The 72,089-nt window shown below is 43.3% G+C and overlaps 3 long non-coding RNA genes across 8 annotated transcripts; 2 read left to right on the top strand and 1 right to left on the bottom strand.

The window, feature by feature from the left end:
- The first annotated feature begins 13,124 nt into the window (after positions 1 to 13,124).
- On the top strand, positions 13,125 to 70,436 carry LOC144991131 (uncharacterized). 4 transcript variants are annotated; one of them, XR_013655047.1, is made up of 4 exons: positions 13,125 to 13,565; positions 59,176 to 61,587; positions 61,665 to 64,025; positions 64,236 to 70,041. It is a non-coding gene; the product is annotated as an uncharacterized LOC144991131 (long non-coding RNA). The 4 variants fall into 4 exon arrangements; XR_013655049.1 differs by lacking the exons at positions 13,125 to 13,565; positions 64,236 to 70,041 and adding an exon at positions 70,060 to 70,436 and having other exon boundaries at positions 57,451 to 61,587; XR_013655046.1 differs by lacking the exon at positions 13,125 to 13,565 and having other exon boundaries at positions 57,451 to 61,587; positions 64,236 to 70,044.
- On the top strand, positions 46,375 to 48,612 carry LOC144991130 (uncharacterized). Its single transcript, XR_013655045.1, has 2 exons — positions 46,375 to 46,539; positions 47,122 to 48,612. It is a non-coding gene; the product is annotated as an uncharacterized LOC144991130 (long non-coding RNA).
- LOC110016952 (uncharacterized) lies at positions 54,185 to 57,446 on the bottom strand. 3 transcript variants are annotated; one of them, XR_013655051.1, is made up of 4 exons: positions 57,206 to 57,446; positions 56,335 to 56,450; positions 55,644 to 55,822; positions 54,185 to 55,551 (listed from the first exon to the last, which is right to left on the bottom strand). It is a non-coding gene; the product is annotated as an uncharacterized LOC110016952 (long non-coding RNA). The 3 variants fall into 3 exon arrangements; XR_013655050.1 differs by having other exon boundaries at positions 54,185 to 55,252; positions 57,206 to 57,441; XR_002292272.3 differs by having other exon boundaries at positions 54,185 to 55,822; positions 57,206 to 57,441.
- Positions 70,437 to 72,089: the final 1,653 nt, after the last annotated feature.

The raw sequence follows: 72,089 nt of genomic DNA, 5'->3' as shown, positions 1-72,089 counted from the left end.
GTGTTTATTGAAACCCGGGCCGCCGTGTGTCCTCCTGCTCGGCTCTGCAGTTCTCACCCAATAAATACGAGCTCATTAAGGAAGCTGTGTTTTCCGTGGCACACGCTTTGTACGGAGCCAGCAGCGCCTTTGAAACGCCATGCTCCCCGCATTGCACGGTTTACAACAGAGCATGACATACGATAGTCGCTGCTTTCTGTCTTTGTATATGTATATGTATATATACATATATATATATATATATATATATATATATATATATATATAGGTAGATCTTCAAGAAAATGTTGACTCAACAGTGAAAAGTAGCTCACATGCAAAAAAAGTGTTTTAGATGTTCAATAGCAGACAGAATACTGAGGGAAAAGTGGTTGATCATCAAGCTGTGGAGCCTGAAGGAACCTGGATCCATGTTAGGACAGTTTCATCATAAGCTTCGATATTTTTTGTGTTTTCCTAAAACCATATGTCTGATCACGATGAGTTCATCACTTTTGTGTAAATTCCGACAAAGTTGGCAGTGGTGAGATCCTTGTTGGCTCATTTTGGGGGAGGGCAGCACCTCCCTTGTTTCTTCTAGAAACTGTTATTGGAGACAAACAGCATCAGCTGCAGCTCTGAGATCTAACTGCCCCGGGCAGTTTGCCCGGCCATCACATGATCTGCTCTCTCTCTCTCTTTCCAGTTTATTTAAAGGTAACGGCCGTTCTTCAGACGCGTCAGACCGGCCGTCTGACCTTTGGCTTACTGTTTGTCAGAGCACATGACTTCTCGATTATGGGACAGAACACCAACCTGGCATCCCAGCACAGACTGTTGGGGGCTTTTCTTCAAATGGGGGCCAGAGATGGGCTAATTGGAGGCGTGCTATTTTCAGTTTTGGCAGCAGGAGCAGCTCTGGCCTTTCATCAGAAGCCTGATCTGGTGTTGGATAATGAAAGTGTTGGCGGATGGCGGGGGGAGCGATGGGGGGGCATTTTGGAAATGTGGATCCTGCAGACGTGATGGGGTCAGTCTGTCCACAGGTTTCCTGTGATTCCAGGTTGTTCCAGAGAAAAACATCCATGTTGAATCATTTGTAATCACATTTCTCACGTGTTTACTTACAGACGTTAAATCAGATCTCCATGGACTGTCCAGCTCATCCTCATTTTAAGAAGTCCTAAAAAATAAAGGCAGGACAAATAAACACAAGTAGTTTCGGATCTTTAGTGGATAAACACAAACGTTGAGAAGCTGTCTGAACAAATGCCTTGATAACATTTTCAGCAACCCAAAAAAGTATCAAACTGATATTCCATGACTCTTCCTGAGTAATTCCATTTAAAATGACTCCATCTTTCTGTCCCAAAACTACAGTCATACAGGAGTTATCCTGGTAGCCACTAGGTGACTTGTTATTTAATCTAGTCAGGTTAACCCTTGTGCCATCTTGTGGGGTCCAGATGTCCATTGAGGTGTTCTTCCTACAATGACGGTGACTCTGGAACAGCAGCCCACATCACAGGTTGTCTTAACCCTTGTGCTATCCTATGACCCTACCGTAGCATTGACGTGTTCTCCCTACCATGACAAAGGTGGATAAAGGTGGAAAGATTTCATGTAATCCATGGACACCAGTGAAGATCACAAATCATTGAAGAAAAAAGGTTCAGAGCACTGTCTAGTGGGGTTTAGATAAAGGCACATTAACGTTGGGAGTGGGGTCATCTGGAGCCCACAACGTAGCACAAGGGTTAAAGAGACAAGCTTTTTTGCTAACCAGCAGAGGCTGGAGCATAAGCACCTCCAACTTCAAGGCCATGGTTCTCAACCTTTCCTGGGCAGACGGAGAACTGCTGCCTCAAGTGGAGGAGTTTCAGTATCTTGGGGTCTTGTTCACTGGTGAGGGGAGGATGGGGTTTGAGACTGACAGGCTGATAGGTAAGGATATCAAACTGTTCTTGTGAAAAAGGAGCCAAAAAGCAAAGCTCATGATCCACTCGTCCATCTACGTTCATACAGCCATGTTCATGACCTTTGGTCCCATTGACAGGATTAGATCCCAGATGCAAGCAGCTGAACAAAGTTTCCTCCAGACTAATACAAGAACCTTCCTTCAGCATCGACAGTGCAGTTGAGGTGGATCAGGCATCTGTTTGTTGCAGCCATGAGGATGCGCCGGAGGAACCATGTCTATGATGGCCTGAGAGCAGTTTGGGGTTCCCACAGCAGAACCTCAGAACCTCCTGTGGAGAAGGAGGTCTGGACATGTCTGCTCAGACTGCATCCCCTACAATCCAGCTCCAGACAGAGACTCCACTGAGGAGCAGACTCCAGGCCTCAAGGGCCAGCACCCTGCTGGTTTCCTAGAAACGCTGTTTCATCTGCTGCTTACCTGGATCAGGTGTGTTTAGCCTTTAAGGAGAATCAATGGTAGGAAAACATGCAGGAGGCCTGGATTCTGAGATTGGGCCACTGGGTGTTATAAAGGCATCTGTCTCTTGAAAAAGTTTTATTTAACTTTTAATAAAAATTAATCGTTCTATAGCAGATAAAGGATATTATATTATTAACTAGCTGTGTAGCGAACATTAGATCTTTGAAATGTGTGTTTATGTAGAAGATGTTGAAGTTGATAATTCATCTGTTGGGACTGCACTAACAATAAAAACATTTTCAAAACTAGTTTCAGATCTCTTCTGTTCAAAAGAACTACAGAATTTTTCTCCAGTTGTTTATAACCCCAGATGGACATAAAAACATAAAAAGGTTAGTTAACTACATTAAAAACCCCAAGCTAGTAAAATTAATTTCTTTATAAAGGGAAGAGCCTTTTTTTGTATCTATCCATCACACCTTAAAAGTCGTACGAGGCTGAACAGCGTCTGGTTGAGCGTCCACTTTGACAGGCCGATGGGTTAGGGGAAAGAAATCGATCAAATTTAAGGGCTCCTACATAAAATATAGAGTAAAAATATAGTTTAAAGCAAGTGCAGATATTTTATAAGGGATTGAAGATAAACTTTACCCTCCAAAGCTAAAGGAAATTGGAAGATTACAAAAAATCAGACACCAACTTCAGCCGTGCAAATAGTGCATGACGTTAAAGTTGTCCAGGGCCTGAAAAAGGTTAGTTAGCATCATGTATCCCTTGTGCTATCCTAGGCACTTTAACATTGGGAGTTGGGTCATCTAGACCCACTAGACAGTGCTCTGAACCCTTTTTATTCAATGATTTGTGATCTTCACTGGTGTCCATGGATTACATGATATCTTTCCACCTTTATCCACCTTTGTAATGGTAGGGAGAACACGTCAATGTGAGGGTGGGGTCATCTAAGATAGCACAAGGGTTAAGCTAAAGAAGAGGAACACCTTTCGAACTGTGGGATTTGTTGTTCCACTTTTTGACAAAAGTCAGTCATGATGGCTGCAAACATGAACTTGATGCTTTCTAATCTCCACTTTCTGAGCTCCCCTGAACAGAGAGCGCTCTCTTCTGTTGCTCTGTGCAGCGCTCCACTTCCATGTCTTCAGTGTGGAGTTACCATAGTATCCTGCCTCTAAATGAATAAAAAAAAAAAAAAACTCAGAATTTAACCATCCAACAGAGGAGCAAATATTTCCAACCACTTGAAAACATTTTATATGGTCTCAGAGACAACAAAAATGAATTTTTATTCCACTTTATCTGTTTTGGTGTTTTTTCTTAACTCGGCTTCCTAAATTCATCCCTGTTTTTTCATGGGTCAAACATTTGTTTCTGACAAAATACTTTGAAATGTGGTGGAGTCGTCATGACGTCACTGTTCCTTCAGCCAATCCATCAGGCGGCTGCTGTCAGATCACTCACTCACTGCTCCGTGTCGCCCTTCCATCCTTGGACGGAGGTCTTCATATAATCATCTGTATGGATGCAGTAATAAGTAAAAAGGGTTATGAAGCAGGTGAACCAAGAGCCGCTTCCTCTCACCCAGCAGCGTGCCTCCATCACTGATCTACTCTGAAAGATACTAATCCAATAACTGCGTCCTCTGGAGCTGTGGAGGACTCCGGCAGGCCTCGTCAACAGAATTAGGATGAAAGGAAAACAACAAGTCAGGTGAAGGAGAGCTTACCTCCGCACAAGGAGAAATCAGACCAACCCTCATGGTGTATCCACAAAAGACCTTCACACAGGTTTTTCCGGTTGCGTCTACTGACTCCAGCGACGCAGGGGTCTCCTGCTCGGCTGGGCCACCTCACAGGACTCACGGACCACTACTGGTTTTTAGCAAATTCATGTCTTTCACTCAATAAACCAACAGGTTTCACTGAGGAAGAATCACTAAATATACATGCCTAACGCAGAAACAATTATTAAATTAAATTAATTTGATTTGAATTTGTCTTGTTTAATGCTCCTCATAGTTCAGTGCGTCCTAAATATTTGCCAGAAGTTCAAGAAAAGAACATTTACTGACCTCATTGTCATGACTGCCGCTGCCCCTCCCTCTCAGCGGCCGCTCATCAGGTCCGATTCTCCTCACCTGTACGCCTCAGTATTTAAGCCTGCCACGTAGTCTCAGTTATTGCCGGAACGTCTAGCCTTTTTGCCTGACTACCAGCCTCGTTGTTGTGATTTGAGCTGAAGTTCAAGTTATTAACCTTACGCCCTGTCTATGTTAACGCTCCAGGTCCTCAAGCCAAACAACTACTTACCTGTCACGCTTCCAGAGACCAAGCATTCTGCCTGCTCGTCAGCCGACGCTCTCACTCCGTGTCTTTCTCCACAAGACTGCTATTCCAAGTCGGATCCATCCCAAGAATCTCTCATTCCCGGCTCTGGCCTCTAGAGGACTTCTTCATTCAAGGTTTCCACGCTTCACCCCCCCTCTCGCTTCTCCCTAAGTGACTGTTTTTCGACTCTCCTCTCAGCCTGCTGGCGGCTCCCATCTCTTGCAACGCCCTCTGGTGCCTATTCCGAGTACTGCAAGCTCCAGCTCCCCAGTCTCCTCAGCCCAATAAATATTAAGTTACATTCCTGGGTCTGTCGTTTTTGGGTTGGTCCCCAAGATCCTTCCTGACAGAACGTTCCGGCCACAATGGACCCAAAGACAGCTCAGGAGTTCCAATCCCAGGTTGAGGGTGCCTTCAGGAACTATGATCTGCGGATGGCTGAGTTTTCTTCAGGTTTACGTGACATAACTGAGAAACTCGCTTCTATGAGTGTTTCCCAAGGATTACCGCCCTCTGTCACTCTGCAATCCATCAACGAACCCAAGATGAATCCACCAGAAAGATATGACGGAAATCCTGCTTCATGTCGGACTTTTCTCTGTCAATGCGAACTGATTTTTTCTCTTCAGGAATCTTCTTTTCCCTCAGAAAAATCTAAGGTTGCCTATGTAATTTCTCTGCTGACTGGCCGGGCGGCTCAGTGGGCAACAGCTGAATGGACTCGTGACTCTATCATCTGTTCCTCATACAGGAGATTCTCAGAAGAGCTCAGGGAGATTTTCGACCCAGTAAAACCCCATAGAGAAGCTGCTCGACAGTTAACCAAGATACGCCAAGGGAAAGAGACAGTTGATGATTATGTCATTCGTTTCAGGACCATTGCAAGTAACAGTGAGTGGAATGAGGAGGCCCTCTACGACATGTTCTATGAAGGTCTGTCTGACAACGTTAAAGATGAACTGGCAGCACGTGAACTTCCAAGTCGCATCAATGACTTGATGTCCCTAGCCGCTCGCATTGACAGACGCATCCAGGAGAGAGGGAGAGAGAGACCACAAAGATCACGCCCCGTTTCACATGAACAGCAATCCTGTTTTTTCCCCAAGCAGTCAGCCCCTTCAGGCTCAAGCACGGAGGAGCCCATGCAGTTGGGTCGCACCCGACTCTCCAAAGAAGAGAAAGATCGTCGTTTCCAGCAGAACCTGTGCTTTTACTGTGGCTCTCCTGGTCATCATGTCAATAACTGCCCAGTAAAAGACCAGGCTCAACACGAAAGGAGGAGACGTGTTTGAGCCTTTCTGTGTCCTCCTCCTCTCATCCCAACCCAAGAACCAGAGCATCTTTTCACGTCAAGAATCAGGTACTCACAGAAACTGTTTTTATTGATTCAGGGGCTGATGGCAATTTTATGGCAGAGGCGATTGTACAAAAGTGGGGTGTTAACGTTTCTTTGTCTCAGCAACCTTTGAGTGTCAAAGCCATTGATGGACATGTGATCACTAACAGTCTTCTTGTTACAGAACCTGTTAAGATGCAGATCGACAATCACACTGAAACTGTCAGATTCCACATCCTCAGGAATATTGACCTACCCGTTATACTAGGACTGCCTTGGTTGCAACGTCATAATCCTCAGGTTGATTGGCTTACAGGACGAATCCTGACCTGGAGTACTGACTGCCACAGAAACTGCCTTGGTGCCATGGAAACCCCATCAGTCCCTAGCCAGAAAATCATCTCTATTGAAAAATACCCTGACCTCTCTAAAATACCCACCCCTTATCACGACCTTAAGGAAGTGTTTAATAAGGTAAAAGCTACCAACCTACCTCCACATCGCCCTTACGACTGTCCCATTGACCTCTTGCCAGGTACTTCTCCCCCCCGAGGTCATTTATACTCTCTGTCGGTCCCTGAGAGAGCGGCCATGGAGACGTATATTAAGGTGTCTCTAGCTGCTGGACTCATTAGACCCTCCTCCTCCCCAGCTGGGGCAGGGTTTTTCTTTGTAAAGAAGAAGGATGGGGGTCTAAGACCTTGTATTGACTACCGAGGGCTAAATGAAATTACAGTACGCAATCGTTATCCTCTGCCACTCATGTCCTCTGCCTTTGAACTCCTTCAGGGGGCCAGGATCTTTACGAAGTTGGATCTTCGTAATGCCTACCATTTGGTGCGGATCAGGGAAGGAGATGAGTGGAAGACGGCATTCAACACACCTTCAGGTCATTATGAATACCAAGTCATGCCATTTGGCTTAACCAACGCTCCCGCAGTTTTTCAGAACCTGGTTAACGATGTGTTAGGGGACATGATCAACCGCTTTGTTTTTGTTTATCTGGACGATATCCTGATATTTTCTCGTTCAGAGGTTGAGCATATCCAACATGTGCGCAAGGTTCTCCTACGCCTACTCCAAAACCAGCTATATGTTAAGGCTGAGAAGTGCGAATTCCATGCCACCACCACTTCTTTTTTGGGTCTGGTCATCGCTGAGGGCAGAGTTAAGATGGATCCTAAGAAAGTCCAGGCAGTGTTGGAATGGCCCAAACCCGAAAACCGTAAGCAATTGCAACGTTTTCTAGGATTCGCCAATTTCTATCGGCGCTTCATCAAGAATTACAGTAAAATCGCTTCGCCTCTACATGCCTTAACATCATCCAAACAGGGCTTTTCTTGGAACCAGAGAGCAGAATCTGCCTTCAAAGATCTAAAGAACCGCTTCACATCGGCTCCTGTGCTGGTTGTTCCTGACCCCAGTAGACAGTTCATTGTGGAAGTAGACGCTTCCGACACTGGGATCGGAGCAGTTCTATCCCAACGCAGTCTGGATAACAAGGTGCACCCTTGTGCCTTCTATTCCCGCCGTCTGTCCAATGCTGAAATGAACTACCATGTCGGGGAGAAGGAGTTATTGGCTATTAAAGAAGCATTAAAAGAATGGCGGCACTGGTTGGAGGGGGCCGAAATTCCTTTCGTTGTGTTTACTGACCACAAGAACCTGGAGTATTTAAGAACTGCCAAAAGGATGAACTCACGCCAAGCTCGCTGGGCCCTTTTTTTTAACCGGTTTACCTTCTCTTTGTCCTATAGACCAGGGTCTCGAAACGTGAAGGCTGATGCACTGTCCCGAAGGGATGAATGCCCCCTGAAGAAGGCCTTTCCTGAGTTTATACTGCCTACCTCTGCTCGACTCGCTGTTCTCAGTATCGACATAGAAGAGGAGGTAAGGTCGGCTAACCAGGACTCTCAATCTCCTTCTGCCTGCCCCGTAGGACGTCTCTACGTACCTGTAGATCTCAGAGCCAGGGTTATTCAATGGTTTCACACCTCACGTATGTTTTGCCATCCTGGACAGAGAAGAACACTCTCCATCATTGGACAGCGCTTTTGGTGGCCCAACATGAGGAAGGACATCAATGAATATGTCTCTGCTTGTCCAGAATGTGCCCAGGTCAAAGTAACTACGTCCCCACCTGCTGGATTTCTGCAGCCTCTGTCCGTCCCTAGAAGGCCCTGGTCCCACATCTCCCTGGACTTCGTCACAGGACTTCCACCATCTGAGGGCAAGACAGTGATCCTTACGGTAGTAGACCGTTTTTCTAAAATGGTTCATTTTGTTGCTCTACCCAAGCTCCCCACGGCCAAGGAGACTGCTGAGGTCCTACTCAACAACGTCATTCGTCTCCATGGCCTTCCCAGAGATATTGTCTCAGACCGGGGACCCCAATTCACTGCTAAGTTCTGGGCGGAGTTCTGCCGGTTGCTTGGAGTCTCTGTGAGTCTGTCCTCTGGTTTTCACCCACAATCCAATGGCCAATCAGAACGGCTCAACCAACAGTTGGAGACCGGCCTCCGTCTTCTCTGTAGCCGCGAGCCTGCATCTTGGTCCCGCAATCTGGTCTGGGTTGAGTATGCACATAATACGCTTCCTTCGTCTGCCACAGGGTTGTCCCCCTTCCAGGTGGTGTTTGGCTACCAGCCCCCTCTCTTTGCTTCCCAGGAGGGGGAGGTTTCTGTGCCATCTGCCCATGCGTCCGTTCGCAGATGTCAGCAGGCCTGGCGCAGGGCCCGGCAGACTCTCCTACGGACCGTGGAGACCTACCGCACCACCGCAAACCGACGGAGGATTCCTGCTCCCTCCTATCAAGTGGGTCAAAGGGTTTGGCTTTCTACCACTAACCTGCCTCTTCGTGTGGAGAACAGAAAACTGGCTCCACGGTTTGTTGGTCCCTTTCCCATCTCCAAAGTGGTCAATCCGGTGGCAGTTCGCCTGCGTCTACCCAGGACTCTCCGTATACACCCTACCTTCCACACTTCCATGGTGAAACCTGTCAGGACCAGCCCTCTTGTCCCTCCTGCTGAGGCCCCGCCACCGGCTCGATTCATTGATGGGGGTCCTGCTTATACAGTGAGGCGCCTGCTTCGTTCTCGCCGCCGTGGACGTGGCCTACAGTACCTAGTAGATTGGGAGGGTTATGGTCCTGAGGAACGTTCCTGGGTTCCTGCTCGGTTCATCCTTGACCCTGATCTTGTTGCCCAGTTTCATAGTGAGCATCCTGACCAGCCTGCCCGACCGTCAGGTGCCGGTCGTTGAGGGAGGGGTACTGTCATGACTGCCGCTGCCCCTCCCTCTCAGCGGCCGCTCATCAGGTCCGATTCTCCTCACCTGTACGCCTCAGTATTTAAGCCTGCCACGTAGTCTCAGTTATTGCCGGAACGTCTAGCCTTTTTGCCTGACTACCAGCCTCGTTGTTGTGATTTGAGCTGAAGTTCAAGTTATTAACCTTACGCCCTGTCTATGTTAACGCTCCAGGTCCTCAAGCCAAACAACTACTTACCTGTCACGCTTCCAGAGACCAAGCATTCTGCCTGCTCGTCAGCCGACGCTCTCACTCCGTGTCTTTCTCCACAAGACTGCTATTCCAAGTCGGATCCATCCCAAGAATCTCTCATTCCCGGCTCTGGCCTCTAGAGGACTTCTTCATTCAAGGTTTCCACGCTTCACCCCCCCTCTCGCTTCTCCCTAAGTGACTGTTTTTCGACTCTCCTCTCAGCCTGCTGGCGGCTCCCATCTCTTGCAACGCCCTCTGGTGCCTATTCCGAGTACTGCAAGCTCCAGCTCCCCAGTCTCCTCAGCCCAATAAATATTAAGTTACATTCCTGGGTCTGTCGTTTTTGGGTTGGTCCCCAAGATCCTTCCTGACACTCATAATCCATTGTGGACTGGATTTTAGAATTGTGATTTGGACAGCACTACAAAATGGCAAACACACTATGTAATGAGTAGTGAAGGAATTCAGACATAGCTAGCCTACGTCTAATAAACTTTTATTTCAAATGTAAAACTGAAGTTTTTTATTTTGAAACCCGGACCTGTTTCCTGTTCCCCGGCCTTTTACAGTGAAATGGACGTGTCAACGCACTGGAAATAGAACTCCTGCGTAAAGCTTGTGTTGCGTTGTGGAGGGGCGGACGTGGACTGTACACAAAGGTGGCGATGTAAACATGCGGATCTACACAACGGTGACACACCGCAGACGGACCAGTGGAAATCCTCGTTTAAAGCCTCAGATAAGAAGATATTTGCCACCTTGAAAAGGGTTTCTGCCCTGATGAAACTCATCCAGGAGGACCTGCAAAAACCGGAAAACCGAACTCTGATCCACGGAGCCCGAAGACACTTTTAAGGAAGGTGTTCAGACGTCTCTCATTGTGTTGTAGTGAAAATGTTCAAAAAAATGGGAAACAGAGCAAGGCGAGTGTGTAACCCAGGGATCAGGAACCTGTTTGGCCGAGAGAACCATGAACACCACATACTTTTAAATGTCATTTCGTGTGAGCTGTTCAACATATTTTAAAATAAAAATACAAATGAATGTGTGCATTTTATGTAATTTCAACACTTTTGAAGTACAATAAGTTTATGGATTATTTTTAATAACATTGTTATTGTAGCGGACTGAGTTGAATTGGGTGGCTGTTGGGTCGCGTTCTAAGTTCATTGAATGCATCAAGCAGAGATGCTGGTTGGCCCTCAGTTCTGTCGCTCAGCCTGTCGTTGGGGAGTTTGGACCAATGGGGTTCAGCTATGGGCTGAATAAGGGAAATAGGAGGGCTGGTGCAGGGGAATAAAATGTTGGGGGGAGCGCTCTCGGTGGGAGAGATTCAGGAGTTGTTAAATAAGTTGTACAGTGTTGGTTACGGCCTGCAGTAACCAGAATAAAAAAACCTTAAAAGAGATGAAGTCTCCGTGCGTCAGTGTGGGAAAGGGACACTACATTATGCTGTTGCTAATAAATGACGAGTATTTCTTAGCATTAATGCGTCTTCTGGTACTGCATGGTTGTTTTGCTGATGGTCTAGACTGATTACGTGGAGCCAAACATTGTCAGTACAGCAATACTCACATGCTTCAGTGTGTGGTATGTGACGGGCAGCATGTTCTAAATTCTGACCATCAGAATGCCTGCGCCCACTACCCCTTCCCTCTTCCTTCACACACATGTGCAGCTCCTTCTCAAAGACAGGAGCAGCTGCAGGGACAGCAGTTCACATGTTTCAGGCTGGTACAAACTCTGTGATATAACAGATAATAGGAAACCAATAGTGGCGCAGATTCTTTTTTTCTCCAAGCACCGCTACTACTGCACGCCCCCCTGGCATCACATCGCGCCAGAAGGACTGGTCTAATGAAACTTTTTCTTTTTTAATTAAAGATTTCTCTGCAAGCCAGATATGGTTCCCGACCCCTGCTGTAACCCTTTATTTTAATATTTGTGCTGCACAGCCCTGATCAGCAGCTTATGCCAAAGTCCTAACCGCTCTGGGACATAGATACAGGATGTCTGCGAGCGAAAAATGGGCAAACCTGAACGTGGCCTGTAGGTGGCGGCATGAAATGTCAAAGTCGTAGACAGTGAACCCATAGAGAGAAAATGTTCATGTACATTTTTGTCTACAGGCCTGCTGCGGGCGAGAGGTCATAGTGAAAACTTAAAACCACAAAGGAGTGAAGGAAGTAGGTTGCAGGTGCGTCGCATGGAATTTCATTTTTATAACCTTCCCCGCTTAATCATGTGGACTGCAAAGATCCTGTTAGCGCTGTTCACGTGAAAAGTGTGCATTTTTTATGTGCAGCCAGACTGTTGGAAATGAGACAAAGTGTAGTTTGTTTGGACACCCTACAGGCGTCCTACAGGCACTTACGCATCACGTGCACCCCCATGCATGCAGCATATGTGAGCTAGTGTTCACACTTTACTAACAACTAGAGTGTGGCGTAGGGTCATCGTATGACAGCATCACCTGCACGTTGTAAGTGTGCAACTTCCATTATCCTTCGGGATACTTTTACCACACACAAAATGGTACGTTCCATTTTCATGATGTCCCTTGAGGTGGCCGAACCTCAAGAGAAGTGTCAGATACACCTGGGCTCTTTTTAAGGTGTAGCCGCTCCTCTCTGCGACACTCCACGACCCCAGACAACCCAAAAACCTGCAGCACCGGTATGTGTGCATGTGACTAAGACATTATTTGAGCATTTAAATGATTAGGTTCTCAAAGGAAGTAGAAAGCAGAAACCAACCTGTCAGGGAATAGTATTATAGACCAACTTGCAGAGCCGTGTTGTGTGTTGAAAAATTATTCACAATACATGTCAAATGTATAAAAAAAAAATTACATTTGTACAAAAATGCATCACGAGAAAAAAAACAGCTGACAAATATTTTCCCCAAAAATGTAAGTATTCCCTTTCAAATATAAAAAAGTTTGTTCTGAAGGGGTTTTTGTAATCTTCCCATCAAACCATTATTGATTTTTGTTTTTGTTTCAGAGCAGCTTGTCTCACGTTTGCTTTCCCTCCATGGAAAAGTCACAGGGAGACCAGGTTTAATGGACTCTCGTTAAGGAGCCAGACGTGTCAAAAATAGATGAAACCGTCACTAGTGTCATTCCACATCCATCCGTTTGCGTCTCCCAGCAACAGCCTGTCGCCACATTTATTTATGTCTTGATAGGCAAAGGGACAGCTGCTAATTATTTCTGATGACTCTGGGCTGTTTGTTTGCTCGTGAGCTTCAGATAACGAGCCGACGTTCGGCCGGATTCAGGATCACTAAAGGAGACGCACTCATCTCTGCCCTGAGAAAGCTATCACCCCTCAGTTTCCTTGATTCTGTCTGTGATGACACTCACCCAGCCTTCAGGGGACTGCTCCTGTCCAGGCCCAGACATGGGGTTCTGGTCGACACGGTTCTGACAGTAGAACGGCATCAGAATCAGTGTTAAAACAGTGAGGTGGAATCAGGAGGCAGAGTCTGAGTGAAACAGCAACACAGACGAGTACTTCCTTCTTCCATCTGAGCATAAGAGACTTGACATAACAGCAACACTTTATGCTGACATGCAGGGGCTCTCCTGAAAATGATGCTGCTAGTGTGAGGTCACTCTGGCTCCATGGCAACCATCCATCCAAATTACTGCTCCAGAACAGATGCATTTTAGTAATCAACAGTTTTTCCTCTGACTCTGTTCAGAGAGACAGCGTAGTGGATCTCTGCAGCTCCGTGACGGTCCAGAAAAAACACGAATCTAAAGGTTTGGGGTTCCAATCCTGCTTTTCAGTCAGACAACTCATGCAGTAAAGAAGATTTATTTCCATATTTCTTTTAGTTTGGCTTAAGGCTCCGTTCAGAAACATAAAACAAAGATCTCCATAGAAAACTTTGGCTATTAAACTACCCCTAAAGGAGCTCACAGATGGAAGCCGGGGAGGAGGGTGTGGTGACGAACGCAGAGCTCGCGGAAATGGAAGAAGAGGATTGGACCGCACCTGGAACTTCAGTAGGACTGAACAGGTGAGTTGATTGGACTGAACCGCCTGCGGGGAGGAGTAACCAGGTAAATGCACTGCTCGAGTTGCCTGCCTGAAATACTCCCAGGGTCGTTCATTTTATAGCTACACGTGTCCACTGGATGCTGATTAATTACTGAGAGAGATGGAAGCTTTTTAGTGACAGGGTCAAGTCACAGGGGCCCATGGGACCGCTGAAATATTTTCACCTTTTTTAAATAGGAAAACTTTACTTGGACTGAACAAAATACAGGTCAAAAATAAAGTATTTCAATAAAATGACAAGCCACTTCAAAATACTAACCGTAGGTGTTCGTAATTATACTTTACTATCTATTCAAGAAAAGAACACAACACGAACCAGCACAGCAGATATCTAACTAGTTAAAGGAGCACACGAGATCTAGGTTATAATAACATGTTGGGATATTTTCTTAGAGCAGTTACTAAAACAAAATGTGAGCCTATTTGACAAAGTATATCAGATATTTCTCGTGGAAGGTGATCCAGAGCAGGCTGCCACGTCTTGTAGAAAATGTCGGAGTTACCCTTTAATGGGGCACTGAGGCGTTCCAGTGGAAAAGCTCAAAAAGTCTCTCTGTACCATTGTGTAACGGATGGAGGTTGCACTTGTATCCATTGTAATAGTATACATCTAATGTTGCCAGATTGGGTGGTTTAAGTTCTAAATTTGCAGGTAAAAATGGCTTTGGGTAGGTAGGCATAATTTGGGCGTTTTTTGGCTTTTCTTTTTTTCTTCTCATGAATATGTAACATGGGCTAAGTTAGGATGTGTGACTGTTGGAGTTCTTTGTACTGGAGCTCCGTGAACGCACCAGGTAGAGACGTATAATGGACTGGGCTGTCATATAACCTTTTGTTGGGGGTCTGCCGCCCCGCCCCGCCTATTAGAAATTGTGTTCTTTAACACTAGAACGCCCAGGATTTTTGACTCCCCCTGCAGCGTCCAGAGCACAGCCAAATGGCTGGGTGGCTCGAAATGACTAATTCAACAGCCTTCAATTAGCCACCTTTCATTTGTAAATGCAGCACCAACTACCCAATGATCTGGATGAAGACATGTCCTAGCTAACCACATTCTTTACTCTGATCAGGGTGGGGGAGGTTTTTCTGCTTCAAAAGAGCCTCCAAGCTCTGACAAACTTTGACTCCCAGTGTGTCAACTGAAAAACCAAGATGCCTTATTTTTACTACCCTGAGCAGACATTGAAAATGATCCTGGAGCAAGTCAACCCATTTGACTCTGAGGGAGAAGAGATAGTCCTTTAGCCGGACTCAGGCTGATATTTCTTTTGATAAGATTTCATGAACATCTTGTTCTCATTTGCTGATTCTAGCAGTTGTCTATCCATTTATTTTCTGTGCCTGCTCATCCTGGTCAGGATCACAGGGGTCTGCTGGAGCACATCCCAGGTGGGGAGGGGTACACCCTGGATGGGTCACCAGTCCATTGCAGGGCCACATAGATAAATAACCAGGCACACTCACATACACACCTAGGAGAAATTAAGAGTAATTTAATTTAACCGCATGTTTCTTGGACTGGGGAGGGAAAGGAGGCCTATTTGACATGTTTTGGAATTTATAGTTTCAACTAGAATTCAACAAAAAATAAAAGAAAATTAAAATAAACAAGTGAAACAACATATATCTTTACATTGCTGAAGGTTTTCATTGCTCAGATCTCAGAAATCAGATCACAAATGAGGAGATTTCATTGCCATCAGAAAAGAGAGGACGACAGAGAGGAGACACACTGTGCCAACAGAAAAAGCAAAAGATGGCACGATGTGGCATGAAGAAAAGGTTGGGAGGCCTCTCCATCACAGCCCAATTGAATGTTACACTGCTGAGGAAGAGCCAACTGCTTTGGTCAGAAGTACGGTGTCGACTCGCTTACAGAGTTTCCTGTTTCCTCACTCTGAACATGCTTCAGACTATTCGGGACTGTGTTGTTCAGCATGAACGTCAGACAGAAGATGACAGCTGGTTCATGGCCCTCCCTGAACTAATGGGGTTCATTGCCATCCTCCTTGTGAGGGGGGGATAAAACTTCCATCCATGCAAAACGCAAGATGCAAGATGGTTGGCGAAAATGGGAAATCCACTGATCTAAAAAAACTATGGTCAAAAACCACTTCAAAACCACTTCATGCCACTTCATGCAGCATTTACACTTTGATGTCAAGGGCACGCGCATGGAACGAGTTGGGACTGACAGGTTTCCTGCAATCTCCAATGTTTGTGGGTTTGTTGTTGCCAACTGCATCAAACTTTCAACCAGGCAAAATTCACTGGGAGCTTCCAGAATCAGTAAAAAACCTTGCACAGGTACATGCGGGAGCTGAGAAGGCGAAAAAGGAATACAGTTTTTGGTGACAAGCTCCCATACCTGGCAAAGGGAAACGGGCAATATGCCAGGTGAACAGTCAGTACAAGAACAATAATGCCAGAGTGCGCTTTGTTGATTGCTACAAGTATACCATGTGGCAAATGCAGAAAGGAGATTTTGGGGCAGTACCAAGTATGCGCAGACAAGTTGTGGGTTGAAGATATGACTTTGACCAGATGATTTCTTTGCTTGAACATTTCAGTATTATGTCGGTAAAGAAGTGTCTCTTGTGCATGAACGATAAATCTCAGCCAAAAAAGAAAAACCAAACTGTGGTGACCTCTTACTAGAAGTGACAGAGGTGAGGGGAGATAGTGAAAACTTGCGCAGCCACTTGGCTTGTCCTTTTTGCGTGACAAAAGAACTGCCTAATGGCTGTGCTGTTCATGTGCAAACTATGTTGAAGGCTGCTCTTTGGGCATGTAAATTTTAAATAATCCAGCCACTTGGCTGTCCCTTGGACATTGTAGGTAGAAAAGCCAAATGGCTGCCCTGCGGACGTTCTAGTGTTAAAGCGGCCGCGTGTGGGAGGAGCTACCAGCTAATGTTATCGTCTGATCGCTACATGGAGCGATGTCTCTGTTTATCAATGCATGGTAGACACAGAATGTGGAGAGAATATGGTGGCCCACAAGGGTCACAACACATTAACTCACAACACAACACATTAACTAACAACACAACACAATAACTCACAACACAACACATTAACTCACAACACAACACATTGACTCACCACACAACACTATAACTAACAATATATTAACTCACAACACATTAACTCACAACGGAAGTAAAGCTGCAATGGAAGTGCTTTTACTCTGAAATTTCCACCGGCTAACAGAAAGTAACGTCACAGTGAGCTCTGGAAGGAGCACGATTTTTCTACAAGAGAAGCTAGCAGCAGTGAGGATCGATAAAATCTTCAGAAATAAGTAAAACAATCATTTATTATTAAAATAATGTATTAACTACTGAAATGTGCTATTAGAAATGTTTTTAACTGTGAGTTGTTCTTAAAGAGATTTTGCACATTAAAGGTTTGTAGTCTCATCACCGTGGACCCCGCATTGGCTTCCCCAGCCTGAGACTCTAGCTCTGGATACTTGTGCATAATATCTTTGATCAGATCAAAGAAAAAAACCTTATCAGATAACAAACGTTACATACGCCACACTTTCGGTCCAAATAAATGATTTTGATATGTGATGAACTTTCTACAATACCGGAAACAACCTGTAGAAGAAGAAATACAGTGAGTTTCATTGTAAAAAAAGAAAGCTGCATCAAAGATTGAGATGGTCTTCTGAATGTGGTTTTAGTATTATTATGATTATTTTTAAGGGCCTGTTTGCTCATAATTTTCCTAAATCGGTGCGACCAGTGCTTTATTCTTGGGCAAAGGGACTCGGGAGAAGGAAACGTGCTAACAACATTTATCTGTGGATGCGGTTAAGTAAGTGCTTCTCAAATAGTGGGGCGCGATGCGAGGTCAGGGGGGGCGCGTAAGACCCCGAGGAACAGACTTTGCTTTTTGCCGTGTACAGTGTAATTGTACATCCACAACAGCAGGTGGCGCAGTTGTGCGCTTACTGCCAAAGTCTGCGTGACAGTTTAAAACTTTTTAAATTTCTGTCAGCAAACCCCGCGAAAGATACAATGGAGAAATTTATCACAATAACAAAGAGAAAGGCAGAGAGAGATGGAGGTAACAAGACAAATGAAAGTCTCCCAAAAGCTAAGACAAGGAAATACGATGAGACTTAACTAGCGCTGAGATTCACGGTGACGACAGTGGGAGATGAGGAAAGACTGGTGTGTGTGCTGCGTCTGAAAATGTTGGCGGCGGACAGCATGAAGCCAAATAAATTAAGACGTCACCTACAGACATCACACCCTCAACATGTCGACAAGCCGCTTGATTTTTTTTTCAGCGAAAATGTGCGGAGTATGGTCAACAATGATCCCGCTTTGAAAACGCTTCAACAGTAAACCAGCGAGCACTTCTGGCCTCATTTAAAGTGGCATACCAGATCGCCCAGAGCAAAAAACCCAACACAATAGCGGAGGAGTTGATACTGCCTGCAGCAGTAGACATGGTTTCTGTCATGCTTGACAACACGAGTGCTGCAAAGTTGTTGTTTTTTTGTTTTTTTTTACGAGTGCTGCAAAGTTAAAAGCCAACCCACTGTCCAATGACAGGATCGCAAGACGCATAGATGACATCGCAAATGATCTGCAGGAAATGCTGATAGATGAACCCAATGACAAAAGGTTTGGCTTACAATTTGATGAAGCAACTGACAGCAACAAAGACTGTTTATTTATTGCTTATGTACGTTTTGGCATGACAAACTCCCTGTGTGAGGATTTGCTCTTCTGTAAATATGTCAAAAACAGAGCAACGGCTGAGGAGCTGTTTAAAATGCTAGACTGCTTCCTCACTGAGAATGGGTTGAAGTGGGAGTTTGCAGTGATGGTGCACAGACTATGGCAGGGATGAGAAAAGGACTGCAAGCGCTCATCAAGAAGGCTTCACCTATGCTGAGTGGGCACACTGTGTCCTACAGAGAGAAGCACTGGCATCAAGGCACCTTTCCTCTGAATTAGGTGGGGTTATGACTGACATTATAGGTGTAGTCAATTTTATAAAGACCAGGGGCCTCATTTATAAACGTTGCGTACGCACAAAAGAAGGGGTACGCCACTCTCTACGCAATAGTTGAGATTTATAAAAAGCAAACTTGACGGGAAAATGTGCCGTCCTCCACGCAAGCTCTGACCCAGGCGTACGCACAAAAACGGGTGAAATGAGAAATGGCGACACCGTCGGCAGATGGAAGAAACACGTGAAAGTGACAGTGTGTGCCAAATCGTGCTGGCATGTGCTGTGCTACACAATGTGGCACAGCTTAAAAACGTGCCTCTACCCCCTGGCGCTGATTGCTGTGTTGGCCCCGACCCTGAACCCCATCCCCATGACGCATTTGAGCCATTTGCTGCTGCTGTGCGCCAGCGCTTGGAAGTGATGCGTCGCTTGTAAAGAAAAAGAGGTGTGGAAAATATTATTTATTTAAGAATTCCCTCATCGTGCAGTTTATTTCAGTCAGGGCGATCTTGATTTCGCCCAACTCCTTGGCCACCTCTCTGATTGAACTACTGACTTCCCTCTGCATTTCAAGGACTGCATCGGTGAGGACACGTCCACTGCTGGAGGGTTGAGAACCGCGTGCCGTGGAGACGCTGGGGCCAGACGGCTGCTCAGCTGCAGCATCGTAACCACTGGCCCCGCTGGAACACCCAGCAACTAAAATAAAATTGTTCTATATAATCTGTAATTGTGTAGCCTGCATACATGTGACTTGACTGCATTCATTTTAATTATTTCTCTTACCTGTGTCACCCTGACCCTGGCGCGTCGGCGTCCCCCTCCGTCTCAGTCAGGTGACTGAGACGGAGGAGGACGCCGATAAGGGGGACTTATAGGGATTCCCCAATAATAGCGGCCAGTTTCTCATCAAGAGGGGTCAGCTCCGGCCCCCCCCCCCCCCCCCCCCCCCCCCCACGTGGCGGACACACTCTGCCGATGCAGCGCTAGACGTTTTTTTGCCTCGACTTTGATGTCCGATCATTTCTTTTTTATTTCGGCCACGGTCCGAGGTTGTGAGGCTACAGCGTTTACGGCGTCTGCCACCGTTTGCCGCTCACGTGCCTTTTTGGCATTAGTAATGCCCACACTGTGCCCTCCAAACAACATTATTATCCTCTTTTCCACCTCGCCAACGATAACTTCTACTTCACATTGAGTGAAGTTACGTTTTTTTGATTTCCTCTCTGTGTTTGCCATGATTTAGCAAGCCATGAATATTAATTTGTGGGCGTTTCACGGACTATTTATGGGCAACTATGGGCGTGTCATGTAGCCGCAAAAGCTGCGCTGCATTTAGAATCGGTTGTGATTTATTAAGGGAAAGATGCGTAGGATGTGCGTGCGCACGGTTTTATAAATCCGAATATTTCTGTGCGTACGCACGTCCTATGTTTCATCCGTACGCCACTTCTGACGCAAATCCTACGCAAAGTTTTATAAATGAGGCCCCAGACCATTAAAATCCAGACTCTTCTCTGCTATCATGTTTGTGTTAGAGGCTTTAATAGAAAAAAACGGCGGATGTAACGTGGATTAAACCGTTAACCAACGACCCAAGACCAAGGTAAGAAAGTGCAGCGGATTTTTCTTGCTGTAAGTTTTTCTCATGTGAAAATCACTGTATTTGTTACCGTTTTAATCCACGTTACAGCCGCCATTTCTTTTCTATTAAAGCCTCTAAAAGAAAGTCCCGCCCCGCTGCATTGCCGGATAAGACATACAAATTTCGGCCAATCAGATCAACCAGAAAGGTTACTGCCCCCAAGTGACAAACACACCCCTGAACACCGCCCCCCCCCCCCCCCCCCCCCCCCCCCCCAAGTGACAAAAACGCCCCCTCAACACTGAACGCGAATCCTGGTTAGGGCGCAAAGGAGAACTGACCGTGCGGGATCACGGCTCAGTTAGGATTGCAGGCGTACAGTTGTAAAATATGGGGTCGCTCGGTTTGCGTCTGTGCAGTTTTAAGGTTCCTCACTCAGTTCCTGAAAACACCGCTCAGTTGTCTTTACGCCCTTTCACTTTATGGCAGCCATGAAACTCCATACTAATTATACTTCAATTACTACTGTGCAGGCAGCTGTTTCAGAGGAGCTTCAGGGACCTGGGAAGCTTTTAGGTTACAGAGCGATGTGGCAGATTCTCAAACAGAATTACTCATTTACAGTAAGAAGAAGTGATGTGAAGACGCTTATGACAGAACTTGATCCATCTGGAATAGAGGCTAGATCTAGGAGAAAATTTGTTAGAAGAACATACCCCTCAATGGGACCAAATGAAGTCTGGCATGTTGATTGATTTGACAAACTGAAACCATTTGGAATCGCTATAAGTGGCTGTATTGATGGCTTCTCTCGAAAAATCACGTGGCTCATGTGTGGAAAGTCAAACAATGATCCTAGTGTTATTGCTCAAAATCATATTAATTGTGTAGCGGAATTTGGAGTTTTCCCAGCGCGTCTCCGTACAGACTGTGGGACAGAAAAAGGACTGATGGCAGCTCTTCATTGTTCCTTAAGATCAGAGCAAACAGATGACTTCGCTGGAAGCAGAAGTCATCTGTTTGGCACTTTGACATCAAACCAGCGAATTGAAAGCTGCTGGTCATACTTTCTTTGACGAAGGTTTTTGTCTTGTGTAATTATTTCATCATTTATACCACATGTGTCAAACTCAAGGCCCGGGGGCCAAATGTGGCCCTCCATGTCATTTTATGTGGCCCCCGAAAGCATAAAAGTTTTTAATTTCTTAAAATGAAAATAAAAAATTGCTGTGAATTTATTTATAACAGGGGGAATCCCACTTGAAATATGGGATTGGGCAACTATACAGTAGGACTTAAACACTGTCCATATAACCTAACCTGACTGAATCAAATTTGAAAAGATTTATGATAGAGTAACAAAAAAAACATGTTTTCTATGCAACTGCAATTGTCACATTAAAAAGTTACAATAAATGAATAATGAGTTCTTTAACATTAAGGAGTAGTTACATTTATTTTTCATTACATTTAGTTACATGTATAAGTCATATCTGGCCCTTTGAGGACAACAGCTATGCTGATGTGGCCCTCAGTGAAAATGAGTTTGACCCCCCTGATTTATACTACACCCATGCCCAAAAGTTTTGGGAATGAGAGAAATGTTACGTGTTGACAAAGTCTGCTGCTTCAGGGTTTTTAGGCGTTTTGTCAGATGTTTCCATGGTATACCTACAATCTAATAAAACAGCTTAAAAACCCTGAAGCAGCAGACTTTGTCAACACGTAACATTTCTCTCATTCTAACTTCTGGCCATGGGTGTACATAGTGTGATACCTGTGTTACACCTGGCATATTTACTGTAAGGGATAGTGGGGATGAAGGTAATGTTCAATTTGGTTTTGTTAATTAAGTTTACTTCCTAACTTAGGACTATTTTTTTTAAAGTTATATCAACAGGGCACAATATTGGATGGATATGTTTGGAGATTTGAGGGAGAGGCATCTGTTCAGTGGGGGTCACGGACACACAAGGTTGCTCCGACACTGCTTTCTGGGGGTGCCACAGAAAGACCTGGATGAATGCAAGCACCAATGGAACACTCACATCATTGGTCCTGTTCGACAGTCTAACTGCCCTTCTGGAAAACCAGATGTACTACTTCCCACACAGGTCCGTTTTGAAAACCACGTTTGTAAGAACTGCAGTTGGGTTATATTATAGTGCAGTGCTTAAGTATGCTGTGGTTGATTAAGTGAACAAGAGTCAGGTGTGCGGCATTCAGGAAGTGAGTGCTGTGATTGCTGGGAGATGAAGTGCCTTCAGTACTCTGGAGACTGCTCCCGCTGGTGACCAGAGGGGGAGACAGAGCTTTGACTTCTGACACTTGATTAATTTGGGTATTTCTTGGACGTTCTTTTTAGATTCCGTGGGATGAAATGTGGATTGACGGTATCCCCACAAACGTTGAGGCAGCTTGAAAGACAAGTGCCAGCACCAGCAACCTCGGCTGAGGATGACCTGCAAGACCTAGAAGAACCGCAGCAGCAAAGTGGTTTGACACCACCGATTCAGTGGAAGTCAGCTGTAGATAACTACATCACCCTAAAATACATGGCTGAACTCTAATCATCACTTATGTAAATAATAAACACACATCCATTCCCCTTTGGCACATAGAAACAATGAAACATTTTAAAATGGGAATATAGAATAGAAAACCAAAAACTCTTGTTTAATACTTAATTTCCTTGAAAAAGCAAAATAAATCTCTCTATCCTGAACAAAACCACTCTGTCTTTCTTCTTTTGTTTTGTCTTTTCCTAGACTATTTCAGACTTTTAAAAACATCCAAATCCAGGAGAATTCTTCTGTCTGTAGCAGATAACCTGACATTTGAATGGCATAGAAAAGGGGCCAGGACTTCAGGGTGCTGTTGCGGTGTTGTTAGAAACTGCAAGCTTTCAAGTCCATCTTTAAACCTAAAATGTAATAATACAGTGCATTTTTATTTTTTTACTGTATTTATCCCACAATGGGAAATTTATTCTTGACCCATCCCCTGGGGGAGCGGTGAGCTGCAGCCGATGCGCGCTCAGGAGGCAGTAGTGTAAAGGGTCTTGCCCACATCACTGGGTGATGTTCTCGCCCTTGATATGTTAATTGCCCCATACCATTGATTATTACCCTGTGGGAATCGAGCAATTATACTACATATACATTACATATTTTAAGCAACATTTGTTTTTCTTTCAACTATAATTTAAATAAAACGTCATACCTTTGAATTGCTGTGCAGTTCCTGTCAATCATGTACCATTTAAGGTACTCTTTCACAACAGTGTGTTTTTCCTCCACTGAGACAACACGTTTCAAATGTCCTGCAGTCTTCAACATGGTCCTATGCTGGACAATCAGGTCTTGCAGGATTTCCAACGTGGATGCATCTTCAATCTAAAAGCGAAATGTGTGTTGCTAATTTCACGTTCAAGGATTCAGATATGAAATCACAAAGTTGTTACAGTAGACAAGCATAGTATAGTACTTAAATAAGGCCATGTGGGCTGGGCACATTGGTGCATGACATTTAAATAAAATCTAACTCAGACAGTTTTAAAGGAACAAACTTGCTACCTTTTCAAAGTTTTCTTTGTTCCAAAATTATAAGAATCCGATTGATAACCCTCATACCTGCTGTAGCACTTTCCCTATTTTTTTCGTCTGTGATGTATCCAATAGATGGATTGAAACTGGACTGCCCTGAGATGTGGTTGACCAGGTCCTTTGAGAGAAAATTAGGACCGGGTCCGCTGTGTACGATGGATGTGGCAATCATTTTACCAGCCAAACTATATTCATCCTCTCTGATTGCTGCTCAAGAAAATGGAAAAATGGAAATCGCTTGCCACTCATAAAAACTGCATGACTGATGTCCCGTTTCCTCTAAAAGAGTCATTACAAAACTATACTGTCTATATGTAGACCAGATAACGGCTGTCTTCAGGACCATCAAATATGGGTCGTTTGCTTAGCGTTTTCATCAAAAGGGAGAGGAATTGTCTTTTTGGATCACCTGTATCTAGACCTTCCTCAGATCTGCCTTCATCATCAGAGAACTTGACAAGGAGGTCGTGTGTTTCAGATAATGTCCCCCTTTTCACATCTAACAAGAAAGAAAAACTGTAAAAACTAGAATTCTCTTACTCAGCAATAATATGAGCATCACTACTGTCCTCTCCACTCCCAGAATCATTATGATCTTCTGCTGCACGAAGGTGCATAAAGTTCTATTTTCTGGAATTTAGCATACAAGTTTGCATGCAGACATGCAGCAAGAAGCTTACTCTGCTACAGTTAGTACAGTGCATTGATGATACTAAGGCCTGGATCTCATGTAATTTGTTAGTTTAAATCAACAAAAGGCTGAGGTTCCGTTATTGATGTCTCTGAGGTCGATTTAGGTGTTTTAAATGATTATTTGAAACTAACAGCAAGACCCTTGGGTGGGTGTGAAACTGGACAGCAACTTAACTTTTAATACTCATATTAATTCAGTGGTCAAGTCCATCTTTTTCCATCTTAGACAACTGGCCGAGGTTAAACCTCTTCCCTCTCACTGTGACTGAGATTTTAATCCATGCTTGTATTACAATTTAGATCATTAGAATACTCTTTATGTTGGAAATACTCGGAAATCACGGCTCGATTGCAGTTTGTTCAAAACAATGCTGCCCGTCTTTTAACTGGTGCACAAAAACAAGAGCCCATTACTCCTATTACCGTAATTCCCGGACTATAGAGCGCACCTGACTATTAGCTGCACCCATTACATTTTTAAAGGATAAACCATTTTGTACATTCATAAGCCGCACGGTGAATGATTCTGCATTAATCCGCTCCGGAGGCTCTGAGGGTCCAAACGGGGAAGTGAATCCTGAAGTAAGATCCGCCTTCAGCGTAGAGGATCTCCCCTGCATCTTCAGACCACCGTCAGAAAGAAAAAAAGTAACGCAGGAAAGGTTCAACACTTTACAAAGAAAGACAGAACACAGAAAGGGTTTTCAAAGTTTTAATGATATACCTGAGCTTTTCTTTCCAAACAGTGCCTGTGACACGGCAGCAATATGGTAGGAACAGGGCTGGTTAAAAAAATATACCGGTTAAAGTCACTAAGAGCTTTCTACATCTTGCTCCTGTGCACTGAAACCATGGAAGTCTTCCTCCTCAGTGTAGGATTAGAATATCGTCAGACATTCTTCACCTCTCTCTCTAGGTCTCTCCTTCGTTGTCGTCAGTGTCACTCTGAGGTAAATTCTCTCCTGAACTTGCTCTGTCCTCTCCGTCAGCAGCAGACCAGCTTTTCCAAACCTGTTGGTGATGGTGGATTTTTTCACACTGCTTTGAACTTGAAAGCTGCATCATCTGCATTTCTTCTTGCATTTTCCATGATGAGGGTCTGTTCCTGCTGTTCATTCACAAAGCAGGAATTTACATTAAACCTGCGTCTTCCTCACACATATACCATATTCTCCCTATCTAACTCTCACCCTTTCTGCTCGAGCAGTGGCATTTAGAAAAAATGCATAAAAAAGAGAAACATAAAAAAATGCCTGACTTAGCCGCATCATTGAATAAGCCGCAGGATTGAAAGCGTGTTACAAAAGTAGCGGATTACAATCCGGAAATTACGGTATTAGCATTTAATACCGTCATATAAAAAATATTTTATTTGTTTTTAAAAGTCTTCATGATCTCGCTCTGAAGTACCTGTCCGACCTGCTCCAGGTCTATATGCCTTCTTGCTCCCTCAGATTGCAGACTAGATAAAGTTAGTCATCTGCAAGACCAAGAGCAAACTGAGCCTTTTCAGTCTTTGCACCAAAGATCTGGAACTATCAGCCTCTCAGAGAGATGGACTCACGTTGTACTTTTAAATCTGCTCTTAAGACATATTTTAACCGTTTGGCTTTTAATTGAGTTGAAATCCTGATTTTATTGTGTTTTTAATTGTCTTATGTCTGATATTTGTTAAGTGCTTTTACTAATTTTATGCTTTTTTTAGCACTTCGTATAACTTTGTTTTGTCTTAAGTGCCCTTATAAATAAAGTTAAGCTGAGATACAAATCAACTTAATATCAGACATTTTTAAAGTAAGGAACATACCTATAGCACAGACTTTCCAGTGCACATTTTGATCTTCCAGGGTCCTCTTCTGAGTCGGAAAGTAAAATCTGTTATTGGAATTATGACAAATGTGTTAATGAAAACTTAAATATCACAAAGCTATTAAGCTTCATGTAAGGAATAAACTTTGGGGAGTCACATATTACCGCTTCAGAGTCCCTGTGAGATTCACCAACATCATTGCTGGTACTGTTCAAGGGAGGATTCTATGGCTGAAAACATGTAGTACTTATTTTATTGAAACACTTGGCTTTTAATGACAGAAAAAGTGTTCTCTGTCATATAAACATGCCAAGTTCTTTAAGAGCTTCAGTGAGCTACATCGCATTGCAACAAGTATGGATTTGCACAATAGCAAATATTACACTCACCAGTGTGTCAGCTGCATTAAATGCTGCAGCACTTCTCTTTGTTAGGATCACTTCTGAGTCAGACGAGTCAGAATCTGGGGTGGATTTAGCTGTGCAATACAACACCACACATACAATATAAACCTACATATTTTTTACTAAACTTTGACAGACATTGAATATATTTCATTGTTATATGACATTATTACAAAAATATAAAATGTTTTAGTTAGTAATTTTGTTGTTACTTACATTGCATGAAATCTTCGGCACTACAAATGTACACAGTGATGAGTTGATATGCCTTTCCCAGTGCCTGCTCCTTGTAGTGTCTTAGAGTAAATGGTGTTTCTGTTCCTGGTATGGTAATTATCTCTGTATCATAAAGGGTAAAGTAGTACGTAGGACTTTTCAAATTTCTGTTGAAGTCTTTTATTTTTTGTGGAGCTGCTGTTTGCAAGCGAGCAGCATCCAGCTCTGGATTTACAACAAGAGGCAAGGCAGTTCCTCTTACAAGTTTTAATTCCCCAGCTTTCCGGGAAAGCTGTAATTACGTATATAAAAATAAAATATTTTATAACAGGTTCATTTAACCAATCCAAATTATAATGTCTTTTTCAGGAAAATGTTTGTATACTATTTGCAAAAGTTACCTTCACACTAATCTCTTTTGGGGGTCATTAATTTTTTTTTTTAAAATGGGATTGCCTTTCCCTTTCTTTCACACTCCATATATGTTTATAAATATCTCTCTCTCTCTCTTTCTGTCTATTTATATATGTATACATAGATATATAACAATATATATACTTATATATATAAATAGATATAACTATACAGACAGACAGACATGACAAAAAAATTACAAAATGAGAGCTTTTAGATTACCTTTCAGGCGGGCCTGTCTTTGCGTTACGTTTCAGGAAATTAATATCCTTGCCACATGATCTGCAAAACAGAGTTAGAAACTAAATATCGCACACAACAGTTAATGGTGAAGATGACTGTGTCAGGTTTAGTCGAGGACAGCCAGAAAGCAAACCCAAGAGGAAAGGTTAAATAGTCTGTTTATTGTCCTGGTCAGAGGTTTGCAGTGATGAGGGAGCGTGGAAACCTCCCGCCAGCAGGGGGAGCAGGACTCTCACAGCCGTGAGAGGAAATGAGCGGACAGAGCTGGGAGGGGGGAGAGAGCTTGGATGCCGGTGATGAAGTTGCAAACACTAGGAGACCTCGGCAGAGGAATCTCCACTTTATAAAGTCAATGGAAAGTCTTGGCTTACAATGCAAATCCGTGTGGATGGAGAAGGCGAGGAGAAGGCAAGGCGACGGCGAGGCGATGGCGTGGCGTGACGTGGCGTGACGTTAGCTTACGATCCGTGCGGATGCGTGGACAATTTAGCTGGAATAAATCAGAAAAGACTGACGTTCCGGCAATGAGTGCAGCACAGGCGTGGACTTATGAAGGGGCATGACCAGGTGTCCTCCATAGAGCTTGATTGCTCCCACTGGAAGCCTGGCCAAACAAGGTGAGTGCTGCAGCGGACATGACATTACCCCCTCCTCAACGACCGGCACCCGACGGTCGACCAGGCTGGTCAGGATGCTCACGGTGGAACTGAGCAACAAGATCCGGATCCAGGATGAAACGAGAGGGAACCCAGGATCGCTCCTCCGGGCCGTAGCCCTCCCAGTCCACCAAGTACTGGAAACCCCGGCCACGGCGACGGGATCGCAGGAGATGGTGCACAGTGTAGGTAGGACCACCGTCGATGAACCGAGCAGGAGGCGGGGACCGAGCAGGGGGAACTAGAGGACTAGAACAGACGGGCTTGACTTTAGACACGTGAAAGGTCGGATGGACACGAAGAGGTCTGGACAATCGAAGCCGCACCGCTACAGGATTGACCACCTTGGTGATAGGGAAAGGCCCAACAAATCTAGGTGCGAGCTTCTTATTTTCCACTCGAAGGGGCAGGTCCGCTGTAGACAACTAGACCTTCTGGCCGACCTGATAAGCGAAATCCGTCTCTTGTTGGCCGCTTTACAATAACCCTCCACAGTGCGTAGGAGCACTCGTCGAGCTTGTCTCCAAGTCCTTTGGCACCGCCGGACTGAAGCGTGGGCAGAAGGGACAGACACAGATACCTCCTGGGAGCAAAACAGAGGGGGTTGGTAACCATAGACAATTTGAAATGGGGACAGTCTAGTAGCAGAAGATGGGAGAGAGTTGTGAGCGAATTCTGCCCAGACGAGGTTACCAGACCAGGTTGAAGGGTTACTGCCACACAAAAAATGCAGAGAGGTCTCCAGTTGTTGGTTTAGTCGTTCCGTTTGGCTGTTGGACTGTGGGTGGAAACCGGACGACAGGCTGACAGAGACATTGAGAAGACGGCAAAACTCAGACCAAAACCTTGAGGTGAACTGCGGGCCCCGGTCAGATACGATATCCCGCGGGATGCCATGTAAATGAAAAATATGCTGAAGGAGCACCTCAGCCGTTTCTTTAGCAGAAGGAAGTTTGGGTTGGGCAATAAAGTGAACCATCTTGGAAAATCGGTCGACTACCGTTAGGACAACAGAGTTACCGTTGGAAAGAGGCAGACCAGTGATAAAATCCATGGAGATGTGGGACCATGGTCGCCGGGGAACCGCAAGGGGATGCAAATAACCCGCCTGAGGTCTATTAGTAGGTTTGACTTGGGCACACTCAGGACAGGCAGATACATATTCTTGGACATCTTCTTTCAGAGTTGGCCACCAGAAACGTTGTCTGATGAGAGCGTAAGTGCGCTTACAACCTGGATGGCAAAACAGGCAAGACGCATGGAACCAGTTTAACACCTTGGACCTCAGGGTGTCAGGAACAAAAATGCAGTCTGTAGGACAGGCAGACGGAGATCCAGTGTTACTGGCAGCTGCCATTACCTCCTCCTCAATATCCGTATTGAGTACAGCCACTCGTGCCGACTGAGGTAAGATAAATTCCGGTGGTGGCACTGCTACTGGCTCCCCCTCCCTCCTGGACAGGGCGTCCGCTTTTGTGTTCTTTGATCCGGGCCTGTAGGACAGGGTGAGATTGAAACGGTTAAAAAAGAGCGCCCATCTAGCTTGACGAGAGTTAACCCTCTTGGCAGACTTCAGGTACTCTAGGTTTTTGTGGTGCAGCGGACATGACAGACTGATTATGTCATTTTTAAGTTTTATTTATTCAACATTGTTTACACATCCATTAGTTACACACACTGTTTCAAGAAAACTAACTTATGTGGTATTAAGCACTTATACATATATATAATTTATATATATATAATTGTGCACATGTAACCGGAGCTAGAGCCTCAGGCTGGGCAAGCCAATGCGGTCCACGGTGATGAGACTACAAACCTTTAATGTGCAAAATCTCTTTAAGAACAACTCACAGTTAAAAAGGTAGTGGATAGAGCAAACCCTGTCCACGCTGACCCCATTTATATACAGCGGAGGCGGGTCCACTCTCCCCTTTCGGAAGTCCAGGAATGTTTCTTTAGTCTTTATGGTGTTCAGGTGGAGGTTGTTTCCTGAACACCTCTTTCCCAGTCTGCTGACCTCATCCCTGTTGATGATGAGCCTGACCACAGCGGTGTCGTCAGCAAACAAGATTCAAAGAGTCAAGATCTTGACTCTTTGAATATTGAAATTTGATGATGGAGTTGCTCGGGTATGTTAAGGTGCAGTCAGATGTGTAGAGCATGAAGAGGAGTGGGCTCAGTACAGATCCTTGTGGTGATCCGGTGCTGAGGGTAATTGTAGAGGACAGGTGGGGTCCTTGGCCACCCATGTGTCAAAGTTTTCTTTGGGCAAGACACTGAAGCCCACCCTGCCTCTGGTGTGAAAACATGTGTGTCAATGACTGGGTCTGTGACTGTAAAGCGCTTTGGGCCTTCGAAGAAGGTAGAAAAACGCTATACAAGTATACGCCATTTAACTCTTCAACTTTTTATGCAATTCTGTCTTGACCTGGAGAAAAGCAGCCTTGCAGTGATATAAAAAAAACCACCAGGTGTTGGGAGAAAACTATGAAGGCAAAATGCTCCAAAAAGAACGCAATTGTAGATTTGATGTGAGAACTTGTAATGTAGAATGTGAAAACTTGTGCACCAAAAATCTGCATCTGTGTGTAAAAATCTTCTGCTCCGCGGAGGAAAGAAGAAGCGAAAACTTTAAAGTGCCTAGGATAGCACAAGGGTTAACCAGGCTCCATAATGTTCTCATGATGAGCAGATCTGCTTTGACGAAAGATGCTGACTCACTGATTGTGGCAGCAGCACAATGGCTGACTCATATTTGTGCGTTACCACAGTAAAACACCAGCTGCTCCTCTGTTCAACTGTCCACACAAAGACCTTCTGGACCGACGACAGTCACGGGTACGGGTCGGTTCCTCTACACCGCCAGAATTAAAACTACCAACAAAAACATTTAGATTTTATTTTTAACCCTTGTGCTATGCTAGGCAATTTAACATTGGGAGTTGGGTCATCTAGACCCACTAGACAGTGCTCTGAACCTTTTTTCTTCAATGATTTGTGATCTTCACTGGTGTCCATGGATTACATGAAATCTTTCCACCTTTATCATGGTAGGGAGAACACATCAATGCAAGGGTGGGGTCATCTAAGATAGCACACGGGATATAAAAGGGTCAGGAGCAAAAGATGAGTGAACCAAAACTGTTCCATGAAGAAGTTTAGTTCTGGTTCCTCCCCCTTTCAAACGGATTAAATTGGGAGTTCAGATCTTTGATCCAACTCAGGGATGTCAAACTCCAGGCCTTGAGGTCCGGCCTTTTTCCCCAGAAATCCTGCCTTGTCTTCTGCTGATTACCTGGATCAGGTGTGTTTAGCCAATAAGGAGCTTCAATGGCAGGCTGGTCAGAAAACACGTGGGACGCCGGCCCTCAGGGGAGACACCAGCCAAGGGCCTCTCTGTTGAAGAAGCAGTTCCATGCAAAGATAAAATGAGGTCTGGAGAAGATCTTTGAAGTTTTTTGAAGTCAAGCTCGTATCTATTATACTTTTAACTTCGGATTTCCACATGATGGTCACATGCTGTCTTAAGAGCAGGTTGTTTGTGCTGCTTCTCATTTTTCTGTGGACTTTATAACAGTGCAGATGTTGAGCACATCAGCAGGACAATGGTCTGCAGAGCTGTGCAAGTGTTTCTTGGTTCATTTTGTTTATGGACTTTAAGTCAGATGAATTAGATAAAAATGTACTACAACTGCAGTTTAACAATATTAAACTTGAACATTTATGGGTGTAAACGTTGATTTTGTAAAAACATGATAAATGTGACGGTAAAAGGATCTGCTTTGGTCCATGACACCAGGAGGTTCTAGGAGTGTGAGTTGATAACTGAAGAGGCGTAGAGTGTGACTGTGAGAAATCTCTGCTCCACAGACAGAAATGTGGGAACCTTTCTCACAAGAACTTCTGCTTCTCAGTAAACTTTAAAAGGTCTAAAAGGAGCATCACTGCAGGAGACAGATTCCCTTTGGGTGTCCTCCATCACTGTTGGCGGCATACCAGGAACATAAAGACACAACATACCTGTCAGAGGCCCACAATGCAGGAGACCAGGCTTGATGCAGACATTTGAAACAGAAGTGTGACAGAACCATGAAACAAAGGGAACACACAAATGGTGACAGAGTATTTTCAGGTGGACGGGTCATCTGCTCTGAGGATGATGAACTGAACTGAAGGCAGCAGAGGTTAATTAACAACACGGTGTGACTGCGACAGGAGGACGCACACACCCTGAAAACTGAAAACAAAACAAACAAGCCTCACAGCTCCAGAACCCCCCCCACACGCTCTGGATGAAATATAAATGAACATTGGTTTGTTTTTTTCTCCAATGGCTCCAAGTCATTATTCAGAAAATCCTTGATATTGAGGAGCAGTCTCTGTCGAGAGCACCTCAGAGATGATTTAAGCACACAGAATGTTAGCATGATGGAGGGAGGAAAGGACACTGACCCGCCCACCAAGAGAGAAGTGCAGAGACTTCAACCAAAACTCCTGCAGGGTTGGAAAAAATGGCTCAAACTCAAGGAAAACAGGAGGAAAGAAAGTTGCTTTTAGTAAACCACTGATGCTGAAGCCGGACATTTGCATCAATGCCAGTTAACAAACCAGGATAAACCATCAGTGGTGGGCCGTCAGGGCCTTCAAGGCCTAAAAAATATCTGAATCACGTGTTTATTATATTTTGTCCATGGATACTCAGCAAATCATTCCAAATGGTCTGTCCATTCTCTTTTATTATGGCCCGCAGCAGTCATAGACTGCAAGGACCATATTGTAACTGGTACGAGGGTCGAACACTCAAAAAGTCCAAAACGTCAAAAAAACGCGTCAAAACGCCAAAAAATGGGGTCAAAAGTCGCCCAAAGCACACAACGAGACGACAATTGTGTAACGCAACAAAAATACACACACACACGCACAACACCCCCACACAAACGACAAATTTGTAGTCGCAAAAATGACGACAAAAACACAAAAAAGCCCCAAAAAGCCCTCAAAGAACGGGTTTAAAGCCAAAAAGACATGCCCAGCCTATAGTAAAAGACAGGCCGCATTGAAATACATAGGCCACCTGACTGCAAAAACTTCTATATTGTTTCTGCTTCGTTTCATTATTATTATGGCCCGCAGCAGTCATAGACTGCAAGGACCATATTGTAACTGGTACGAGGGTCGAACACTCAAAAAGTCCAAAACGTCAAAAAAACGCGTCAAAACGCCAAAAAATGGGGTCAAAAGTCGCCCAAAGCACACAACGAGACGACAATTGTGTAACGCAACAAAAATACACACACACACGCACAACACCCCCACACAAACGACAAATTTGTAGTCGCAAAAATGACGACAAAAACACAAAAAAGCCCCAAAAAGCCCTCAAAGAACGGGTTTAAAGCCAAAAAGACATGCCCAGCCTATAGTAAAAGACAGGCCGCATTGAAATACATAGGCCACCTGACTGCAAAAACTTCTATATTGTTTCTGCTTCGTTTCATTATTATTATTCTTCCCGTTTCTAACGGATCCGTAGATCGCAAATTTGACCCCCGCTACATACCCGAAAACTCACCAAAATTGGCACACACCTAGGATAAATTGAAAATGAATTTTCGGCAAAGAAAACGCCACCCCCCCGAAGTCGATGACATCACAGCGAGCGTTCCCGTAAAAAAAATGAATGGGCCGAAAATCGCTTATGGGGCCAAAAAAAAATATTTCGAAATACAGTTAAGAAACCAAAACACGCGTGTTGGAGATATCCCAAAGAAGTTATGAAATCATTATGGGATGGCCACACGACCTACGGCTTGGCGGCCATTTTGTGACGAACTCTATGAAATGGCGATTTTTTGTGTTTTTTGACAATATGGGAAAACGACACTTTTGTTTAAGCGATTTTCACGAAATTGCATACACATGCCACAAACACGATTTTACAACTACCAAAGAAGTTTTGTTGACCTTTGACCTTGGGAAGGTGCGGCCATCTTGAATTTTCAAAAAAAAGCACCTTTAGTAACGGATACAAACGAAAACCCGTCCTAGGGATTTTTATCGATCTTTTTGAAACTTCTCGGGCATCAATGGCAAGCTACTGTGGACAAAATGTTGGAATTAGAAGTTGTAGAATTTGAAACGCGTGCGCGTGGCGAATTCGCAACCGTCGCCATTTTAGCTAGCTCGCACATATTTTATCGGAATAGCCTGAAACTGAAATATGCTATACCCTGGCCCACACTGAACAAAACAATGTCACATACGACAAAATCGATAAAGGAATGTGGCCGTGGTAAGCAAAAAACGATCGCAAAAAAAAGTGCTGACTCGGCTAAAAAAAAAAAAATTCGGATTTTTTTTTTAAGAATCAGCTAGCGAAAGCCAGATAACTTTGTCGGGTATATCCAAACAAAGTTTTAAAATCATTACGTGATGGCGACACGACCTACGGTTTGGCGGCCATTTTGTGCCAAAATCTGCCATTTTGCGTTTTTCGCGTTTTTACACAATATGGAAAAATGAACTTTTTTTCGAGCGATTTTCACGAAATTTGACTCGCATGTCCATACCATAAGTTTACAATTACCTCTGGAGTTTCGTCGACTTTTGACCCCGGGAAAAGGCGGCCATCTTGAATTTTCTATAAAAAACTCCTTTGCCATTGGATTCAAACGTAAACTTGTCGTTGGAATTTTTATCGATCGTTGCGAAACTTTTTGGCCATCAATGGCAAGCTACTGTTGAAAAAATGTTGGAATTAGAAGTTGTAGATTTTGAACGGCGTGCGCGTGGCGAGCTAGCAAAGTGGCGCACTGTTATAACTCCCATGCATTTCAATACTAAACAGTGAAAATTGAATGCATGCATTAATGCCTGAAACTGAATACATTGAAAAACACTGGATATGGACATATAAGGAATGTGGGCGTGGTTAGCATAAAACCACTGTTGCTAAGGACGACAAAAAGTTTACTTTTACCGATTTGTCCGAAACTGACGTCAATCTGTTCGTCTTCTCAAGGGGACCAAAAGATAAAATGGTTGCTATGGAGATAAAATAAACAAAAAAGCCGCCATTTTGGAAAAAGCGGGTTTTTTATCAACTTATGGCATATAGCTATAACCAATGGAGGAATGTGTTTTTCTGAGTCAGTTGATGATGCTGATCGCTATGCTAGCACTTTTAGCTATGTTAGCATAACTAGCATAGTTAGCATAATTAGCATTTTAGGTAATGTGTTTTTCTGAGTCAGTTGATGATGCTGATCGCTATGGTAGCACTTTTAGCCATATTAGCATAGCTAGCATTGTTAGCATAATTAGCATTTTAGGTAATGTGTTTTTCTGAGTCAGTTGATGATGCTGATCGCTATGCTAGCACTTTTAGCCACATTAGCATAGCTAGCATAGTTAGCATAATTAGCATTTTAGGTAATGTGTTTTTCTGAGTCAGTTGATGGTGCTGATCGCTATGCTAGCACTTTTAGCCACATTAGCATAGCTAGCATAGTTAGCATAATTAGCATTTTAGGTAATGTATTTTTCTGAGTCCATTGATGATGCTGATCGCTATGCTAGCACTTTAAGCCACATTAGCGTAGCTAGCATAGTTAGCATAATTAGCATTTTAGATAATGTGTTTTTCTGAGTCAGTTGATGATGCTGATCGCAATGCTAGCACTTTTAGCCACATTAGCATAGTTAGCATTGTTAGCATAATTAGCAAATCCAGCCTTGACTAGCTTTTAATTTGCGGGCTGTGAGGGCGGTGAGGTCAGCGGTGGTGCGTAGAGTTGGGCGTGGAGGCGGGTTGCGTCTGCGGGCCATACAACGCCGCTTGCGGCTTTAATTGTATTTATGATGGTTATGCTGCTTCCAGATGGACGTATCTTCACATTGGAGCATTTAACCAATCGCATTTCAGCTGTCCTTTGTTGCCAGGCAGAGTCAGAGATAAATAGGCCAAATAGGCGGTAGGTCATCTGATGCAAAATCAATGTTGGACACTCATTTCCTTCAACCAATCAGATTTTGAGTTGGTGTCAGCAGGGCCTTCTAGCAGGCTTAGGCAACGTCACAGTATTCAGACTTTGTGATTGGACAGAAGTTTCAGGAAGACACATGCAGCCTTGTCCAGTTTGACACAGAGCTGTGTAGCACTTTTTGATCTGTCTCAGTTAAAAGCAGACTGACTGTAATGTATCCATGGAGGATTTAGCAGGAAGATATCCCACTGATCTCCTTGACTTCCGTCATCAGATAAATCAGAGTGAATCTTGAAGCAGCCGTACAGATCTGTGTGTTCGGCGCTGACCGTCCCTGTGTTCACTGTGTCTGTCGAGCGGATATTTTCGGCTGTGAAGCAGATTCAAACCTACGCAGAAACACAACTGGACAAACTGGGCTCTCAGCACAGACCTTGATGGGGAAAGATGAAGACTCCTTGTCCAAACTCTAAATGACAGGGTGATGGAACTGTTTTTGAAGAAAGAGAGGAGGATTTGTCTTCAAATGATCAGATTTTTTGATAAATATACTGAATAATATTCCAAATTTATGTGGTTATTTTCAACATTTTTGTTTACTGTAGTTGTATAATGAGATTTGTTTACAGTTTTGTTTATTCAGTTTATTTAGAGGCATTTATTGTGGCTACAGGAATTTTTAATCTGCTTTACAAAGCTTGATTCTGCATTGTAAAATGGTTCATGAGGGGTTGAGTGATTCAGACGTAACACTACGTCCCGGGTGCGTAATCCACAGTCCATTGACTGTATATACGAACTGGACAATGCGATCCGTTTGCCTTCGCACTCCAAACAGGAAGGTCCTGCTGCCCAAAATCCCATAGACTTCAATAGAGGAATAAACAGCTATTCCTCAGTAATTCTGTTGGTCAGAAGAACCTAAAAACTTTTTTGTTATGTTTTTTTATAATCCAAATTTTTCTATAATATTTTTCTTTATCGCAAGTTATTTGAGTGACCAATCAGATGCCTCAATAAAAGCATGTGGTGCAGCTGTCCCCCACCTCATACGTATGACTGACAGATTCTCCTGAGTCTTTGATCAGTGAAAGGGGTGTGGCCTTCCAACAGGCTATCGAAACGTTGACTGAGCCTGATTTGGACCAATTACTGCAGGGGTGGGCAATTCCAGGCCTCGAGGGCCGGTGTGTCTGCATGATTTCCAGATACTCTTGCCCTACTCATGGCTGATTACCTGGTTCAGGTGTGTCCAGCCAATCAGAACATGCCAGAGCAGGGTATGCTGGAAAACATGCAGGATTGCGGCCCTCAGTGCCCACCTCTGAATTACTGTCATCTGGCTCCAACATGGCGACGCCCATATCGCTAAGTAAGGCATTTTCTGTCAGTGTAGTTCTCTTATACAGTCACTGCCCTCAACAGGGAGCCCATCCTCCACAGAGAGCCCGTCAGCTTACAGGATTCTGTTGTCATTTTCTTCTTTTTCTTTTCTTTTTAAAGTTCTGTGATGATGTGTTCCTGGCGTCTGGGTCAGATCATCTCATACGTAAATCTTGGGTCTCTAAATCCTAACTCAGTCCTGCTTCCAGGCAGAAAGATGAAACATCCAAACATCCTGTTCTAGAGGAGACAGCATAGAACGTCAAACGTAATGTTTCGTATTTTTCTTTTCTGCGTTTTATTAGGATTTGTCCTTCATGGTATCCATGTGAAGAAAGCAGGAATTTGAGCTGGCATCGGATCTTTAATACATCAAATTAAAGCTGTCAGGGTTAAAAGAAGAAGAAAGAGCGGACTGCTGTCTGTGCTGTCACATGTTGATAACATTCTTCAAGGCGACACGAAAAACATCAGCCAGCGTCTCTGGACGTCTCCATTTGGAACTGCACAGACAAAAAAAGAAACAGGTCCCTGCAGCAGCTTGGTTTATTCCTCCTTTGTTTTCTAGTTAGCATGCGTGACGGGATGCTTCTTCCGGAAGTAAAGCTTGGTGTGTTTGATTGGAAAAATAAGCGAGCGGTAAATGGAAACTGATATCTGTTAGCGTGAGTTTTTGTTCAAGAGGAGAAAACAGAAACATTTGTGCAGATGCAATGCCCCGAGAAAGTCTTTAGCAGATTCCTGCAACGGTGCTTTAAAAACTGTAATTGAAATTGATTTTTGTGGGGTTTGCATCCTTTAGTAAACACAACTTCACTCACAGGCTTTGAAGCAGCAAAATGTTTCAAATTGTGAAGTGAAAGGAAACCACAACGGCCCTGTTTGTGTGCTCAAACATTCTCTGCTTTAGGAGCAGAGACCTTCGGGTCTCCTTTTCAACATTTTCAGCTCGTTCTTGGCCTTTTTCTCTCACAGAAAGTGTTTCTTTCCTCTTCCTCCCATTCAGCACGTCAGAGTGGCAGCGCAGTCAAGTCCTGCGTCAGAAATCTGCACACTTATCAACTGATTCTCAGTCACAGAAAGTTCAGTTCTTCAGCAAAAGACTTCCAGTTTCTTTACCTCCACAGAGTTCACTCTGAGTTTTCCTCTGCTTCCTTGTCTTGGAGTTACCTGTTTGAGCTTTTTTCTGTGGGTGGGGCTTCATTTTCTTCATTCCAGAGTAAATTATGGTGAACCTTTACTGGTCAGAGGCCTCAATTGGGAGTGGTCAAGTATGGACTCTGAAGAATTTAAATCCTTCTCTGACTCTATAAATCTTAGACGGTTGATTAGTCAGTCAACTATAGGTCAAATGCTAAATATCCTGAATTTCTACTTTGATTTAATTTTTACAAATGCTTCACACAAATTTTCATCTGCGGGTGTTTCTGTAATGATTTGAGTGATCATTGTGTTGTTGCAGCATGCAGAGACGCAAAAATCCCTAAATGTAAACCACGCATTGCAGTGAAGTGCGGTGAGGTTAATGGCTGGTGAGGCACTGACGTCATCAGTCAGATTTACAAACATATGAATCATACTGTAACTTATTCACCATTTGATTGACAACAGTTAACGTGTTTTGTTTAAAATATCATTTCAACATGTTTTTTTTCATATACAAACTGCAGCATAGAAAAAAGCACAAACATTATTATCGTCTTACCTTTACTTGTAAATAAAGTCCATACGCGCTCCTTCTGAAGAAAATGACTTGCCGCTTGCTATCACTTATTCTATTATTTTTTAGCGTCATAATCTCAGGGCTCACCGGCGCCCCCTAACATGAGGCACGAGAACTGCTGGCCTCACCCAGCGGCCTTTCGCCGGCGTTTAGCGCTCAGCACAAGAAACACGTCCCTCACATACAGTTATTTATAAAAACAAACACTGTACATCATATACATCTGCTAAATTATGTAAACTCAGCTCATATAGTACAAGTGATCTAACCGACATACAGAGAGACAGCAGTACCGTCTGACTGCATAGGTATTGCGCAATCCAAGGTGAGGCTCAGCAGGCTGGTGCCTCATCCCACGTCACTTCTTAGTATCTGAACGGCAAATGCGGAAATTCAGCGATTTTGAAAAGAAAAAACACCCAAAAATGGTACATTTAAATGGAAAATGACTGCAAAGCACAAATTACTGATTAAATATAATAATTGAATATTTTTTTCTCTTCTCTTCCCATAATGACAGGTGAGGCACAGCCTCACCTGCCTCTCCTGACTGCACGTCACTGACGCATTGTCTTTAGGAGAAATTTCAAGAAATGTAATTACCAGGCCTATCATCATGATTTATCCTTGGTTACTGGAAGCGTTTAGGCCTGCTGCCCATTTCAATTTATTTGTTTAGAGGATAAGCCCCTTGAGATGTATCATCTCGTTTTCAAGGGGGTCCTCAAAATACAACAAAACAAGCAAATAAATAACCGACAGATACAGCTGAGTTTTACATATATCAAAACAAGACAAAAAGAACTTAAAATTTACAAGACAACAAACAGGCACACACCCACACACACACACACAAACATAGGCATTTAATGCACCTACTAGTAATTAATAATTAATTTAAGGTAAGGAAATAAAATAATAAATAAAAGGCAGAAAAGAAATCAAATTAAATCAAAAACAGTTACATGAGTGTTGAAGATGAACTAAACAGGCATTTTTAAATGCAAAGAATGAGGTTAAAGAGCGAATGGATAGAGGAAGATTGTTCCAGTCGGAGGGAGCCTTATAATTAAATGAATATTTTCCAATTTGTTTTTTAACTCTTGGAACAGCAAAAAAAATTTGATCTGCATGACGTAAATTATAAGAAGACTGAAAAGGAGTTAAATATTGTTTGAGATAGTCTGGATAGCTAAGGTTAATGCATTTGAAAATGAACAATAGCCAGTGAAATTGACGTCGAGAGGATAGGGGAAGCCAGGACAGTTGCTGAAACATAAGACAGTGGTGAGTTCTAAATGGACAACGAAGAATAAACCGACACAAGCTGTTATATATAACGTTCAGTGGTCGGAGGTTAGTGAGAGTAGTGTTTTGATAAATGATGTCACCATAATCTAAAGTCGGGATAATCAGTTGTGAGATGATTTTCTTCCTGACTGAGAGACTAAAACAATTGATTGATAGATAAAGTAATTTTAAACGATACGAAATTTTGTGGACAATGGACTGTATATGAGCACTAAAAGAGAGAGAGGAGTCAAGCCACAAACCAAGATATTTAAATTTTTCTGCTACTGAAATAAGTGACATGTCCAGGTAAGTTAAATGTATTTCACTTGCAGCTACAGGACGTAGTCTTTTTTGAAACAACATAAAATAGGATTTAGATTTGTTGAGTAGAAGTTTATTGGATTGTAACCACAATTGAACAGAATTAAAATCATGTTGAATTGAATGCTGAATGTCAACAATGTTGGATTTAGAGGAGTAAATGACAGTATCATCGGCATAAAGTTGAATATTGCTGTAAATGCATTTAGTTGGAAGGTCATTAATGAAAATAGAAAATAAGAGGGGACCGAGTGCAGAACCTTGTGGAACGCCTTTGTCTACGCTTAGAAAGTTGGAATAGCTGCCATTAAAAAGCACGCACTGCTGACGATGATGAAGGTATGAGTTGAACCAAAGGAGCGAGGATCTATCAAGGCCAATTGAATGAAGTTTGTCCAGTAACAGATAGTGATCTACCATGTCAAAAGCTTTGGTAAGATCAATAAATAAGGCGCTAGTTAACATGTTATTATCAAAACCAGAGAAAATATCATTGGTGAATTTTAACAAAGCTGAAGTTGTGGAGAAATGTTTTCGAAAACCGGATTGGAAAGGAGATAGTATATTATTAAGTGTTAGGTATTCTGAAAGTTGATTAAAGATAATTTTTTCATATACTTTGACAATACTGTTGATGATTGAAATTGGTCTATAATTGCTCATGTCATTAGATTTCCCTCCTTTATGAAGAGGTATAACTTTTGCACGTTTCCAAGCCAAGGGGACTTCAGCCGTGGTAAAAGAGAGATTTAAAAGAGCAGCCAAGGGAAAACAAAGCACATGGGAAGCAAGTTTAACAAATTTTGCTTCGATGCCATCTGGACCAGCACTACTGGTAGATGAGAGCTCATTTATGACCTGTTCTACATCAGTCGGATTGACCATTCTGAAGGAAAAGATACTGTCACTGGACAAGTTAACACAGTGAGAAATGGAATGAGAAGTAGATTCAATAGTAGGTGATTTTGAGAAATGCTGACAGAATGCCTCAGAGATAACAGCCGGATCATTTGTACACACATTGTTAATAAGCATATTAGTTGAAGCAGAATCTGTTTTTCCTAATAGGTTGTTAATTTGCCTCCAGAATTGTTTTGGATTATTAGCACTGTTAGATAGACTATCTTTGTAATAGTTCGATCTAGCATTTCTAGTTCTTGTAGTGCAGATATTTCTTAAACGTTTGTAAGCATCCCGATCAGCAGGGTCTTGAGTACGATGGAATTTCTCCCAAGCTTTGTCCCTCTGTCTGAACAGACTAATCAGTTCTCCATTTACCCACGGCATCTGTTTGCCTTTTACTCGGATCACAGTTGGTGGTGCATGTTTATCAATAACATTCAGTAACTCAGTGGAAAAATAGTCCCAAGCTTCATTCATGAAAGGAATTAAGTTAAGTCTAGCCCAATTAATATTAAGCAAATCTTCAATAAAGTTATCAATATTTAATATTTTTGTTTGTCGAACTTTGACCAATTTTGGGGGAAGACGAGGAGTTTTAATTTTCCAAATGCAATATATGATACAGTGGTCACTGAAGCAATCTGATAGGACACCAGAGTCTTGGATTCTGTCTGGATGTGTTACTAGAATCCAGTCAATAAGAGATTTAGAGTTAGTGCTAATTCTTGTAGGTTTAGATATTAACTGTGAGAAATTAGAACTATTAAAAAGAGTACGTTCAGTAGCAGATGACGGACATAACCAATTTATGTTAAAGTCTCCCAACAGGATCATTTCACTTTTACAACCCAAGGATGTAGCAGTAGAAAGAATGTTTTTAACTGAGTCAGAGGGTGAATTAGGGGGTCTGTAAATATTACCAATTATCAAATGTTTATGATCATGCAAAATTAATTTAATAAACAGGCCTTCAAAACACAATGGTGCCACTTTAGGTAAAATGACATGTGACTGTATGTTTGAAGACACATATGTAGCTACTCCACCTCCTCTCGAACTTCTATCTGCTCTGTACAGAGTGTAATTGTCCAGGCTAATAACACTGTCTGAGATATTAGAAGAAAGCCATGTTTCAGATATAGTAATGACACTGGGTTTATTGTAAACAAGCCAGGCCCTTAGTTGATCAATTTTTGGTAATAGGCTCCTCATATTAACATGAATTATTTGAAGACCTTTAACCATAATCAAAGGAACAGGAAAAAATAAACTGCCATAAACAAAACTGCATGAAGCAAATTTGACTAAAAATTGAATTAATAATTGCCAGGGGCACAATAACAGTCACACACATGCACAGACATTCACACAAAACACATAATTGAAAAAGTTGGAACATAACTGTTCGAAACACAAAAATTTATAAAGATAACACGACAACCTCAGTCTGAAATAGAAAAAATAAAAATACAAAAACGTCAGTAATGTTGTAATTTTCAAGTGGAGATTACCACCAGATGGAAATGAGTATTACCAGAAATAAAGAAGAGAAAAAAGGAGAAAAATCTGCTCAACATCAGCAAATGTAGCTAGTGTAAATATTCAGAGCTGCAAAAAGAGAAATGAAAAGCTGCACAAAACAGGCAGAGCAGCGCCTTGCGACATTACGTCATTTCAGTAGTAGTTTACGGCAAACAAAGTTTCATATGGCCGTCAGTGTGAATTAAAGAAGTTTAGGTAGTTCAAAAGAAAAACAGTAGAGAGATTTTTACCGTCCATACTCAGGGGGACTGTTGGGAAAAATCACGAATGAAGATCTCAGCCTCGTCAGGTGAGCGAAAGAACAGCTTTTTCCCCTCGACGTGGACTCGAAGCGTTGCAGGATATTGCATAGCATATTCAATATCCAGGTCACGGAGCTTCTTTTTTACCGTAGTAAACAGACGGCGTTTCTCCATCAAACCAGCGCTGAAATCAGGATAGATATGGACTCGATTTCCATTAAACTGAAGCTCCTTTTTGTCACGGGAGAGGCGTAGAATGTTGAGCTTGTCCTGGAAGTGCAGAAACCTCACGAGGATTGGCCGTGGAGCAGTCTTGGGATTGGGATTAGGTGTTCCAGGAGAACGATGTGCTCTTTCGATGACCAGAGGAGAGGGAAGTTTATCCTGACCAAAAAGTTGGATGAGAAGCTGACCAACGAAGCCGATCATGTCACGGCCCTCAGAACCCTCTGGCACACGAAGAAGGCGAATGTTAGAAGCTCTACTCCGGTTTTCTGCATCTTCAACTTTCTCCGCCAGGTAAGAGTTCTGTTTCTCCAGTTGTTTTATGCGAGTCTCCAGACGAGACAGCTCATCTTGATTGGAACCAACGCGGCCTTCCAGTTCACCCACTGTCGTCTTCATTGAGTTCAGCGAATCTTGCATCTGGTGGACGCTATTATGAATCGTGTCAAGTTTAGCGTCAAAATGAGATAACATCTCATTCTTGAACTGCTGCAGAGTCTCAACCAAGGTTTTGTTTGTCACAGGTTGACCCATATCCAAGTCCATGTGGTCAAAATGAACAATGACACAGCTTAGTATATAAATTTTCAGTAGACAGATTTCCAAAAGAATCAGCCAGGCATGAAAGCAGCCCAAGTAAGAGTTGAGCAGATTAGGTAATTATAAGCACCAGACTGAGGTTTTTATCGGAGCTCACGTCAGCCCTGCTGCACTGTCGGCCATCTTCATTGCACAGTTGAGTTAGCTTGGTCATTCTTTAACCCTTGTGCTATTCTAGGCACTTTAACGTTGGGAGTTGGGTCATCTAGACCCACTAGACAGTGCTCTAAACCTTTTTTCTTCAATGATTTGTGATCTTCACTGGTGTCCATGGATTACATGAAATCTTTCCACCTTTATCCACCTTTGTCATGGTAGGGAGAACACGTTAAAGTAAGGATCGGGTCATCTAAGACAGCACAAGGGTTAAGGGAAACTTTGAAAAAATTATAAATAAACATGCTCCAAAACAAAACAAAAGTTCACATGCTCTTCATTGGTTTGTTTTAAAAAACTCAGTCCCAGTTTATGACCGAACTGAGGTTTCAAATTGTTTCAATAATCATTTTATATCATCTGGCTCTTTCTTTGACTGCGAAGGAGCTACCTCAGTGCCCCACAGTGTAAACTCGTCTATGTTTTCAGGTCAACCCTTTAGGTTTGTACCTTTTACTGTTCATAAAGCTCTCAGAACTCTGAACCAGAGAAAACCTCCGGGGCAGATCTGATCGGGGCAGTCTTTCCTTTTAAAAATAGCAGCTTAATTGCTCAGAGCCTCTTACAATACTTTTTAATCTGTCAATTGAAAATCAAGAAATTCCTTCCATCTGGAAGTCAGCTTTTGTTACTCCTCACTTAAGCCTTGTTCTATCCTAGGCACTTTAACATTGGGAGTTGGGTCATCTAGACCCACAAGACAGTGCTCTGAACCTTTTTTCTTCCAATGATTTCTGAGCCTCACTGGTGTCCATGGATTGCATTCCTGTTCCTGGGTGTACATCTGGACGATAAACTGGACTGGTCCACAAACACTGAGGCAGTTTACAAGAAGGGCACGAGCAGACTTTACTTCCTGAGGACTCAGGTCCTTCAATGTTTGCAGCAGGATACTCCACATGTTCTACCAGTCTGTCATGGCGAGCACCATCTTCTTTGCTGCAGTGTGCTGGGGTGCTGGCATCAAAGCAAAGGACGCCAACAGACTGACCAAACTCATTAGAAAAGCAGGGTCTGTTATCGGCTTGAAGCTTGCCAATCTGGAAGAGGTAGTGGGGGACAGACTACTGGCTAAACTGGGGACCATCATGGACAATCCTTCCCATCCCCTCTTCAGGGAGGTGGACAACCTGAGAAGCAGTTTCAGCGGCAGACTTATACACCCCCGCTGTGCCAGAGAACGATACAGGAAGTCATTCCTGCCATCAGCCATTTGACTTCACAATTCATCTGGCAGACTTGGATGTACTTGAGAATTCTAGAGTTACAGACTGTACAATTATTTTATTATTATATTCAAAATTTTCCTCTTTTCTTCCCTGTATATTTTGTGTCTGTGTTTGTCTTTATCCCCCTATTTCCTTAGGGCTGCTACTGCAACTAAATTTACCTTCGGGGATTAATAAAGTTGTTCTTGAATCTTGAATCTTGCATGAAATCTTTCCACCTTTATCCACCTTTGTCATGGTAGAGAGAACACGTAAATGTAAGGGTGGGGTCATAGGATAGCACAAGGGTTACAAGGAGGTGACCCAGCAGTTTCAACCAACTACAAGCCAATCTCTAATTTGTGTGTCTTGTCAAAAATTCTTGAATCTCTTATGCAACCCCATGGCCATCAGACTAAGTGGGAACACCTGGCCCCGCCTTTATTTTGAAAGGGTCAATGTGTATATAAGCTCCAGGTCAGTAGATGCACTTCCTGCTTGCTTCTTACTACTTCCTGCTCTCAGCTCTCAGCTCTCAGCTCTCAGCTCTCAGCTCTCAGCTCTCAGCTCTCAGCTCTCAGCTCTCAGCTCTCAGCTCTCAGCTCTCAGCTCTCAGCTCTCAGCTCTCAGCTCTCAGCTCTCAGCTCTCAGCTCTCGCCACACCAAGACGCCTAAAACACTTTCTTGATACATATTTGGAAACCTCAAAACTTCCATTTAATTAACCCCAAAGAGACCTGCTCATCGGTGAGTCTTTGCGGTCGCGACACCAAAAACGATTAGTAAAAGCTTTATCATAACGCTAAGCTTATGCTGCACTCAACTTTGAGACTTTGTTTTATTTAATGATACTTGCTAACTTGTTTTAATTTAATCGGCTGAATTCAAGCCAAAGCAGTTTTTGTTTAAGTCGCTTTCTTTTGTGTTAATTGAACATTTTGAACTGTTTTATTTACTTCTCTTTCCAGGATGCCAAAATGGCCAGTGTTTATGAATTAGATGATGGATTGAAAAAACATGTTGCGCAACATTTGAAAGTTTAATTTGATTATAATCATTCTACCTTGATGGAATAAAGTTAATTTGTAACTTTAAAGTACATTTTGATTTAAGATTTAAAACTTAGAAACCTTGACACATTGAATTGTTTGACTTGTGTACACACACTTTGAATTCAATTTGAAAAAGCTGTTTTTTTGATAAGAATATTGTTTCTCTTTTTACTTTCTACAATGATGATTAATCTGATCTATTTCAGTATACCCAGTGAAATGACTGGTTTGTTTTTGTTCAATTCTTGATTTCTGTTTTTTTTCTGACCCTTTCTAGGTCAGGTTTTTTGTTTTGGTATGCTTTGATCTACAACTTGATGGCGAGCTACCCAAATCTGAGATCCTGATACTTCCACCCTCAATAACAACTCCTCAGCTGCAGCAAAACTAAACTACATCATCACCAATAGACTTTTGGAAACTACTTAATAGGACTCAGACCCATATCCAAGTTCCTTTTTGTTTTTCTGTATTTAAATGTTTTGTTTTCTGTTGATACAATTAATTGCATTTTACTCTCATTGCTGTCCTGTGTTTTCATTTACACACCTTGGGCTCCCTGAGACGAACTCTGGTTAATGTGCCTAGTCCCATAATCTGAGAAGCGTTACACTTATATGCAATGAACTTAAAGAGGTTTTGTACTTAAATGAGCTTATCTTAACATTGCAGTCAAGATTCAGAAAAAGCAAAGTACCATTACTGCTGCTACAAAAATGAACATTGCCACAGGGTTCTGTATTAGGACCATTCCAATAGTCATGTAATGCAGGTGAAAATGTTTCGGATGCAAATATGCATTTTTATGCCGATGACAATTATTTATTGCTTTGACCCATCTCCTGCCACTGCTGTTAAATATCTACAAAAGCTTTTAAATCGGTGCAGCACACATTTCTCCGGCTAAAATAAGTGGTTAATGCAGACAAAACCAAATTAAATATGAATATTTGGGAGTCTTGATAATACACTCTCATTCAAGCCCCACATTGTTAATCTTGTTAGGAAACTGACAACGACTTGAGGTTTGTAAGAAACTGTAAGGCCTCGACTCATCATTGTGAACTGCACTCTCCAGTGAGATGGTCTTCGTCAACCAGGAGGTTCACACACTGCATTTTTATTTATAAATCTCTCCAGACTTTTACCTTCCTACATTTGCAGCTTGATCAAGCTGAGGACTGTGGAATCATACAGACTGCGTTCCAATGACCATTTATTGCTCGCTGTTCCATTTGCTCTTACAGAACTGGGAAAAAAGGCTTTTGTCTTTTCTGCCCCCTCCACATGGAACACAAAAAGAACTCATGCCTCTAAATTCAGGCTGTGATAGGAAGAGAAAATCACTTTTAACTGTACCTGTTTTGCATAAGCTAATTTTTATTTGTTTTTAAATGTTGACATTTTTATTGTAAATGTAATTTATTGTTTCACCTTACCCAGGACTCCCTTGAAAAAGAGATTCTTAATCTCAATGGGACAATTCCTGGGTAAATAAAGGTTAAATTAAAAAAATGTTGGATCCTCGCAGGTTTTTCTTCGCTGTTTTCTCTCCTTTTTCTTTCCTATTTTCCTTTTTACTTTCCCGTTCATCAGTGACACCTGCCTCTCATGTTTGGTTCAGTTGGCAATAAATGAGAACTATACTGAATAGCCCCGCCCCCTGGCATTCCAAACAGGAAGTACCCGCTGGCTCCAAAAAGTGAAACTCCTATTGACTTCCATTTATCACAACCATTCTTGCTCTAAAAACTTTAAAAACAAAACATTTCATTGATCTTAATTTTTTCTCAATTTTTTTTGTAGTTCAAATTCAATGTCATGGTGGCCTGTCAGTTACTCTCCCCCTCCCCCACCTTCTCTGCCTTGGACACGACCAGCTGTTCTCACTCACCTCATCACTGCTGCAGCCTTCTTAAGGAGCCTGTGGATCTTCAGTCGACGCCAGTTCGTTGTTCCTCTGGTGCTTAGTCTGGCCTATCCTTGCTCCTTTTTATTTCCAAGTTTCTTGTCATTAATTATTTCGCTCGATCTGCCTCAGGAATTACCCACTCTGATACTCACCTGGTCGCAGTCCTCTGGTCTCGCGTGCTTCGCTCCTGGATCTCCTCGTCAAGACGCCTCCAGCCAGCTGACGCTCCACCTTCTGGGAAGGAAGACGCCAACACTCAGCCAAATTAAATCTTCTAAAAACTTACCTCCTGTCCGAGTCTCCTTCTGGGTTCCAGCACTTGGGTCATTCAGAATCTGCTTCATATCATGATATTCAAGTTATAAACTGACCAATCAGATGCCTCAATAAGAGTAGGTGGAACCTGCTGGCCCCATAGTTCTATGTACAGAATGTTTGGATTCCCTGAGCCTCCTTCCACGTGGAAGGGGTGCTTGATTGGCGAGAGTGGTTGCCATAGAGATGATGACCTATTCACTACTTGCTGACAATTTCTGGTTCCAGCATGGTATTGTCTGCATCCTGAAAAGAAGGCTACAAATTGACTTAATTTGGTTAGTCCGAATTAAACCATTTTCTTTGGGTGACATCACTCTTACCTATTCAAGCTGATTTTGCTGTTCGATGACAGCTGGAGCCCCATCAACAGCAGATTTCACAATGGTAAACGTTTGCTGGTTGGACCAACACGCACTCAGCGCAAAGCTGTAGGAGACTATCTTCTAAATGTGCTTTTATTACTGTCATGATTATTAAGGGCCTGCTCGCGCATATTTTTCAAATCCGTGCGGTCAGTGCTTTTTTCTTCGCTGCAAGGGGGATCTGAAAGACGGGTTAGCATTAGGCTGATATGTGCTAAAAACATTAGCCGTGGAGGTACTTAAAACTCTGAACAGGCAATGAGCATCTTGGATGTAAATATGTGGGAATTACATCATCATTTATTTTGTTCTGGACACCACTGGAAACACAAATTCATATGATGGTTTTTCAGATCGTAGCAGCATTTCCGCCTTCTGCGATCGGGAGCTTTGGGTCGCGGGGCTTAGCGCTCCGCTATGCGAAGGTAGCTGCCGAAGAAAAAAGCTTGTCCAGGGGGGGGGTTTCGACGAACCGCGGTGCGTCCGCGGAAGGCGGAAACGGTGCTACGTAGTCATGAGACACTGTGTACAATCATCAGAAGTTCACAACCATCACAAAGCCGTCTCCTCTGCCGCTAACACAAAGCTACACTGCTGCTAGCATGAGTCTGTTAGCAGATAGAGACACAGATAGCAGTGACGTCATCGCCCCGCCTCCCCGCTGGAAATGCTAAGTTGAATTGTATAATGCGTCAATGTTCGCAGATTGGATGTTAAAATGAAAATGCAATCCTTTATTTGCATTTTCGTTTTAATTTTGACACAGAATAAGTGTTTTTTTAATTAGAAATGAAAAAGCATTTTGAAGGTTTGCTTTTTCATTTTAATCTTAAGTCCAAAAATGCAGCTTCAGTTTGAAAATGAAAAAGTATTTCTGGTTTTGGCTTCTATTTTTAATTATGCTACAGAATCGCTTCCATAGTCACACACCAAGAAATGAACATATTGATACAAAGGATGTCAGGAGTCCAGCTCTAAAAAATGATAAAAGAGCAAAGAAAACTGAATGATTTGATTTGTTCCTTATTATTACAATTTCCAGGCTTTGTTTGTTTTGTTCTGCAGCATGTTCATATTTGTATAATTTTGACAGAATATATTTTTACGGAGAGCAGAATATTATACATTATTTAGGGTTTAACTTCATTAATATTCCTGTCTGCTTTTATTCACATTTATGTTAAAAAGTTCAGTTTTAAAGGTTTAAAAGGATTAAAAGTTTAGCTTTAGTGTGTTCAGTAAATGTTGGAAAAATGTTGGTTAAATCTTTAGCTCCTCCCACATGTGGTGGAAGTGTCAAGTTTCAGACCTCGTGCTTTGTCCAGCAGTAAGAATCCTGTTCTTCCCCGTTTGGACCGCACAGCAGTTTAACAGAAGGAGCTACGTAGATCCCAACATGTGTCGAGGTTCTGAGAGAAGAAGAGTTTTAACAAAACCTGTGAGTTCCTTCCAACATGTAGGATGTTTTGATGCATTCTCTGGTTTATTTATCAACCGGCGCGCTCCATCAGCTCGCATCGACAGAGGAATTTGAGGAGTAGCAGCAAAAAGTAGATCTGAATCCCTCTGAAAGCTGACGGACAGCAAGACTCATCAGAATGACAGACAACAAAGGCTGCAGAAAAGTTCATGACGCAACTCCACAAAAAAGCCAGACTTACAGTGAAAGACGCGGCCGACGCCCGTCTCCTCTTTTGCTCTGCAGGATTTGGAATAAAGACAGCGGCTCGTAATCAATGCAGGAGAAGAAAGTCACGTCTGAGGCCGATTCTCACCTTGACAGAAGCCAGAACATTCATTACATCAGACTCTATTTACCGTTCTCAACCGTCCCCTTATATAATTTAAGATATGCCTTTGTCTGACACAACCAGTCACTTCTGTAACCCCCTGTCCCCTCTGTAGGCCCTGCATGACACCTTTACACTGTGTTTCCACTCCAGACTTTCAAAGTATAGCACGTAAAAATAAACTGATAAAAAGCAAAAAAATATTCATTTATTTTTCTAATTAAATATTTTTTTTTTCCAGACCTGAGAATCAATAAACATTTTAAAGGCTTTGAAGCAATAGGAGTCACAGCACTGTGAGGTGTTGGTGCTCTGATGGGGGTTGGTGGTCCAGAGACACTCCCCATAGAACCATCTGGATATTTCAACGGTCTGTGGAACCAGATCAGAGGAGAGGACATCTCCTTCCAAGGAGCTTCTCAGAGTGGGAGGAGACTGGGAGCTTCACTGCCCCACTTCCTGAGATGCAGATCACAGTGGAGTTTAATTGAAATTCAGCAGGGTTTGAGTCAAGAAATCTGTCAATTACCTCTGTTGCCAGGACAACTTTCCAGAATATTTTTTGGGAGGCTGTTCTGTAAAAGTAATTTTTAGTATTTATTTACTGTCATGTCCGCTTAATTTTCTTCAACTAAACAGTTAAAAATCTCACAACGTCGCCTGGATTGGCGTCACCAGCGCCTGGTGCCTGGTGCTCCTCTCATGGGCCCCTTGTGGGGTCCACCCCGAAAGAACGACGAGGGATAACTCTCCAGTGGGCCCACCACTTGCTTAAAAGGAGCCGGTGCACTGTGGTTTGGGTGGCAGCCGATGGAAGGCACCTCGGCGGCCAAAACCCTGGTCATGGGACTTGGCTTTTGGGACATGGAATGTCACCTCTCTAGGAGGGAAGGAGCCTGAGCTTGTGCGAAGGGTTGACAGGTACTTACTAAACTTAGATATAGTCAGGATCACCTCCACTTACAGCCTGAGCTCTGAAACTCAGTCCCTTTAGAGGGGTTCACTTACTGCCACCCCGGTAGACAAGAGGGTTATGTCCCTTCGCCTTTAGTTGGGGGACAGGTCTATGACTGTAACCCTTGTGCTATCCTAGGCACTTTAACATTCGGAGTTGGGTCATCTAGACCCACTAGACAGTACTCTGAACCGTTTTTCTTCAATGATTTGGTGTCCATGGATTACATGAAATTTTTCCACCTTTATCCACCTTTGTCATGGTAGGAAGAACACGGGTGGGGTCATAGGATAGCAAAAGGGTTAAACCACAGTCAGTGTCAAAAAAGTTATGATCTATTTCATATTTTGAAAAAAGGCTAATTTCTTTATGTTGATGTTTTTTATGCCAAAAAACACTAGTTCATATGTTGTTCACCTTTTGGGCTCATCCCTTCAGGGGTCATCACTGGCACAGATGGTTTGGCAGAGAGAGATTTACGCTGGATGCCCTTCATGACACAACCTTGTAGTTTGTTTGGGCTGGGGACCGGCACAGGGAAACTGCTTTGGGCCCCCTTGTGGCTACATTAGGCAGTAGAACTGAAGCTCATTGCACCCCCTGGGAATTGAACACTGATTTCCCAAGTACGACTCCTGTGTTTAGTCCATTTATGACCACAGTAAAAATAGCATAAATACAAGTCAGTGTCTTCATCTTGACAAAGTAAGTCTTTGGTTCCTATTGTGTTGTTGTCGGTGAGAAATCCACCCAAAAGGCTCTTTAAGTGTTGCAGACCCCCTGCACTCGGAGAACATGGAAACTCCACCCAGACAAGAGTCCCTGTTAGGATTTGAACCTTTTCACTGCTAAAATTCAGCCGTTGTATCCAAGTTTTAGAAATGCTTCAAATATGAAAAAATGTTTGAGCCTTTAACCCCGGAGCTTTAGCGTCAGTCTTTACATTCCTTTGACTATCGTAACTCTTCAACTGGCATAATTCCAGTGGATTCTGACGTGGAGAGAAACAGCTTTGATTCACGTTGATCAAGTAAACGTTTGAGGAGTTTCGATATGACAAAGAGCATCTTTTGTTTTAGCGTCGGTGGTGACGTCTCCGATCTTTAAAGTTAAAGATCCAGGAGAAATTAGTTTAGTAAAAGCTGACATGACATCACTGTATGAAGGAGTTTAAGCTTCCAGAAAACAGCAAAAGAACCGAAAAACACTTTTGGAGCGTCCCAGACATTCACGGGGAGGACCCGGGTTGCTCGTGAAGAAAAAAAGTGTGTGTGTGTGTGCGTGTGTGTGTGTTTGTGTTTACTCTGTGTGTGTGTGTTGAACAGAGTTAAACTAAAAGGATCTGCGGAGCTTTGCAGTCTTCTCTGCTGACATTGTTGCACTGAGTGCTGCTCTTTAATCATTTATTCAAAGTACTTTGGTCGAATGGAAAAGCATCAAATCGAAAAGCAGCATCTTTTTTTTTTTTTTGTAGCAGACCCTGAGTTGGCTCAAAGGGGAGCACTCCACCAAACCCCCCCACCTGCAGGCATCTTCCCAACACCCCAGGAGAGGCGGAAGCTTCCAGATCAGTCATGAGCTGCAGATTCAACAATGTGACTGAAAATGAGCTGAAACATTGACGAAAATTAAAGGTTTTCACATTTGTTTAAATGAATTTCATTTGGGGAATAGCTGTATTCATCCTGGCCTGTGATGTGATGATGGTAGTTTAATCAGCGACGGCTCCTTTATTTATTGTATACTCAGCAAACCAAACACTGATTCTTTTTCGAGGGGGCGGCGGGGTAAAAAACAAGAGAGAGGTGATGAAAATGGGTTTGATCAAACCGCCACAGTTCACAGCTCAGTCAAGCATCACAGCAGAGAACTAACCTGGAAAACTGCTCCAGGTCAGGGTCTTCAAAGAGCCTCAGGTCATCTCATGCGTCTGTCAGTCACACCTGGATTTTACCCTGTGGGAGGGTCAAATGTGCACAGACCATGTTAAGGACAGAGACCTGCAGGACTTCAGTTCACACTTTTTCAGTCAGTTTTGGGAGATTCTTTTAAACATCAACACCGATCATCATTTGATTTATTTTCAAAGCGTTTCCAGGGGTCTTTAATGATGATTATGCTGTTTTTATCCCAGATCTAAAAACCTGTGTTGTTTTCTAGGACACAGTTTCAGTCCGGTGTATTTTCCATGTCACAACAACGACTTTTTTCAAATAACATTTTTTCGTTCTTGCTGACTCAAAATGATTTGAATAAAGAAATACTCAGAACTGCAATTTTAAGATGAATTCTCCTTATATATTTCCTCCATGATCACAAAAATGAGAACATGTTAACCACACCATATTCTTCCGATTGAGTCCTTAAAAGTCCGGCATTGAAGGCAAAGGCACGTCCAAACACAATTATTCTATCAGCCTGAAGAATATTCATCCAGGATACAAAAGACAAATAAAAACAGATTGCTTGCTGTCAAAGAAAGATGCATTTCGGTTTGATTCATGCTCAGATCATTAATGTTTCTTCCTGTGATTCAGTCGGCTGTGCTTGAATGTGTAGGCTTTAGCCTTAGTGTGCTGAAGAGTAACAATGTGTGGGCGTCAAAGTCAACAGAAGGTGTTAAAGTGCGGCGGATTACTGGAAAGTTTGTGAACGGTGTAAAAAAACAGAAGAAACATTTCATCTGTGGTTAACGCAGAAACTACAGCAGAAAGTCTGTTCAGAGGTTACCCTGGATGCCACTGTGCATCCCTGTGCTCCAGCATTTTCAGCTTCCTCTGTGTCAGTGATGGGGCTGCCACCTGTCCACCATCACTTTGCTTTCAGATGAAGCTGCAGTGAGCCCTTACTCCATGTGGAACAGCGTTTCCTGCCCCGTTTCAGGCCACTTCCTGCTGGATGGTGTTCTGCAGTGCAGGAGTTCAGCTTCCACTTCAGCTGCTGTCTTGCTGAGAGAGAGCAGACTCAGCGGCTGGATTGGCTTTGGCGGCTGCTCACTTGGGAAATAACTGGCTGAGCTCCTTAAACATCGGAGAGCACTTCCCTGTCTTCTGTTTTCTGTGACACATTTTCTGCCGAAACAAGACGGAGGATGAATTAAACATCGGTTAAACAATTAAACAATCAGACGAACTCATGAGGGTTTTATTATTTAAGTGCTGCATGGCTGAAATGCTGCGGCGGCGGCGGCGTGTTCTCCTCCTCGTGAGCCAGCTGTCGCTGAGCGTTAGTGCCGCGCTGCTGAATCGCCTGGAGTGGAACCGTTTGGATAATTCAGGCTCAGCCGGGCTTCTGGTGCTTGAAGGGGACGCGGTGACAGCGATGGAACTGAGACAACAAACGCACAGTCTACCTGCTCCTGTAAACAACACTGATCCACACGGGAGGGGGGCTGCATGAAGGCTGAAGGCACCTTTTCATGCTGTGCAGTCTGTGTGTGTTTGTGTTGGCTCCATGTTCTACCTGCTGCATGCTTTTGTGGTTCTTCCTCAAACACAGAGGAGCTTGCTTTGGTTTCAGCTGCTCAGAACTCCAGCCAGTGTGTTGTTGAGTCATTGAAGTCCTGCCCTCCCAGAGTTCTTTGCTGCTGCCCCTTGACTTCAGTCCAGTTTTCCTCTCCTGCCGTCTTTATGTTGGATTCCCTGTGATGAGATTTTTTGCATTGAAGATTTGGGATACTTTGGGTTTTTGGGTTGTCCATGCCTGGGTTGCAGGCAGGAATGGGTGCATCTTAAAGACCCACAGATTAAATCTGTGTTTTTGGTGTTTTAACATGTTGTCGTGGCGATTTTTTTGATGCTGGACGAAGTGCGCGAACTCATCACGTGAACGACACTAACGGGCTCCCTGTGTTTTCTGCTGGATGTGGGGTGGGGGTTGAAAAAAATGACAAATGTGTACGACACACCAACTTCCCCTAACGTGTTGCATGAGCGTTAACTACAACCAATTGTAAAAAAAGAACACTTTCTTCCTCTAGGCTCACCGAGGGATCCACAATCTTAAAACCTCTTACAGGTTTGACCATTTTTCACCCGCATACAGCCCGTATCCAACCACGAGGACAGTCGGGACTTAAGTCTGACCTTTGTGTCTCTTTGACCTTTGACTTATGTTGTATTGGTAATCAGCAGCTGATCAGCTGCAGACTGACCTGCTCCACCCTCCTGTCTGCTGCCAACAGACTTCTGCTGATGCTGAGGAACCGGCCTTTGCAGTAGAACGTTCTCCCATCTTCACATGAGCTCAGGCTCATTTCCACCAGTTTGACTGCATCAAACAAACATTTTCTCTTTACAGAACAGAAACTGAAAAAGGATTAACACAAATAAGGTGATTTAAACATAAAAGTTTGGTGGCAACAAAGAAGCAAAGAGAATTTAAAGGAAAGATGGAACCACTGTATTTGATTTTATGTTGACAAATTCAGATCAAATGCATGAAAGTGTCTAGGGTCTGATTTTTTATTTTTCCCTGCTTCAAAGGCTAAAAGAAAAAGGAACATTTATAATGTGCAGAACAAACAAAAAAAGGGAAAAGAAGCAGAAAAGATCAAGACAAACATCTGAAACCTTTTTTGTTTCAACAAACCTGACCTTGAAATGCAAAACACTTATTTTTCTCAAACCCTGTTCGGATACCGGCTCCTGCTTTCAGGCTAGTGCAGCCATGCTTTAGAAATGTCCTGCAGCAGAGCATGTCATGTGATTGACGCTGCTTTCTGTTTTCATAATCCGTCCTAATTATGTAATACTACACAAAATAATATTTCACACGGCAAAGCTATCTATCACCTCACAAAGATTTATGTACTCTTACTGTGTAGCTTTTTAATTGTTAGTGTATAAACATAGGATTTTGACAAAAAAAATACTGTATAACCTGCCTGGTGACTGTTTCATTTAGAACCAAGTTAGATAAAAGGCTTCAATGCTTCATGAAGCGCCATCTGCCCGTCAGTACTAAAAGCACATAAAACATTTGAGTTTACGAAGTTCAGGTTTCAGTTTTGAAAACATTCTTACCCTCCAGATGTTGCTGTGCGGAGGTGTTTCAAATGTTTCAGAAGATCCAATCTTTCAGTTGTTCCAAAGGATTTCATCTCACAATTGTTCCATTTTTACCATCACTAAGAAATACAAACAAAAAACAAAACAAAAAAAACAATGGTAAACCGAAAAGGGAGGAAAGAAGACCAACCAACAATAAACACTAAAAACCAGACTCTGAAATACACGTGTGTGTGTGGGGGGGGGGGGGGGGGGGGGCATTAACACTAATCAAGACAGCTGTGAACGATTAACCACCCAAACCTGGTGTGACTGTCAGGGAAACCAGAACATAACGAAAACTGAAGCCCCAGCAACCCAGCGATCCCAAAAGGGATAAAGCAGGTTTAGAAAACGGGTGGATGGACGATAGCAGCATTACTCTGGGGTCAGAATCATGCCTGATGTCAAAGTGTGACCACAGACTGTGCCAGACTCCCTTAAACACGTCGCCAGCATCACAGCATCCACTACACAGACAAGGGTTCAGAGTGTTGAAGAAAATGAGCCACCATTATTGGTTGGTTCTGCTGTTGTTTATTTGGCTGCACAGCACTAATGTCATAAAGAGACTTTAAAAGGGCAGAATTATGGAATGGGGTGAGGGATGCTGTGGAGCAGCAGAAATGTCCACAGTCTCTGACCGCAGCTCAACGGTATGACGATAATTGGTACACTCTCCACCTCTGAGATAAGACTCTGCTCCATGTGAGCCACAGAAGTTGTTTCCTTCGTAGAACTCAGCTGTCAGAGAAGCTCTGATCAGCGCTCCGTGTTCTGAATATCATTTCCGTCCTGTGGGCTAAAAGAATCAGGAGGTTTTGATTTTTCCCTTGTTCAGGTTTTATCAACACGACTGTGACCTGCTCTGAGGTGGAGTTAATGCGGAAACGGCAGCATGCTGGATAAAAAAAAAAGGCAAAAATCAGTTTTTGCTTGTGGGATTTAAGAAACCAGTTGTTTATTTTGTTTGGCATAAATCCAGATTAATGTTTTACTAAAAAGTATCAAGAACAAGAAAACTGCTCCGTGTGTGTCTGTGGGCGTCAATGTTGCAGTCTAACCTTTATCTACCTGGTCTTTAGCCAATGTCACAGTACTTTTCCCATCTTCATTCTGTTCTCCCGTTGCTGTCAAGCTGCTTTCACACTGAACGTAATTTGTGTGACGCTTTCAGTGAATCAATCAGTGGGTTGATAGAATACACATCCAATACGAGCGCTTTTGTCCTGAACGACCATCTGTTTTGTTAACCCGCTGGGGTTGCTGGGCCGCCGAAACCCGTCCCGGCTACTGCTGGGCAAAAGCGGGATGCGCCCTGGACAGGTGGCCAGCCTGTTGCCCCTGCGGCAGCTCTCTGTTTTCTGGCCAGCCAGCAGCCCGGCAGAAGTCGCTCGCTTGTTGAGACTGAGAGCTGATCCGCGCTGAAAAGGCCGCCTGCTCGGGCCTCCTGAACTTAGTGCCATTTTTCTTATTTTCATAGATATTAATAAAATAGGTCCCTTTATTTTACTTCTTACTTTCCCGTCTCGGGTAAATGCAGCACAGTGAGCCTTTAAACTGGGTCACAGAGACACAGAAGCACAGTGGAAGCAGCTGTCCTACAGACAGCTCTCGGAGCGGGAGTGAAGCTGCCGGTACCGGGAGAATTTTGAACGATGTCACGAACCCTGACATGGAGATGTGATTACCGATGTTTTCGTAGAACTCTTCATAATAAATGATCCTGATGTCTCAACACCACCTGCGTCTTCCATGCATTGTAAATGACTTAAACACAGACAGACATGTAGCCATCAGGCTAAAAACATTAGCTGAAAGCTCCTCCCACATGCGGCCGGCTGCATGCAGCATCAAACTCGGGAACACAATTTGGTTCAGGGATTGTTAGCTTCCTGTTCTCTTGCTTCTGCGGTGTCTTCCTTTGTCTTTGTCCACTAACTCAGTGGTCTCCAACCCGAGGAAGAGGAAGAGCCTGAGAGGAGGAAGTGCGCCAAGATCCAGAAGGGCTACACGGAGGCACGCACACGAGAGGAATACAAACACCCGAGGCAAGCGAGGACTTCGCCGGGATCGGGAGAGAAGAAGACGTGACGCGCTGTGTGGGAAGAACTACTCAACGCGATACTCAGTTAAGTGAAGGAACGTTGGCCCTTTTTAACTCTGGAGAGAGAGTTTGGCCGAACATTGTAGTAGTGCTGTGAGTAAGGACCTCTCTTTTCTACATCTCCAGTGAATGACGCAGGGGCTAAGGCTGAAAGAAGAGCTGCGCTGAACCTGCCTGGACTGATCTCTGCTCCCTTCAGATCCGTTCCTCTTATTTGGGCTAGAAAACTATTTTTTAGATGTGGACTGCCGACCCAGCTGGATTTTACCATTTCATTTTGATCGATTTTCTTAGTTTTTTAGACTTGGACTGTTGACACAGCTGTATTTTTACTCGGGTTAATTTTAAATCTATTTTTTTTTAGATTGGACAATTGTATTTATACAAAAAGTTTATGCTGTATAAAAAAAATTTAAACCCTACTTCTCGTCTGGCATTTTCATTTCTGAACCTTTTGGTATCCCTGAGAACCTGACATTCTTTTTGGCGTTGTCGGCAGGATGCCAATCCGTTTAGAAATGGATGCCAGTCAGCGAGTTTGTTATGCAGTGGTTCATGGGGGCAGCTTTTATACCAAAATTTGATGGGTAAACTACCAAATTTGAACAGTGGAGGTGTCGGGTGGAGGCCATGTTGAGAGTACAAGGTCTTAGCCCACAGCAACAGACGGACTTTGTCTTGGGAGCCCTGGAGGGCCACAAAAAGACACAGAAAAAAAAAAGTTCATGATGTATCGCAATCCCTATATGCTCAGCCTGCCACTAAAGCACAGCTTCCTACCAAGTTTTTTAACTGCAAACAAAAAGCGGATGAAACAGTTAATGCTTTTATCTTTCGTCCCCGGGAACTCTTCTAGAGATGGCAAGAGGGTGACAGAGAAGGGACTGAAGGGGAAGATGACCTGCTACTTGACCAGCTTATGGTAGGGTTGAAAACCGGTTTAATAAAACAAAAACGGAGTCGACAGATGCAAGGACATAATGTTATGACTTTCAAAGCTGCATCTAAAGAAGCCCAGGCCTTAGCACGAGAACTACAGGAGGATGAGGAGGCTGCTCTTTCTAATCGAGTAACCTATACCCCTCGGAAACGGGAAGTTGTCGGTCCAGAGCATCTCAAGAAGCAGTTAAAGGCTGAACTGAAGGAGGAACTGTTGGGTGATATAAAAACTGGAATAAAATGATCTCATAGTAGAGATAAGGAATCAGTTTTCCCACCATCAGCAGCCCACTCCGACCTCATCATCCAACTGGGCAAGACCGCGAAGCCGCAACCCCACCACATCCTACCAGTGGGATACAGAGGAGATGCCCATATGCCAGAGTTGTGGAGTGGCCGGGCATGTGCACCGGCATTGCACCCAGCGCTCATCAAAGCCTCAAGGTTTTTAACTCCCCCTACAGCTGAGGGCCAAGCAGTAGGGGCGGTGACTCTGGAACAGGAGCCCACATCACAGGCTGTCTTATCCCTTGTGCTATCTTAGATGACCCCACCCTTACATTGGCGTGTTCTCCCTACCATGACAAAGGTGGATAAAGGTGGAGAGGATTTCATGTAATCCATGGACACCAGTGAAGATCACAAATCATTTAAAGAAAAAATGTTCAGCGCACTGTCTAGTGGGTCTAGATGACCCAACTCCCAATGTTAAAGTGTCTAGGATAGCACAGGGGTTACAGCCAGAGGCTACTGGGCAACTTGAGCATAAATCCGCCCTGATTGGGGAATGCCCTAACGTTCTACTTCTAAATAAACCACCAGCCTATTCCCTTTATACTGGACACAGGGTCACAGGTCACCATGCTTAGTCAGAGCTTATTTTATAAACATCTGAGGGGTACTGGAGTGACTAGCGCAGATTCTCTGCCTTGGCTGACCCTACAGGCAGCTAATAGACTGAAAATTCCTTACAGAGGCTACACTATTGTGGATTGTGTTGTAGGGAGTATTGAGGTCACTGGAAAAGGATGTGGATGATGAATGCCCTGGCCCAGAAAAAGGCATCATAGTCATGAACATTATTAAACCTGTTTGGTCCATTCTCACCCAGGGGAGCCACCCAGGACTACGGGCATTCAAAACCACCTCGACTTCTGTGAAAGGGGAGGCTGTCATGGTGCCTCTATCAGCCCCGCCCCTCTCTGCTCTGCTCTGGAGGATCCCCAGCTGTTGCCACTCACCTCATCACTCCTGCTACCTTCTTAAGGAGATCCACAGCCAGTATTCGTCGCCAGTTTGTTGCTTCTCCACGGTGCTTGTCTGGTCTCTCATGTTTATGCCAAGAATAATATTCATGTTAAGTAACTTTGCCTTACGCCTCACTTCCAGGACTCTATCATCACGAGTGCAATCTGGGATTACCTCCGTAACCGCATGTTCCTTTCTCGCTCTCCTCGCCAGCTGTTCATGCCCTCTCAGCCTCCACAGAAGCCCTCCAGTCACGCCTCGTCTTCCTGCCACCTACCTGCAGTCTCGAGCCGAAGACATCGCCTCTGGGAGATCACCTACAAGAACAAAATAAATCAACCATGACAGAGGCTTGGTCCAGAGCATTCGCAGAATGCCATCGAGTCACCAGGGAAGCTCCAATTTTTTCCAAATTGTCACCTGTCATCATTCCATCACAATCTGAGATGGTCCTGTGGATACAGGTAACCGACAGCCCAATGACCTTGCCCTGTGCTGTGGTTGTAGAGACTTTTCCAGACAGCGACACGGAATGGCGAATAGAACGAACTTGGGCTTCAGTGGTTGGTGGGCGGGTCCCCTGTAAAGTTTGCAATCCCAACCCGTACCCTGTTGAGGTACCACAGCGCCAGCCTCTGGCCCAAGTGAAGGAGGTAGAAACATCTGATATACAGGGTGAACAGGGAATAGTGCTCAACTCTGTGGCCCCTGATGTGGTAGGAGTGGAAGTAAGACGTGTGGGTGTTGTGGATGGGGAGGAAGATGATGTACATCCTGTATCTGCCTTACAGGGAGATGGCCTTACTCCGGACCAACAAAAAGAAATGACCAGTCTTTTGCATAAATGGAGGATAGTTTTCTCTCGTCATGATGAGGAGTTTGACAGAACGGGAGTTGTGAAACATCAGATACCCACCGGCTCTGACCCACCGACCCCCTAGTCGTGAGCGGTACCGCCCCCTGCCCCCCAGCTTATACCAAGAGCAACAGGAGCTCTTAAAAAATATGTTTGGTAGCGGAGTGGTGAGGGAAAGCCCTAGTCCAGGGGTGGGCAATTCCAGGCCTCGAGGGCCGGTGTGTCTGCATGATTTCCAGATAGTCTTGCCCTACTCATGGCTGATTACCTGGTTCAGGTGTGTCCAGCCAATAATCTTGCCCTACTCATGGCTGATTACCTGGTTCAGGTGTGTCCAGCCAATTAGAACATGCCAGAGCAGGGTATGCTGGAAAACATGCTGGAATGCGGCCCTCAGTGCCCACCTCTGCCCTAGTCCATGGGCAGGACCAATCGTGCTGGTGAAGAAGAAGGATGGAAGCTGGAGATTTTGTGTCGACTACAGAAGATTGAGCGCACTCACCCATGAAGACGCCTATCCCCTACCTCGCATTGAGGAGTCCCTGACAGGACTGAAGGCAGCTAAATGGTACTTCACATTTGGATTTGGCCAGCGGATACTGGCAGGTGGAAATGGATCCTGTCGACAGAGAGAATTTGAGCGGATGCCGTTCAGCCTGTGCAATGCCCCAGCCACCTTCCAGCGGCTAATGCAGCGGTGCTTAGGTAATGTAGTCAATGACTCCCTCTTGATTTATCTGGATGATGTTGTCGTTTCTCCACAGGTTTTAGTAGCCATATCAAACACCTGGAAGAGGTGTTTGAAAGACTGGATCATCATGGCTTAAAGCTGCAACCCAAGAAATGTAACTTGTTCCAGCGCAAGGTGACTTACTTGGGACACGTCATTAGCGAAGGGGGAGTATCCACTGACCCCACTAAGATGATGACAGTAAGGGAATGACCAGTACCCCAGACTGTGAGGCAAGTGAGATCCTTTTTGGGTTTTGCTGGCTATTACAGAAAGTTCATTTTTCACTTCTCCAAAATTGCAACACCTCTAAATATGCTCACCCACAATAGCTCTGGAAAGAAATCCTCTCCAGTGACTTGGACCGAGCAGTGCCAGCAAGCTTTTGATAAACTAAAGCAAGCCTTGCTGAATGCTCCTGTTTTGGCTTATGCTGATTTCTCCCAGACTTTCAGGTTGTACACAGACGCAAGCTTTGAAGGTCTGGGAGCAGTGCTGGCTCAGGTTCAAGATGGGAAGGAGAGAGTCATCGCATATGCAAGCAGAAGCCTTCATTCCACAGAACACAATGACCAGAACTATAGCTCGTTCACGCTAGAGCTGCTACCTGTATGCCTCTGAATTTACCATCTTTACAGGTAACAACCCTCTTGTGCACTTGGAAACGGCCCGGTTGGGAGCTGCGGAACAATGCTGGGTGGCTCAGCTTGCAAATTTCAGGTACACTATTAAATATCGTCCTGGTGTGCAAAATAAAAATGCTGACACACTTTCCAGGCTCCCAGAACAGAATTTAGATTCCTCTGCATGGGTGGTGCGAGCAGATGAAGATGAGTCCTGGCAGAAGCGCGAGGCCAAGGACCAAGATCTGTCACAGCTCCATGAACAGAAGAAACAGAGACTCTCCAGACCTGAGGTGTGTGAGGATACCTCTCTTTTAAATATTTTTTTATTTGATTGGACAATTGGATTTATACAAAAATTTTATGCTGTATAAAATTTTTAAACCCTACTTCTTGTCTGGCATTTACGTTTCTGAACCTTTTGGTACCCTTTTGGACTGTTTTTCCGTTTTATTTATAATCTGAGTCTTTATGTTTTTTTTCTAACTTGTCCTGTCCAGCAGCAAAGCAAACAGATCAGAGCTGGACAGATTTTACTGTCACAACAGAGCAAGAAGTTGTTGGACGGTTATTCCCAGAAGTGGATCCTGTCCAGCCTCTACTGCACATGTGTCAAACTCAAGGCCCGCGGGCCAAATGTGGCCCACCATGTCATTTTATGTGGCCCACGAGAGCATAAAAGTTTTTCATTTTTTAGAATAAAAAATAAAAATTGGTGTGTATTTATTCATATCTAGGGGGAATCAAACTTGAAATATTGGATTGGGCAACTATATATTAGGACTTAAACACTGTCCATTTAACCTAACCTGACAGAATCAAATGTAAAAGGATTTATGCTAGAGGAACAAGCAAACATGTGTTTTCTATGCAACCCTTAATTGTTAATTTAAAAGGTTGTAGTAAATAAATAATAAAATATTTTACATTAAGGAGTTACATTTATTTTTCATTACATTTAGATACATGTATAAGTTATATCTGGCCGTTTGAGGACAGCTGCTATGCTGATGTGGCCCTCTGTGAAAATGAGTTTGACACCCCCTACTCTACTGGAAGGACTCAGGCAGATGGGTTTTTTACGCTTTCCGGACGGGGATTCAGTGCGGGGCTATTTCCTTTTTGCTAGCGGCTACTGAGGAAAATCCTGGTTATTTTCTCTTTCTCCGCTTAGTCAGTGAAATTGCTTAAATTCAGCGGGTCGTCTGGTCTGAACTGAGGTCGAACACACGTACAAAGGCTAAGGTCATCCGCCAAAAAGCTAAATAAAAAAATAGGTGGTCCTGCTAGAAAACCTGGAAATAATGCAGAGACTAAGGCTAATGTTGACTTTGAAAAGGCTGGGTTTGTGTTGACATCACCATCATCCCTAAATAGTCTAAACGTTTTAAACGTGAGAAAATTCACTCAGATCCTCCAGAAATCTTTTTTTAGAAGTTTTCCTTCATTAGCTCACAGGAATAATTTATTCGTGGAAAGTCACATCCTTGTATCACCTTGTTTCACGTGGCATCTGGCCCTTTCCCATATGGGTAGCGCAGCAACTCCAGTCTATATAGCTCATTGGTCCCCTCCACATCCAGCCCATTCTTGACGCATGTCAAGTCACTTGGTCACATGTGGAAAAAACCTGTTAGCTGCTTTTATAACCCTTATGCTATCTTAGATGACCCCCCCCTCACATTGACGTGTTCTCCCTACCATGACAAAGGTGGATGAAGGTGGAAAGATTTCATGTAATCCATGGACACCAGTGAAGATCACAAATCTGTGAAGAAAAAAAGTTCAGCGCACTGTCTAGTGGGTCTAGATGACCCAGCTCCCAATGGTAAAGTGCCTAGGATAGCACAAGGGATAAATTGAAACCCTGAAGCTAACAAAGTTGACAACAACAAACGTTTTGGAAAAACATTTTCTTCTAGCAGAAAAGAATCAGAGTGGAAACAGAAGAAGAAATTTGCAGCTGAGTCGATACTCCAAATTTGGATTTTTTTTGTGATAGTTGTTTCCACAGACCATAATAATAATGCAGAATATTTACCAACCCACTGTCTAATGTCACATGGTGGATTCATGTTCATTTACATGTTTAGAAAATAAAAAAGTTTTTGACCGTTTTTGTATCTATTCGTCGCATGAGGCTGAATATGGTGTCTGATTTTTTACCTTCCACTTTTGACATGAAATCTACTGTACAAATAGAGTTTAAAGCAGCTTCAGATACTTCGCAGAGGGTTAATCTCTAGTGCTGCACGGCTGTAGTAGGACTGTGAAAGAACTGGCAACGTCACTTTGGTCGGTGTCGTTCCCAGCTTCACCTCCAGAGAACTGCTGCTGCAAACTAACATCATGACGGCTGACCTTGAGCTCCTTTGAGGGATCATGATCCTGTGTTCCTGCTGCAGCTCAGCAGGAGGTCGACCGCCTGCTTCCGTTGGGGCGGAAGTCCAAAATAAGAGAAAGTACAACTTGAAAAGGGTTAATGATCAGGCTGTTTTTGTTTTGGTCTTGTGACCTTAGACCTTTTGTTCTGCTCTTCAGCGTCTGCTCTTTTCTACAAGCTCCCGGTGGACTTTCTCTGGAAGCGCCTGCCTGGTTGTGTCCTCTTTCCTCTCACGTTCTTCTGAATTAAATGTTTCTGAGAAGGAGCTGAGGAGTGAGAAGTTTTTCAGAAGTAGAGTGATACTCCTCAAAAGAGGCGTGGCTTCAAACAGAAAGGAGAACTGTTCCACCTGTCTGCTAAGCAACAGCAACGCTCCATACCACAGAGTGACACTTCACACCGTAGAGATGTGGTATAGGCCAGGGGTCTGCAACCTCAGGCTCTGGAGCCACATGTGGCTCTTTACACCTTCTTTGTGGCTCTCCGGTTAAAGGCACGTTTTTAAATTTAAAAAGTAACTGTCAATTAAAAAGTAAGCAAATAGAAAAGTGTAAAAAAAAAAGGGAAGTAACGTGTAGCTCTGAGAGGCTCCTGACCACGGCAGCTGTAAAATCTCCAATAACCCATGCAGTGGTTTAAAGTTAGACTAACTGATACTTCAGGCGTACCAGATTATAAGGCTAATTTTCAATCTCTGAACAAATGTAAAGATTTTATTTGCACCTTAACTACGGTTAAGGCCACATTTTTAACTGATTGAATTTTGGTTAGCCAAATTTAGAGACTTCTGGTCGTGATGTACCATCAAAGATAAGACCAGACCAGATAAGATCAGGCTGCTACGTTTGCTGCAGTGAGATTACAAATTATTTTATTATTAGGTAATAAAAGTCTATTTTATCTTCATGATTACCGTCCGTGTTGTAAGCCGGTTCCGGCAGCTCTCACAACGATCTTCGAGAGACTTAAAAGTTGATTTTTTCCAAAAAAAAAGAGCTGACCGCGGCCCGAAGAAAAACCAAGAAACAGGTGACAACGGTGACCTGAATAAATACTCGATGACATCCAAGCTACGTTGCATCCTTTCATGGAGCGAGTGAGAAGCATCCAAGCTAAGCTAACTCCTCTTATGTAGCTAGTGGGAGAACCCCGAAGACTCCGAGCTCAAAACGAGCAACGAGATAACCGGGGCCGACATTCTGGAGACCTAGGAGCCAGGAGCGTTTGTTCTTTAGGTGTCGAGATCTCTGGTGTTAAAGGGATAAAGATCCTCAGATGAATGAATGAAATTAAATGAGGGGATGGAGACAAGAACGTCACAAGCAGAAGACTGAGCTCTTCTAGAAAATGAGGAGGTTAAGAAAAGCAGCTGAGGCGATAGGGAGATGGAAGCTGCAGTGGAGTCTGAACAAGAAATCAGAGCACGGCTATGTTACAAGACATCAATCTCCACAAAACTTAGTGTGAGCACTGATTAGAAGATCCTCTTTAGGAAGAATTTAATGAGCAAAAGGTTTGACTGATCTCAAAAGAATTCAGGTTCGTGATCTCATCACGAACCTGAGCGGAGCGTCACAACATGTGAAGGACACGTGAAAGAAAAACAGTCAGAAGCTCAGCTTCCCCTGACAAACCTCTGGAGCCTCCATTGATCCAGGCAGACCACCGCTGGTGGGAAAAAAAGAGAGAGGAGGGGGGGTTTCTGCCTGGTGGAACAGGGATATATCTCTGATTACTCCTCGACAGTGTGCTTGTGCAGCGGGCCGTTTAAGTGGTTAATGCGTAAGGAGATCTGATTATTGGAGTCACAGATAGAGCTCTGCGTCGGTGGAGGGGCTCCTCTGGGGGCCGTGCTGCTCGGTTTGCCCCCAATGAGCTGTTCATGTGTGAAACGTATCATGATGAAGGGGGGGTCCCTTAACAACCTCCACCCCCCAACTGAAGCAGGAGGATCCAGTGAGCATGAGCTCTGCACGCGTTACCCGAACGCGCCGGCATCCACACTGTGGAGCTGCTGTGAGAAAACCCCAGAAAGATGCATAAAGGTTGACGATTGTAGAACTCAAACAAGGAGAGCGAGGCTGTGCAGGGAAAAAAAGAGGAGCAAAATACGCACAAGACAGGAGGGAACGAGGGCGGGAGACCTGACCCTGACTCACCGTGACCCTGACGAAAACCATACAAAGACAGCCGTGGATAATGAACACGTGAAGCCCGGCGAGACGGAAAACTATTTCAACAAAAGGATCGGAGCTCAAAGTGTCCCAGGAACACTGAACCAGCAACCCTCCCATGCAGGAAACACAGGCTCCTTCCACGGTTGTGCAGCCAACACAAGTTTGCTCCTCTTCACTCTGCAGCTCTTTGCTTGTGTGATGGCAGAACTGTCTTCTGTCTTTGACTGATAAAGCACGTGGACGAGTGGTGACATGTTTCACGGGGGAAGATATGGGGTCCAGATTCCGTGACATCTTGGACAGAACGGAATGATCACATCTTTAGGGTTCATTTTCTAAATAGTTTCAGCTCATGGATGTGTAAAATCACCTCGAAGGAGAAATGTAGACAATCAAACTGTAACAGTGAAAGAATAAACATCTGAGGACATTTTTAAAATCAAAACTGAGTTTCCTTCACGAGCAGATTAAAGACCCACTCTGATGAAAACAGTGTTTTCGGACTTTTCAACGTGTTCTTGTGTTTTTTTTTATGGGCATTCAGGACCATAAATATTTGGACAGAGACACATTCTTTCTAATTTAGTTTCTGTACATTACCACAGTGAATTTTAAATAAAACAACTCAGATGCCATTGAAGTGCAGACTTTCAGCTTTTATTCCATGAGTTGAACCAAAAGATTGCATAAAAATGTGAAAAACTAAAGCATTTTTTAAACACAATCCCTTCATTTCATGGGCTCATAAGTAATTGGACAACTGACTTCCATGCTATTGCATGGGCAGGTGTGGACAATTCCCTTGTTATGTCATTATGAGTGAAGCAGATAAAAGGCCTGGAGTTGATTAGAGGACTCGTGCTGCATTTGGAAGATTGCCAACAAAGAGTTTTCAACCGAATATTAGTAATGACCATTTTGTTTTCAGTTATTTCATTTGTCAAATTTCTTTAAAAAAATAAAAAATTAAAAATAATGATGACGTGTCTTTTTACCGCTTCAGAGCAGCTTTGGTGAAGACATCCTAGACGAATCCGTGACGCAACAGGAGAGTAAGCTAAATACACCAAGTGGACATATTATTTACATGAATGAAGAGTTTAACTACCTTTTCCCCGTTGTCTTTTCTTTCTCCTTTCACTTTTAATTATATATTTTTTCAAATATGATAGAGACAACAATAACACCCAACAGTGAAGGTATACTTTGTACTTCATCAAAAAATGAATGATGTTTATAAATTAAATTAAATTAATTTTATTTATATAGCACCTTTCATGACGAGAAGACAGCTCAAGGTGCTGTACATAAAAACAAAAGCAATAAAATACAATAAAATACATTCAATTAGCCCCGCGCAATAAAATACACAAAGACAAACACCAGTGGATAATAAATTAGTGATTAAAATAAAGAGAAACCAGAATAAAGAGAAACCAGAATCAAGAGAAACCAGAAAGCGCCGTCTGCCCTGTCCTCCTCTCGGCAGGGGTGTCAGTATAGACCCAAACACCCCAGCCGGGGGTGAGAAAACACTCGAAAACAGTCTAATTAAAAATAAAAAGAATATTTGGTAAAATATCATAAATCTTGATTAAGTGAGGATAATTGATTAATTTCAAGCATTGCAGTCAAAGCAATAATGAATTCATAGAGATTTATTAAACTCAATACAGAAATGATTAAATAAGTAAAATATACTTTGTATTTTATCAGTCTTTATGCTTTTTATGTTCATTTGAGCTTATATTGTGATTTTTCTTGCAGTTACAAACCCTGAAGAAGTCCTGCACCGTTACCAAACTCTACTGAAGGAATTTCGACGGACCAAAAGCACGACCCTTACATGTCGTCAGTGTAACAAAGACAAAAATACAATAGATTTGACTGCAACTACTGCAGAAATGACTTTGGCTGGAGAAGGTGAGGATCTGGGGCCATTTCCTGTTTTCACTGTGGGTGACAAACTCATGAGCTATGCAAAGGAGTGTGAATCATTCCTGGAACAACACAAAACTCTGGAAGAAAAGATAAATAACATGAAAAACAATCTGTTCTTTGGAATGCTCCTTGTTACTGTTGAGAACTTAAAACAAATTTCATTTTGATGACACTTTGTACGCTGCAGAAGTGTATCATATTAAAGATTGTTGTTTTCACTGCTGTCTTGTTTCTCTTTAAATTTGCCACATTTTACAAGAAGTAATCAGGCCAGAACATGTTTTTACAATGTAGTTACTTCACCTTTACCAACAAGCATTGTCTCCTTTGGTAAGGTCAGAAGACCAAGTGTGTATGTGCACTGTACGGGAAGGTAATACGTGAACATATCCAGTATTTACTACTGAAGGTACCAAGTAATAGAGTGGAAATAGGGTTGACTTTCTTTTACAGTCCAGTTTCATTGCACTTAAGGGGTAGTTTCTGTGGTAAATTCATGGTAAATTCCATGAAACATACAGCGAGTGCAGACCTAGAGGTCAAGGTACTTTATTTGTACTTACCTTGTTCTTACATGTGGTAAGTACCACAAAAGACACATTTTCACAACATATAAATACCCAGTAAGTATATTATAAATACCCAGTATTTGCAACATAAGTATGAACCAAATAGTACCACATAAATACACAGCAAGTACCATGTAAGTACCGAGTAGACACAAAAAGTACCATGTAAGTACCTAGTAAGTCACATACAAAGTACCATGTAAGCACCTTGTAAGTACCCAGTAAATTCCATAAAAAGTACCATGTAAATACCCTGAAAGTACCCAGTAGTTACACAATAAGTACCATGTAAATATCACTTAAGTACATTGTAAGTAATGTACTGTAAAAGAAAGCGTTACCAATGTTTCTAGATCGGTGAATTTTCCACGGCACACTGGTTGAAAAACACTGATGTAGAAAATACACTGGACAGGCCCTTCCTTCACCGGGCTCCATGCCAATGGTCCCGCCCAGAACTGAATTTCTGATGAACTCCGGCTGCTCTGCAGAAACTATGTCCTGGATAACGACACATGTTTTAGGATTTTGGCTAAAAACTGAATGATCACGGTTAAAAGACCACTGGGAATAGATCAGAGCAGGACACAAAATATCATCAGAGGGACGAAAAATCTTATCTTCATCTGGACTCCCAGTGTTTCAGCTGGATGGGAAAGCTGATGGACGAAGACCTGGATACGACTGGCGGAAAACCTGACGTTGACTGAAACAACTAAAATAACAAAGAAGGAAAATGTCATGAAAATCAACCCATGTGTGTTCAAAACAGGCAATAACAAGGTTTAAAGTCCCAACTTTCTGATGGGAGACTTGGGGTTTAATGTGATGAAGAAATCGTGTACATAATTCTGAAACATGAATCCTCTGTGATGTTTGAAAGACTCGGTCCAGAATCCACATGAGGACGTCAGGCAAATCACCAGGTGATCTACTAACCCCTAATGTCATCGCAGTCCTTCAGTTTCACTTCAGGCCTTTGGATTGTTTGTTTAGGTGTCATTTCAGCCTTTTTTTAATCATACAAGGATCAATACCTGCCCAAAGAGAAAATAATGAAGACTATTAAATGGTATAAAGGTACATTTTGTGAGTCAGCTCAAATCAGTCAGCTATAAATCATTTGAGCTCACTGTAAAAAATGTCATCTTAAAGTAAAAAGACACGTTGAAGGAAAATGTCCTCCTTTCTGTGCTGCAAGAAAAATAATCGTATTATAATTAAGAAAGCTCTTCAACAGCAAAATACCAGTAATAGAAACCTCGTAACTCACCTTTGTTTTTTTTT

The sequence above is a fragment of the Oryzias latipes genome, chromosome 3 (assembly GCF_053564925.1).
Source record: "Oryzias latipes strain Hd-rR chromosome 3, Olatipes_Hd-rR_3.1".
In the NCBI taxonomy this organism is placed as follows: domain Eukaryota; kingdom Metazoa; phylum Chordata; class Actinopteri; order Beloniformes; family Adrianichthyidae; genus Oryzias; species Oryzias latipes.
The sequence above is the reverse complement of the archived record's forward strand: the minus strand, read 5'-3'. Positions and strand labels throughout refer to the sequence as shown.